At 36.0% G+C, this 72,089-nt stretch overlaps 2 protein-coding genes across 3 annotated transcripts in view; one reads left to right on the top strand and one right to left on the bottom strand.

The window, feature by feature from the left end:
• Positions 1-3,600, top strand: part of LOC131048823 (heat shock cognate 70 kDa protein) — a 5,098-nt gene extending 1,498 nt beyond the window's left edge. The window contains exons 2-3 of one of the 2 annotated variants that reach the window (XM_057982898.1): positions 1,743-2,048; positions 2,259-3,600. In XM_057982898.1, coding sequence (XP_057838881.1) covers positions 1,751-2,048; positions 2,259-3,574 — 1,614 coding nt within the window. In that variant the 5' untranslated portion in view covers positions 1,743-1,750 and the 3' untranslated portion in view covers positions 3,575-3,600. Of the gene's footprint in view, positions 1-1,742 lie in introns of both variants that reach the window. The other variant, XM_057982897.1, reaches the window with a different exon arrangement.
• A 52,003-nt stretch (positions 3,601-55,603) lies between these two features.
• On the bottom strand, positions 55,604-57,635 carry LOC131048813 (heat shock cognate 70 kDa protein). The gene has a single exon (XM_057982886.2). It carries the CDS (start codon positions 57,633-57,635, stop codon positions 55,812-55,814), a length of 1,824 nt encoding a protein of 607 aa, XP_057838869.1. The 3' UTR covers positions 55,604-55,811.
• Between the last annotated feature and the right edge of the window lie 14,454 nt (positions 57,636-72,089).

The following is a 72,089-nucleotide window of genomic DNA, read 5'->3' as shown; positions in this document are numbered from 1 at the left end:
AAGATTGTTCTTTGCTATACTCTGAGCTCTATTTTGATTCACAGACAGCTCACTACCTTCAAATACCTATAGCAATTGTTGACTCCTTTCTTTTTGCCCTAGTAGGATCCCTGAATGAAGACCTCATGCTCAGCTACATTGCCAGTACAAGAGAATTGAAATCTGAAAGTAATATACTACTTTTCATTGTTGCGAGAAACCAACATTACACCTGCACCAGAACCATTCTTGCTCCTTGAACCATCAAAGTACATCAACCACTGATGCAGGGCATCCACGTGGAGGGCAATAGGCATTGATATCGTATGGCCAGCAAGTAGTGGGAGTTTCAAAATTCAGCCTGTCATTCTCAGAGTAGTGGAGACCTCCCGTAAGGCTCCATTCTTAGCAATTTGTAAGAGGACTGAAAACGCATGAGTATAATTGCTTCACTTTCCTTTTTAAGGTTTTTTTTCTGTTTGGGTGTGTTTCTTAGAGGCTGCAAGAGGTTTTTCTGGGTAGTTTTGGTTTTGATAGTTTTTGGTGTGTGGGGTTCTGTTTTCTTTCGGGAAGTGCAGGGCTCCAGGAAAGAGGGAAAATTCCAGGTATGAATAAGAGAGAAGATTGGAAGTAATTTTGTTTTGCTGCTGATAATATGTTTGCAGGTCTATGATCAGATCACATTAAATTTTGGGACTCTATTCATCAGTCCATAGGCTGCAGTCTCATCTATTGCAGATTTGTAAAGACGGTCTCATTTTTGAAATGTTGAATGAAGATAGTAACTTCTAATTTGCGAATTTTCAGTTCGATTTCATAACATTTCAATTGCATTTGAGTTTTGTCTGTGTGTGAGGATCTGTGTTTAATGAGATTTCATGAGATTGGGAATGAATGAACTCTCTTTGTGAATACAAAATGTGTCTAATCTTGTTTCCACGAGATCACAAGGGTCAAACAGAAATTACTACCCCATTCATTAAGACAAACATCTGAAATCTCTTCTGTAAGTGTAGTAGGATCAAGACCAGCACTATTTTCTTATAGATGATACATAGTTCAATTCTGATTGGTTGGAATTAAACTAGGTGCATTAGGTTCAACACAATTTTTTGAAATTGGCTTAGCCTTGATAGTCATTCTTGTCCTATATCTGACCCTAAACAACTTATGGAACCAATCTGCAGATAAATATCCTCTCCTGGCTCTAAATTCTTTAGACAAAACATATAGCAAAGTTCTGTAACTTAAATATATTGCAAAACGGAGAAACTTGGGCATGCACGCGAGGTAAGTTTGAGACCTTTGATGTCTCTTACTATCTTAATAGCAGTACCATCCAATTTTACAACTACTTTAAACACTGCTTTATACCTCATACTAAGCAAATTAGCCACTTATTTTTTTGGCGTCATGGAACTAGTAACCCCAAAATCAATCATACAATTATGAACAAGGTGATTACCAATGATCAAAGACATGTAAAACGGAGGGGGCTTACTGATTTTGTTGGTTTTTCTTCCTCTTTTAATTGATATAGACAGATTGAAACTGCTATACTTTTGGCTGAAACATTATATGACTGATTGAAACTCCTCAATGCTGATAAAGCAACTCCCTTTGTGCTGGCATAACAGAGCCTCCCATATAATGACAGTTGCAGTCTGTTCTTAAAAAAAAATCATTTTGGAATTAATAACAGCATTTTCTTGCATGAGTCAAAATCTGAATTATTTTTAAATAGTCTTCTTACATTCATGCAGAATCTAACATGGACAGAACGGGCAAAGATAAGGCTATTGGCATTGATCTGGGGACAACGTACAGCTGTGTGGGAGTGTGGCAGCATGACAGAGTTGAAATTATTGCTAATGACCAAGGAAACAGAACAACTCCCTCCATGGTTGCTTTCACCCCCAATGAGAGACTCGTTGGAGATGCTGCCAGGTTCCAGATTTCAACTAATCCTACCAACACTGTGTTTGATGTCAAGAGACTCATTGGAAGAAGATATAGTGATCCCTGTGTTCAGTCTGACAAACAATTGTGGCCATTCACTATCGTTCCCGGTAAGAATAACAAACCTATAGTTGAAGTGGCTTATAAAGGTGAGAAAAGGCTATTTGCGGCTGAGGAAATCTCATCCATGGTGTTGATGAAAATGAAGGTGATAGCCGAGCAATACCTCCAGTGTGATGTAAAGAATGCTGTCATTACCGTGCCTGCTTATTTTAATGATTCGCAGAAGCGAGCAACTAAAGATGCCGGTAAAATTGCAGGGCTTAATGTGATGCGGATCATCAATGAACCCACGGCTGCAGCAATAACTTATGGCTTTGATGCATTGGAGGAAGGGACCAGAAACATTCTAGTTTTTGATCTTGGAGGAGGTACCTTTGACGTATCTATTGTTACAGTTGAAAGAGGTAAAGTTCAAGTAAAAGCTGTTGGAGGGGACATGCATTTGGGAGGTGGGGATTTTGACAATAGGATGCTCAATTATTGTGTCCAGATGTTCAACAAAAAATATAAAATTGATATGCGTACAAGTCCCAAAGCTCTTCGGAGGTTACGCTCAGAGTGCGAGAGGGCAAAAAGAAGTTTGTCTTCGGCAGTAGAGACTGTAATTGACATAGATAGTCTGTATGAAGGGCAAGATTTCCACACAAAGATCAGGAGGGCCAAGTTCGAGGAGCTCAACGCGGACCTATTTGACAAATGCATACAATTAGTGAAACGGTGCATGGAAGACTCCAAGTTGAGCAGACACCAAATCAACGACATTGTATTAGTAGGAGGTTCTTCACGTATACCCAAGGTCCAGGAATTAGTAAGTCAATTGTTTGAAGGCAGGGGGCTCTGTAAAAGTGTAAATCTAGACGAGGCAGTTGCTTATGGTGCAGCTTTGCAGGCAGCTGTACTGAACAAAGAAAACATCAACTTAGTCTTGGTGGACGTCACTCCTTTGAGTCTTGGAATTTTAATCAACAATGGTGTCATGGACGTAGTAGTTCCCCGCAATACTCCCATTCCTACTTTGAAAGTGTCGTTGTTCACCACTATGTATGATAACCAGCCAGGTATAAAGTTTTCAATTTATGAAGGCGAGAGACCTTTGGTTGCACACAACAATTTGTTGGGCGAATTTGTTCTCAATGGGATTCCACCTGCCCGGTGTGCGGTGCCAGACATAAGAGTTTGCTTTCAAGTGGATATAGAGGGAATTCTTACAGCCTCTGCCCGGGATGTGGGAACAGGGAGAAAGAATCAGATTACTGTTACAAATGAGCGTGAGAGAATGAGCAAGGAGGAGATAGATAGAATGGTGCATGATGCAGACATATTTCGAAAAGAGGATGAAGAAACAGCAAAGAAGCTTCTGGCCAAAAACACTCTGGAATGTTACATTTGTAACATGAAAAGTAGGGTGACAGAGGCCAAGAGCAGGGGAACGATGGAGGTGAGCGTTGCAGAAGATATCAATGGGGCACTAAATACTGTTGAGGAATGGTTGGATGAGACTGACGACGCAACAATTGAGGAATTTCAAGCCAAATTAGACGCATTGTCATTGAAATGTAGGTGCTTAACATAAAAAGAAATATTGTGTGGTTTTACTTAGGGTTGTCCTGGTTTATGATTATAGATGATCATGTTAGGAAGAACATTGGGGTTTGGGAGTTTTACTTTTTCTTACCTTTTCTTAGGAATCACTCAGTTATACACATGCTTATATTAATATTACAAATTACAGCAGGAGGAATGACATAAGAGATGGCCTTTTAAAATGGATATTATACAAATTCAATGATTTTGATGAGGTTTTTTAGAAGTTAAAAGGGAATGGTACTTAAATATTTATGAAATCTTTAGTACAGATTTTAAGTTTAGAAAGTTTTAAGTTGTTTAAATATTTGTTTCTATTAAGTAATGGTCTATTGAACTTTTAACTGTTCACAGTTTTGTTGTTCATAGCTGATTGTTTCAGCTGTAGTCAATTTTGGTAATTCATAGTTTATATTCCATTTAATGCAGTTTTGTAGTTGGGCTGTCATTCTTTTTCTTTGTACAAAATTTCTTTTGATTTCATCAATACAAAAAAAAAAGGTAAATTTTTAAATTATTATAAAAAATTTAGCTTTTATATGTATGGTCTAATTTTTAGAAAATGAAAGGTAACTACTTTATGTCCATCTCATCCATAGTACTCAGACGAGACATGACGACAATCGAAATATTTGAGATTTGTCGATTGATCAAATTTTGGAAGTATTTATATTGAGACAATATTTTATGCGATATTCCTCATACTCTCCTATTATTAGAATTATAATCATTAGATTTAGAAAAAAAAAATCATTATAACTGAAAAGTTATAAATGATGAAATATCTATTCAGAAAGGTTTCATATGATTAAATTCCAGTTCAAATCAATTTTAAAATTTTATTGTGATTTATTGATTTCTCTCTAAGAACATAATTTTAGAACTATCACTATATGATTATTATATTAAGTCATACCTTTACTAAATCCTTTGAATTAATGTGTCTTTTAAATAATCTTAGACAATACGTTTGTTGGTCGAGAATTTGTTAAGTAATGCAATTGCCTCCTTTTTCTATGATCTATGCTCTCTTTGTTACAATTATCTGCCTTCCTTCTACATTTTCCCCTCCTATCAGCCGAATACTTGTGTTAGCCCAGGCAGAAAATAACAATCTAGAATCTCTATTAGCAGCAGATAGAAAAAAGAATGGAAAGAATGGCAATCCGAATATAATTTGTATTCACATAAAAAAAATTGTGCATTCAAAATAAAATAAACAAGCAGATATAAATAGGAGGCAAAAACAGTTGTAAACTATTATACAAAACTGCTAGAAAAAGAAAAACCTAATAAAATAAACTAATGAAAAATTAATCTAAATAAAACTAAACCCATGATGAGATATTAACATCCCCCCCCTTAATCTGAAGGGGTTAAGCCGAGCATGTCTCTGAACTTCTCAAACTTTTCTCTGCCCAAAGCCTTGGTAAAAATATATGCTAGTTGATCTACAATGGGGCAATATTTAAGGTATATGGTGTCATCTTTCACATAATGCCGAATCAAATGAAACATTGTATTGATGTGCTTGGTGCGATCATGAAATACAGGATTTTTAGCCATTTTGGTAGCAGATTGATTGTTAATGAAGAGTGGAGTTGATGAAATCTGTGGTGTCTGCAAGTCTTCAAGAATTCTTCGAAACCATAAGATTTCCCGAGTTGCTTCAAAGGCGGCCATATATTCAGCTTCAGAAGAAGAGGCGGCTGGAACAGATTGCTTTTTAGATCTCTAAGAGATGATAGTAGATCCAAGATACATTAAATATCTGGATGTAGATTTTCTATCTGTGGAATCACTTGCATAATCGGAATCGGAATAGCCAACCAAAGGAAATTGGTTTGTCTTGGAGTATTTGAGCCCATAATGTTGAGTACCTTGCAAATAGCGAAGAATGTGTTTGGCAGCTAACCAATGAGTTTCTCTAGGTTGTTGCATAAACCTTAAAAAAACTCCAACATCAAAAGAAATATCCAGACGGGTAGTTGTAGCATAAATCAAACTACCAACAAGTTTCTTGTAGACAGTTGCATCAACCAATGCTGAAGGGTCATCTGAAGAGAGCTTAAGATTTTGCTCCATAGGAGTACTAAGGGGTTTACAATCAACCATGCCAAACTTATGCAAAAGTTCACCAATATATTTTTGTTGGGTGATAAAAATAAAATGAGGTGTTTGAGTTACCTCAATACCCAAATAGTAATGAAGATGGCCCAAATCAGTCATATCAAAACCTTGCTTCAATTGTTCTTTCACATTTTGAATATTATTCTCATCAAGACCAGTGATAAATAAATCATCCACATAAACACAAGATAGACAATAATCTTATCAATCTTCTTAACAAAAAGTGTGGCATCATCAAATTCAAAATGCTAGAAATTCAACTTTAAGAGATACTCGGTAAGTTTTTCATATCAGGCTCGAGGAGCTTGTTTCAAACCATATAATGATTTGACAAGCTTGCATACCTGGTGTTCTTTTCCATTGACTGCATACCCATCTGGTTGAGTCATATAAACTGATTCTTTGATATCACCATTTAAGAATGTTGTTTTAACATCCATTTGGTGAATTTTCCACCCATATTGAGCTGCAAGGGCCAACAAAGCACAAATGGTGGTCCATTTGTTGTAGGTGCAAAGGTTTCATCATAATCTATGCCCTCCTTTTGAGCATAACCTTTGGAAACAAGTTGGGCTTTGTGTTCGTCAAGTGTATCATCTGCTTTATATTTATTCTTGAAAATCCACTTGCAGCCAATAGGTTTACAACCAAGTGGAGGATCAACCAACTACCATGTGCCATTTTTTAAAAGAGCATCATACTCATCTTGCATAGCTTTCCTCTATACTGTAATATTTTTGGCTTCATTATAGGATGATGGTTCAGAGTCAATTATGAGATTGAATTCACCAATGGTCTCCAAGTTATCTGCACTATTGGTTTGAGCTTGGAGCCTTGCTTTGTAAGAGCTTCTTGTACTTGTTTTACCTATTTCATCATATCTTAAATCTTTCAATGTTTGTTGGACTTGTTTTGCCCACTTATGAGAAGACTTTGGTTGCACAAAAGATGTGACCATTTCATTACTAGATGTTGTATTAGTGGTTAATAGTTCAGAGAGTTCAAGCTCATCATGATGGGTTTCTTCTTGGTCATTTATTGATGGAGCAACAAGAACTAGATCACTTGGAGATATAGATTCTATATGTGGAATCTCAAAAGAGTTTACTATCAAAGGAGAAAAATTTGTAATTGTATCAAGCTGTTTGAATTTACATTCATTATTTTCAGCAATGTTGCAGGTTTCAACAAATACAACATCACATGTAATATAGAAAGTTTTGTTGACTTCATCATACAACTGATATGCTTTGGAAGTGTAAAGCGGAAAAATCGCGATCGAACCCTAGTTGCTCTCCCCTCTTCCGACTCCGAGGAGAGAGAAGGGAGGTTCGCTAGGATTCGATGGTTTTTCACTTAGGGGAGAGACTTTACATTCAAAAGAGGGGTTGAAACTCATAAGATCCAATCCCACACAATGTAAGATTGGATGCTAAATGAATTTCAAGGGTTAGGAAAGCAAGGCTACCCTCTTTTGTAAAGAATGTTGTTAAGGAAATTAAGCTAGGAATGCATAGAAGGTCATAAAGATTCGCTTATAAACTGAGTTCGGGTTATAGGATGAAGCTGCGGACCTGGAATTAGCAGTAAAATGTCGATACGGCGTTGTCCTGCAAATTTGAGCAAAAGTTGTCGGGACGATGGCGCCCGGCGCCACGGTCCTCCAAAAAATCCGCGAAACGAAGGGGGATCTGTTCGTCTCTGCACAAGGATTCCAGATCTTCAATTTCAGCCGCGTACCTGCAACCTACACACAGAAAAGTGAAGACGATTGGGGGGTTAGGGATTAGGGGTTTGCCTTTAGGTCAAACCCCGGTTTTGGAATTAACCAAGAAATGAGCAAGAGCTGTAAATGTAAATGACTGTAAAACAAGTACTAATACCTTGTTCTAAGGATGTTTGTATCCTTATGTGCGAAGGTTTAGATGTTGTATGTTGTATGTTGTAGCATGTAGTATGTGATCTCCTCTTCAATGGTTGAATCCTTGTCTTGAATGCAACACTTAGCCTTGAATGGAGACTTAGAAGGAATGCTTGAATGCTTGAATGCTTGAATGCTTGAATGTTTGAATCTTGCTTTCGCCTTTTTTCCATCTACCCAAATGAGAGAGGAAAATGTAGTTTATATACTTGTCATTTAGGGCTGATAGACTGATTTTCTCGACCTTAGGCCGACCAGGAAAGTTAATTTCCAATTTGCAAACAAAAAGACCCGAGACCCCTTAGGAGACCGGGCCCAAAATAGGACCCAGGGACCAGGGCGCTGGGCGCCATGGTCCTGGGGCGCCCTAGTCCTGAAGGACCAGGGCGCTGGGCGCTCTGGTCCCACCTCCCGGGACAGCAGGGTGCAAGGAGGTTCAGGCCAGGGTGCTTGAAAAATGCAGTTTTCAGTGTCGTGAGCAAGTTTCAGGGTCTCCATTCAGGTTGCGTGTTGCGTCGCCATTGTGAAGACCAAAATACAGTCGAAATTGCAAGTGTCGCAATTTTAGGACGCTACATTTAGCCCCCACTTTAGCGGGAGTATGTATGCTCATACTTCCGGTAAAGTACAAGGAAACAACATTGAAAGACTTTCACCATGTCAAGGAGGCAAGATACACCAAGCCCCCAATGGATTAAGGATCTTACGACTTCGATTGACAAAGTAAAAGGGAAGATCGCGAGGAAGAACCATGACTGTCAGTAGTAAGGCTCCCTCACTATGAGTCATGCAAGAAAGATATCAAAAATTTTCAAGGCAAGGCTAAATTTGCCAAGAAATTTTCAAGTATCTTGAAAAGATATGAACGGGATGTATGCCCCCCTACGTTAAAGCGATTGCACACGCCTCACCAGGGGTGATTGTTTTAATGTAGTGATACATATAAGAATGAGAAAGGAAAGGAGCACGTTATCGCAAGGATTTAGCCCCCAAGTGTGAGATAAGCCCAAGGATAATAGACACAAAACACAAAGAACGAGGTGACTTCGCTTTCCTTGGGGTCAGTATGCTGTATGATAATTCATGTATATCATATGTATGTATGCATAATTGTTCTTCATTCCCCAATCAAGGAAGGTCACCTAGAAGAAGGGAACACATGTGTCTTTTGAGTCAACATGAGAGAGATCGAGAGATCTCAATGCTTTGCATCGTCCTCAAGTAGACAACACCAAGGACAACAAATAGAAGAATGAAAATAACATATAGAAGAAGTAACAAAAGAGAGGAGGAGAGAATCTGCTATGCTAATGTAACTAGTCTAGCATGTCATCTACCCCCCGATCTTGCTGATCAATGTTTCGGGAAGGCAGGGAACACGCCAGAGGAGGAACATCCAACACAACAGATGGAGCTATCACAAGATCCAAACAAGGGCTATGTTCATGTTCCGAGCCACATTGTTTTTGTCTAGGAGCTAGGATAAGTGCTTTAGAAAATTCATTAGATAAATGGTTATCAACATCAACAAGTTCATATTCACTATCAGAAGCAAGAGAAGTAACATTTTCATCATGAATAACATTTTCATCTATATCATCATCAAGATTTATAAAAATAGGATCTTTAACTCGCACCGGATCAAGACCATCATGCATCTTATGTTTAGGAGATTTAGGCTCAATTTCCGACTGAGGAGAAAATGGAATAATGCTTGTTGAAGGTGTTTTTGGAGATTGCAAAGTTTGAGCTCTAAGACGACGCTTTCGTCGGCGTTCACGTGCAGAACGATTTCGTCTACTCTTAGTAGGAAGTGGAGAAGATTGAGGAGGAGGAATGTTCTCATCCTTAGCACTTGGGTGTTTAGGTTGTGGTCTCTTAGGCTGGATAATAGGAGAAGAAGAAGGTCTCTTCTCTCTATAAAAAGAAGGAGGAGGAACTGCTCCATATAAAAGAGGAATTTTTGGTTTAGGGAGAAGACCAAGTCCATCATGACGAGGAGGTATAGGTCCACTCTTAGGAAGTTTATTAAGCATAGACATAGTCACATCCATAGGGATGGGTTGGGAATCTTCTTGAGGAAAGACATTAGTTTTATCTTTCAAAGGAAGAACTTCCTTCTCAAGAATGATAGGAATGTCAAGTTTAGGTGTTCTAGGTTCACTTAGAGATAGGATCATATCTATTTTCCACTTTTGATAAGATTTGAAAAGATGATCACTTCGCGGAGGAAGAGATTGGAATTGTTTAGGCCAAAAGTAATCAATAGGAACACTAGAAGTTCTTTCAGCTGGTTTAAACAGACTATGATTGACAGTAACAACTTCACCATTATGGGGAAATTTCAAACACTTATGAATAGGAGAAGCAATAGCTTTCATGGAAGATAGCCAAGGATAGCCAAGCTTCACACGAAATTGTTCGGAAGATGGAATAATAGCAAAGTTCACATCAAGAGATTTGTTATGGACCTCAATAGGCAATGTAATAGAACCAATTGCAGGAGAAGAAAATGCATCAAATAATTTCACAATCACATCTGTTTTGTCATATATCACTTGATTCAATTGCAAAGTAAAAAGAAATTCTTCAGTAATAACATTAACCATGCACGAAGGATCAATAAGCACTCCACGGCAAGGTGTATTCTTAACTTTTGCAACTATGTATAAAGGACCATCAGGTGCCCTAATGGTTTCACTGGAATCAAATGTGATGGAAGGTTCTTTAGGGTTTTCTTGCTGCTCTACGAAGTTAATCACATTCGGAGCCATAGACACAAGACCATCAGATGAAAGAGAGGAATCATTAGCCTCAATTGCATTAGAGGTATGAGAAGGTAATGGATCAGTGAAAATCTGAAGATTTTGATTAGGAGGAGCTACAGATGTATTGCCTTTATCATTCACTCCAGAAATAGAGATAGTATTGTTATCAATCAAATCTTGAATTTTACCCTTTAAAGAAAAACATTTTTCAGTATCATGCCCAGGCTGACGATGAAATTGACAAAAAGATTTGTTATCAAAATAAGGTGAAGTAATCTTTGCAGGATCAATTTGTCTTATAGGAGGAAGAGTAAGCACATTTTGTTCCAATAACTTATTCATAATACTATGCAATGATTCTTTCAAAGGAGTATACTTTCTTTCTTTCTTGAAAAATTTAGAAATAGGAGGCACACCTGATGCTGCATTCACATTGTTGTTGATGATGTTTTCATTGAATTTGATGGAATCTCTGTTCGGTTTAAACTTCCCAAATGGTTGTTGACTACTATCACCCTTATCACTCGGAGCCATAGGATGTGATTGTTCCATTTGACTCACAGTCAGTTGATAATTGTGAAGAGTGGCGCACAACTGTTGGAAAGAAGTAAACTCAGAAAACAGAAGTTTGTCTTGAATATCTTTTTGTAAATTAGAAATAAAGATTCTTTGAATATCATTGTCAGGTACTGGAAAAGAAATTTGAGCATACAAATGCTTATATCTACCAATGAAATCAATCACTTTTTCTTTAACACCTTGTTTACAATGCATTAAATCAATCAAAGTAACTTTAGGACTTATATTGTTTTGAAATTGTTGAATGAAAGCATTTGCAAGTTGTTCGAAAGAAGTAATAGAATAAGAAGGCAACGAGCAATACCATTGTAGGGCTTTGTCTCTTAATTTTCTCGTGAATAGTTTTGCAAGCAACCTTTGGTCATAAGCAAAATCAGTACAAATTGTTTGAAAAGTCTTAACATGTGTTAGAGGATCACCTTTACCATTATAAAGTTCCAAATGCGGGATTTCAACATGTTTAGGAGGAATAGCTCGAACAATGTCAAGAGAAAGTGGGCTCGCAACATCAAATGTGGGCACACTAAACTTAGATTGATTCATAGAGGCAACTTGTTGCTATAAAGAAGAGACAGTTTGTGCAAGATTGTTAATGGTCGCTTCAGTCGAAGAGTTCATATTGGATGTGTTAGATTGAGATGGAGGTGTTATGTTATTGAAAGAAGGTAGAGAGTAAGGTGGTGGGACTCTATGATAATTAATCATAGGAGATGATTGGACAAGAGAAATACTACAAGGAGGGATGGAATGGTTAAATGAATTGCCCCCTTGCATCATGTTCATTTGTGGAGATGTAATAGGAACACTCATTGAAGGGACGAATGAAGAAATCGGATTGAATGAAGGAATAGGGTTAATTGAAGAAGAGGGATTGCCCCCATGACTGGTGATCATAGGGGGAATATCTTGTATAGAAGTAGCCATTATGTTTGATGTAAAGGTAGGTATACTAGCAATAGGAGTTGTCAAAGGAATAGAATGATTGACTTGAGTAGGAGGTTGTGTATAACCCAAATTTTCAGCACAACTCTTCATATGCATCACATTCGAATTCACAATGTGTGAAATACCACGCAAAATATCAATTCCATTCTTATCACTTTGAAGCATATGTTTTAGACCCTCAATTAAAGGAAGAGCTTGACTATCAGGGTATTCTTGAGACATCCATTGTCGAAAATCGTCAAATTGGTTATCCAATTTCGAAAGTTGTTCTTCAGAAACCTCATGGAGAGCTTCTTCATCATTAAGAGGATTAGAGGAATTACCCATGTCCTCGTTAAAAAGGCTATTCAAATTAGGTTCCATCTCCTCAGTAGTTAAACTTCGGAAAGACTTAATTCTACGGCTTCGTCTAACGGGAATAGTGTAAGTAGGGCTTATTGTTGTAAAACTCATGCACTAGAAAGAGAGAGAAGATTTTGAATTTAGAGGTAGCAATTTTCAGTAAAATCAGCCAATCTTCTGGATTTAAGCTGTTAAATGCAATCACAACAGTCTCCCGAAATTTCGGAAAAAATGTCCGGGACCGTGGCGCTCAGAGTGCAACACGGTCCTTGCAACTTTTTTCGAAATTTGCAGGGATGAAAGGTATGATGATTTTAGAGCTAATCTGAAAAAATTGAGTGATTTTACGATCTGTAGATAGGCCAAATTAAAGTTGCAATCTCGAAATTGAACCCTACCAAGATTGTCGAAAAATGCAAAATTTGAATTTTGAAAAAGAGAGGGAAACTGAAATTTTGAATTTTATGATTTTAGAGGGAATGCCAAGAGCAATGCAAATTTTGAAATTTGAAAATTGACTCAATTTCACGCAAAATTCAATTTTGAAAGCGGAAATCAAAGTTGTTGTAATTAAGCACTTAATTTCAAAAGTCACAAAATGCAAGAATTTGAATAAAGCACTGAAATTTTTAATGAATGATAACACACTTTTCAGATTTAGGACAGTAAGAACACAATTTTGACACAAAATTTCAATTTCAATGATTTTTAAATGTTTAGAAGCCTTAATCCAAGCAATCACAAGACCAACTTTGACTGTAATTTTGAAGGTGTTATAATTGATAAAATCAGCCAAAATTTTGGATTTTAGCAGGAAAATACAGTAAGATCTTGCTCCCAAAATTTCGGAAAAAATGTCGGGGACGATGGCGCTCGGCGCCACGGTCGTCGCAACTTTTTTCCAAACTTTCAGGGATGAAAGATGTTGTGAATTTATTGCGGAATCCAAAGTTACAGCTGATTTGGAGATGTTTTGATCAATGAAATTGTCGGACAAAGGTTGAATCAAGAGGGTTTCAAAAATTAGGGTTTTGACACTTAACCACTTAATTTTCAGAATTAAAGCACAAATATGAATTGATAATTTGTAATAGAAGGACAGATCTGAAACAAACATTAACATTTAGACATTTCGCAAGTTCAATTACTAAAAAGAAATTTTAGGGTTTTAATGCAATCACCTCTAAAATTTTGCAAAAGATCAAACATGGAAATGTAATCAATTTTTTCAGATCTAAGCATGAAAAATCAGAAAGGATGTTCACGTCAGGTTCACCAAAATGTAAAGCGGAAAAATCGCGATCGAACCCTAGTTGCTCTCCCCTCTTCCGACTTCGAGGAGAGAGAAGGGAGGTTCGCTAGGATTCGATGGTTTTTCACTTAGGGGAGAGACTTTACATTCAAAAGAGGGGTTGAAACTCATAAGATCCAATCCCACACAATGTAAGATTGGATGCTAAATGAATTTCAAGGGTTAGGAAAGCAAGGCTACCCTCTTTTGTAAAGAATGTTGTTAAGGAAATTAAGCTAGGAATGCATAGAAGGTCATAAAGATTCACTTATAAACTGAGTTCGGGTTATAGGATGAAGCTGCGGACCTGGAATTAGCAGTAAAATGTCGATACGGCGCTGTCCTGCAAATTTGAGCAAAAGTTGTCGGGACGATGGCGCCCGGCGCCACGGTCCTCCAAAAAATCCGCGAAACGAAGGGGGATCTGTTCGTCTCTGCACAAGGATTCTAGATCTTCAATTTCAGCCGCGTACCTGCAACCTACACACAGAAAAGTGAAGACGATTGGGGGGTTAGGGATTAGGGGTTTGCCTTTAGGTCAAACCCCGGTTTTGGAATTAACCAAGAAATGAGCAAGAGCTGTAAATGTAAATGACTGTAAAACAAGTACTAATACCTTGTTCTAAGGATGTTTGTATCCTTATGTGCGAAGGTTTAGATGTTGTATGTTGTATGTTGTAGCATGTAGTATGTGATCTCCTCTTCAATGGTTGAATCCTTGTCTTGAATGCAACACTTAGCCTTGAATGGAGACTTAGAAGGAATGCTTGAATGCTTGAATGCTTGAATGTTTGAATCTTGCTTTCACCTTTTTTCCATCTACCCAAATGAGAGAGGAAAATGTAGTTTATATACTTGTCATTTAGGGCTGATAGACTGATTTTCCCGACCTTAGGCCGACCAGGAAAGTTAATTTCCAATTTGCAAACAAAAAGACCCGAGACCCCTTAGGAGACCGGGCCCAAAATAGGACCCAGGGACCAGGGCGCTGGGCGCCATGGTCCTGGGGACCAGGGCGTTGGGCGCTCTGGTCCCACCTCCCGGGACAGCAGGGTGCAAGGAGGTTCAGGCCAGGGTGCTTGAAAAATGCAGTTTTCAGTGTCGTGAGCAAGTTTCAGGGTCTCCATTCAGGTTGCATGTTGCGTCGCCATCGTGAAGACCAAAATGCAGTCGAAATTGCAAGTGTCGCAATTTTAGGACGCTACAGGAAGATTCTGAATAACCAAGAAAAATACACTTAATACTGTGATGTTGTAACTTACTTCTTTTATCCTTGGGAATTAATACATAGCAAGTGGAACCAAAAAAGCGAAGATGCCGAACAGAAGGAGGATATCCAAACCACACTTCATATGGAATAGATTGGTGTAATGCAGATGATGGAGATATATTACGAAGATAAACTGCAGTTCTTGCTGCTTCAGCCCAAAAACGTAATTTGATTCCTTTAAAATATAACATTGCACAAACCATATTCATGATAGTTCTATTCATTCGTTCAACAACACCATTTTGTTGGGGAGTACCTGGAACAGTAAGATGATGTTGGATCCCATTTTGACGTAGATAGTCCTAAAAAACTAGAGAAGTAAATTCTCCACCATTATCTGTTCGAAGAGTACCAATTTGAGATTGAGCTTGTTTTTCAATCATAACACGAAACCTTTTAAAAATTTCAAAAGCTTCTGATTTTTGCTGCAAGAAATAAATCCAAGTCATGCGACTATAATCATCAATAAACAACATGAAATACTTAGATCCTCCCACAAAATTTACTGGTAAAGGCCCACATAAATCAAAATGAATAAGCTGCAATTTTCTTTGTGCTCTCCAAGTGGAGTGAGGAAAAGAATTTTTATGTTGCTTGGCAAGAATACATGCTTCACATTTTTCAATTGTTTTAGGCAAAACAAGTAAGCCATCAACACCATTATTTTGCAAGATATGAATGTTATCATAATCAATATGCCCAAGTCTTGCATGTCATAAAAGAACAGGAGATAGACTACCTTCTTCAGTAAGATATGCATTTTTTTTAGAAAAAGAAGTGCCATTTAGTTTTAATAATCTCCCATCCTCACATCCAGTGAATACAACTTGATTATTTGATTGTTTTCTAACAACAACTTGCCCATCTTTTAATAGAATAGAGTAGCCTTGTTGTCGAATCAATACTAGTGATAATAAATTGCATTACAATTGAGGAATAAATAATACATCATGAAGCACAAAGTCTGGAAGATTAGGCAACTTAAATCAAACAGTTCCTTTTCCAATAGGTTTGAGACTTGATTTATCTGCTAAATAAATTGGACCACATGCACTTTCATGAAATTCCTCAAAGTAATCACGTTGGAATGTCATATGTTGTGTGGCTCTAGTATCTAAGATCCAAGAATCATACCATGAGGAATTAGATGCAAAGTCAAAAACAGAAAGCACGTATTGATCACCATCACTATCACAAGCAAATTGGGTTGCTCCTGGAATTTTATCATCTAAATGTTTATCATCATTATAAACTTTTGTTTTATCTTTTTGCTTAATAGTATTTTCTTTCTTCACATAAAAATATACTCCAAACTCCAAAGCTCTGATACCACTGTTAGCCCAGGCAGAAAATAACAATTTGGAATCTATGTTAGCAATAGATAGAAAAAAGAATGGCAATCTGAATATAATTTGTATTCACATAAAAAACTGTGCATTCAAAATAAACTAAACAAGCAGATATAAAGAGGAGGCAAAAATAGTTGTAAACTGTTATACAAAACTCTCGGAACAGAAAAACCTAATAAAATAAACTAATGAAAAATTAATCTAAATAAAACTAAACCCATGATGAGATATTAACATACTCGGACATCTTTTTTCTTCTTGAACAAAGCCTCTCAATAACTTTGTAACTCTACACCACCCTAGACACCCCGTCTCTCTACCTTTTTATATCATTTTGTCTTTGATGGAAGACCATAACCTGTTCCAATGCACTCACTTCTGCACAAACATGGTGGATGCTACCAAACATTATGGATTTTTGGCTCTTGTGCCTACAAATTGTTGCTTGCAAATACCTATAGCCTTTTCAACAAACTAATTTTGTGCATAACCTGTAATCATGGTATTCAATGAGAACATATTTCTCCTAATGGGTCTGGCCTCCTCCATGTTTTTCCATACTTCTACATACATGTTTTCCCTTCCCTTTGTCCTCACGCCAATCTTACTCTCTCTACCTCCTAAACAAAAATTCTCATAAAAGTTCTCCTCCTCTGATTGCCCTCTTACACCAGTTTCTCCTTCCTCACGACTTTCTTTTTCTCCACTTGGTTTTCATGCCTTTGAACTACCCTTTCTCCTCTTCAAATGAAGCTCCAAATACATTTTTGTTCAAGTCATGAATTTTCTCCAATAACCCAGGTGCAAAAATTGACCTCCAAGTTGCCCTATTAAATTACCAAAGGGTATGGACGCCATACCCTACTACGTGGATGACCATTCCTAGCAGGTGGTGTTATGCAACTGACAAAACGGTTTTTTTATTCATTAGCAAAACTCTTTTAACAAGTGATAAGAAGGTAATTTTGTCGGCTACATAGCCATTTCATTCCTAGCATACCCACGCCTTTCCTATTAATTTTTATTGTCTCATTTTTCCTCAAACTTCTAGCATTCCTTTCAAATCGCCTAATTTCTCCATCACAGAAGGTTGATGTGGGGATATGATAGATAAAAATGTAACATCAACATGTCGCATTGCACATCTATGCCCTAAGATGATTCGAAATGATACAATGATATTGCATGCAAAACTAATGCACTAAGCATGACAACATAAACATATTTCTTAACTTGATCACATCACCATGATGACCACACGAGATGATAGAGTTGCCTCTAATTATGATGGGTTTGCACTCGACCATGATCTTGTTATCTCACAAACATAAGGATTAGAATGAGAGTGACACATAATTATATTACACAACCTAAAGAGGACCAACCAATATTATGCAAATGGCATCCAACCACAAGGATTATTTACTCATAAGGTAGGCAATTGGGATATCCAAAACCTCATTCATTGTTGACTGGCCATTTTTGCACAAGGACACAACAAATAATATATATCCAAACCAAGATGATAGGTAGTTAAGAAAAATACTAGGGAGCAACTTTCATTCATAAACTTTTTCCAAAAGATTTCAAGAATTGCCCGTTAGTAAAATATTTCCCTTGGTACTACTCCAAATCACCCTTTTTAGGTCAAGTCACATTTGTTGCTAGTGCAAATCACCTAGGCAACCCCATAATCACCCCTCATGGTAATTCAAATTTCCTCTATTAAAGACTGCTTATTTATGTTAGTTTACAAGCTAGAATCACACTCTAGGGATCATGAAAGATCCAAACTTGAATCCAAGCTTAACTAAAGCATTCATTACAAGTTAAAAACAATGATTAACCCTCAATATTAGGTTTCAACCTCAAAAGATAAGAAATAAGGTTGCATGACCCACAACAAGCACTATGCCATTACAAGCCTTTAACAAGCTAACACAAAATAAGACATATCTAGCTTGGTCCAAGTGTTGTTTAGAAATAGAGCAGCCTTTCACAACCAACCTTGCTTTATACTTCTCAATACCTCCATCAAAACCAATCTTTTTCTTTACCACCCATTTTCACCTAACGATTTTTTGTCTTTCAAGTAATGGTACAAGATCCTATGTGTAATTCTTTTTCAAAGCTTTCATTTCTTCATCCATAGCAATTTTTTGGGATTTTGCATCATTCATACCTTAAGCCTCTTATACAAATCCAAGTTCATCCACATTAGTAAAAGCAATATTACATCTCCAATCATCAAGTGAATACTTTTCAGGCGATTGCCTATGTCTTATAGACCTTCGAACAAGCTTATTTGGAGGTTCTTCCTCTGATTCTAAAGATTAAGAGCTAGACAAGCTCTCCTCAACTTTTTGCCTATCTTGAGGTCTTGATTCAACTTTTTTAGGTGTAGAAGGAAGTTGAATCACATCTTCCTGATTATTCTATTCTAATTGCAATGTTACAAAAGGAGGGTTAATTTCTCTAAAAATAACACTTCTACTATGTATCACCTTTTGTGCAACAAAGTCCTAAATTTGGTATCCTTTCACACCATAATTGTATCCGATGAAGATACAATTTATAGCTTCGTTCTCCAACTTTATTCACTTCTCCTTGGCACATATGCATGTGCAACCAAAAACTCTAAAACATATCAATGAAGACTTGTGATATAACCACAGAATGAGTCTACAGTAAAATGAATAAGATCCAACACACCACAAGATTTATGAGAACTTGAGTAAAAAAAAATACAGTTTTGTTTTCTATAAATGCAATGCTCATAAAAATCAAAATCAAGATTACAATCAATCAAACCTTCAACAAGGTTTTTATTTTTCAAGGTCCTTAGACCCTTTTCTCCAATGTGGCCAAGTCTCTAGTGCCATAACACAGTCTTATTGGCAGGTAACTTTGATTCAGAAGAAATAGCACCCTTAGATACCCAAAAGCCATGGCCATTTATTGAAAGTGAAACCTTCACCTCTTCCAATAAATTATTCATAGATTTACTTTTCACATAAATATTATTATATTCAATGGTGTATGCATCTAGCTTATACAGTGTGCCAAAATCTAACATCTCTAGCAATCACCATAGAACCTCTGATTATTTTACATCTTGCATCAGAAAAGATTACCTTCACACTTGCATCTATTAGTTTGCTCATAGATAATAAATTTCGAGCTACTCCAGAGATATGCAACACACCACTAATAATTTGTATTCTACCATTAGGAAACTTGATTCTAACCTTACCATGACCAACAATATCTAAATGTGAATTATCATCAAAGTATACCTCACCTCCATTAAATTTTTTATATTCAAAAAACCAATCTCTATTGGAAGTCATATGAAAAGATGCACTTGAGTCAATTAACCATGCATTATTACCAGCACGAGTGGTTAAATTTGCAATGAATGCATCACCATCTTCCTTCTCAGACTCATAATTATAACCAAATTTATTCATTTTCTTTGTTTCTTCTTTTCTTCTTTTCTTCTTTGTATTCCTTATGGAAATGTCCAAATTTACCATAATTCCAGCAAAATGACTTTGGATTTTCTAGTTGATTTAGATATCTCCTTGAACTTGGATTTATCATGCTTCTCATTCTTCTTGTCTTTTTCCATAGGTCTTCCCCAAATAGATAGAGTTTCCTTCAAACTAATGGATACCTTCCTCTGCATCTCTTCACCAAGCAAGGTACCCACCACATCTTCAGACTTCAAAACAACATAAGTATTGCCAATAGTCATACCAAGAGAATCCCACAAATCAAGAAAGGAATAATGCAAGATCTAACATTTATGAGATATGCATGTTTCTCATTGCCTTGGTGATAATGGCTTCAATACTACAATATGCTCCTGCACCCATATGTGGATTAGTTTCACCCCATAACCCAAGCTCCTCCCACCTCTCTACACAACCTTATACATGTTTTGGTATATGTGTACAAACATTTATTATCCCCAACCATATACCTTCCTCTCTACCAACATATCGTGTTGCACCCATAACTATCCAATCAAAAATTTGTATGATCATTGATTTAGTAACAATAACCCACTAATCAATCCTTCTAGGTAAAAAGGAAAAGTTGGTAGTGTAACCATCACCTCTCCAAGTTCCATCTATATCCCCTTGATCAACAAATTTTCTATCATAAATTTTTTCTCTATGTAGAGTTATTCAGTGGTTATATCATAATCCACTAGCTCGCCCTTAATTGGGATATGCAGGATCCTCTACACATCCTACAGGGTAACCATCATCTCCCTCATTAGTAAATGAAAATTGCTAGTCTCATTGTGTCACTGCTCCACTAGTGTTGCCATCATGGCTTGATGTGTCCTAATCTTGAGCCATTGTTCAAACATGTGCAAGCTAACCACCATGAAGAACTTTTGATCTATTTTTATCAATTGTGATCCTAGCCTAAAAGTAGGTGGCCACACCTACCAAGATAAGAATCCATATAGCCTTATTTACATCCACTCCCAATCAATCATTAGCCTCAATTAAGAATCAATTTACCTACCCTAATTAGCGTCAATGCACTAACCTATCCTATCAAATGAACTAACCTAATCAAAAGCACCACCCTAATCAAAAGCACTACCCTATCCTATTGAAAATAACCTATCATAAGCACTATTTGGTACAAGAAAATGTGCTATTCTAACAACCCAAAAGTACTACTTTACAACCCTCATGAATGCACTATGATGTCATAACACAAATTATAATCCATCATGAAAGCACTAAACTTTATCTAATAGTGATAATCGATAGATTAGTAGCCACACATTTGTTCCCCTTAACATTTATTGCTAACTAACCAACCGCTATGGCTCCTTTTTTTAATACATACCAGAGCTCATATGTCAACCCACTAGTATAGTTGAATCTACATTGTACAATGTGTATGATGAAAAATACCTACCATCCCATATAGTTGTCCTCCACACAAGATGATTTAATTCACTAAAGCTAATGGTGTTAATGAATCTTTATAGGCACCTCCAAGTATATATCTAGACCTCACAACCACCCAATCAGAAGCCTACACCCTAATTCCTCCATTATTGTGAAACACATGTTCATTTTCTTTTCTTTCCATTACCAAACCATTTTATTTACCTTGTTTTACAACTTATTGATCTACATTCTTCCTTTTGAGATCTCGCTCTAAATTTTTTTCCTAGTGACCTCTTGAGGGGGTATCATCCCACAACCATTCTTCTTTCCAACTAGGGCATATTATTTTTCTTTCTTTGAGATGACATCACTATTTGCAATGTATGAAAGAGGAGCAAAATATAGACACATGAAATTGACCATTTTATATAATTAAAAAAATTAACATTTAATTAATTATTCACCATTTCTTAAGCCTTCTTAATTAATCAAATAATTTATTATTTAATTTGGTATCCTTTTTTCTTGTAATTAATTACATTTTTTTTTTTCTAAAGGTTAATTAATTTAACGTTAGCCCCCAATCATAAATTTCTCAAAATTTCATTAATTAATAAATTAATTATTGAAAACTTTCAGATGCTAAAAACGGGGTAAATCGGCATATATCAAAACTTAATCAAATTTAGCTACTCACTTACTATTTATTACATTTACCATATGCACAAAAGTAAAAATTAATCACACATGAACACAAATATTTTTACGTGGAAAAACAAATGAGGGAAAAACCATAGTGAAAACTATCTCACTATAAGAAGAACATGTTACAGTGTTTAGGCTCAAGGCCAAGGAGCTCATTACCCCTGATGTGGACTTGAAAACTAAGATGCACAACCTCAAGGAAAGATACAAAGACTTTCAGACACTGAAGATCACTTCTTCAAGGCAAGATACATTACATATGAATGAGATACATCAAAAGGATTGAATTGTAGATAACTGCATCCACTGATATGTTGATTACAGTTCTTTGTTAAAACACATCTGAAGTTACCTTCATTACTACTCTAGTATACTTGCAAACCTTTGTACTACATCACATATACTTTGAACAACACATAAAAATCCATACCTTCATCTAAAAAATGATTTCATCCTTTATATACCATTAACAATCACAATGACATCAATATACCAATACAACTTACTCAAACTACAATCCAGACCTCCAAGAATACATTCAGATGCACGACATAGCATCACTTGAAAACAAGAAAGGCAAATAAACAAACCACACCAATAAAACCAACTGAAGGCGGAGGAATGCAATGCATTCCTATACACTGTCACTTTGTTATAGTACCAACCAAAACTCAAACCAAAATATCCTCAACTTTAGATCACTTGAGCATCTGAAAACAATATATAATAGGAATTTTCATTCACTAACATCATATTACAAGTGCATGGATAGATAAAACATACATGCCCCAGTTCAGACAAAGAATTGACTAGCTGACTCTTCACAAGAACAGTCATACTTAGCTGAATAACAACTGCGGACCCTAGAGGTCACCACCAAAGCTCCAAAAACTCCATGATATATCCTTATATACCTTCTAAAGAATTCTTAAATAGACTCCACATGATCATTGTACTAACCCATTGTTACTGCATTATACTAGAGCACATCTGAACCAACAAGCTTGACATCAAACCAACAAGTTTGACATCAATGACAACACAAACTCATATTTGCAACAATCTCCTCCTTTGTCATTGATGGCAACACTTGTTCCAACATAAAACACTTATTTATCTAATGAATTATTCTCCAACTTTGGCATCAATGACAAAGGACACAACCTCAACATAGATTGAACAAACCATACACAAATCCCCCTATCTACAACACCTCCTCATAACTGAAAATGAAAACAATCACCAACTTATCCACAGATGTACAAAATCAAAATTGTCTTACCAAAGAATTTTTAACTACCTTGTTAATCAAGGGTATGATAATCTTATGAATGAATTTCACCTAAGCCCAAGAGGCATTCTAATCTACTCTTGTAGAGACCAAAATATTCTGCTAACTCTATCTCTACAGAGCTAGCCGAAACTTTTATTGTCTTTCTCAACTTTTGAGAGTCTTAAAGAATCTTCACCATGCTAGTGAGATGTATGCCTACAACATCTCTTAGATGACCTAAATCATTCTTTATCTTCTCCTTCTAATCAATTAGTAGGTTTAACTTTATGTATAGATTCTCTATTTATATTCTCCCATTACCATCTCCATCTTTCTTTGAATCCATTGCACTGGATAACTATACAATTTGTGTTTCCAAAATATCCATCTAATTTTAATCTCTTTCGTTGATACATGCCACTAGTGACAAAATTTATACACTTCCACGATATGATCTACACTTTTTCTCAAAAATTTGCATACATTGTTGTAGCTAGGTATGTACATCTGCACACTTATTTACTAGCTCTCCTAGTCTTTTCTCTTTTACCTTCTTCTCAACATCTTTCAAAATTATAACTTTTAAATTAGAAGAATGATCTTTCATAACCTTAAGCAGTGCCTGCAACTTCTCCACATCACTTAGGAATTCATCTAATACTCCCTCTGAAATTTTCTGATCAAGAAAGTTCAATATGTCATTGATTAACTCAGTACACTCCACTTAAGATATGATAAATTTATTTCTCGTAGTATGATGGAAAGAATCACCTAGATGTAATGTATGTGGATGGCTGACAACTAGATAAGGTCCACTTGACCTTGAGACATAGGTACATGAAGTACCTTCACAGTCACCACTGGAGCAAACTTCATCTATAGCTACAAAAAGTTTGGTACAAAAGCTCCAAAGGGTCCAGAAGATTCTCCAATAGACATCCTTCTCTTTTCATCCTCTTCTTTCTTCTCCTTCTCCTTATTCTCAAGATTTTCCTTTTTCTCTTTTGTCTTCTCTTTCTCTTATATCTTCTCTTTCTCTTTTGCATTCTCTTCCTCCTTTTCTTCTTTTTTTTCCTTCTTTAGATCCTCTTTCTTCTCTTTCTCCTTAGTATCTTCTAAAATCTCTACAACTTTGTTCTCTACATTTTTCTTTGTGTCCATATGCTAACCCAGAACAATCTCTGGATGAACATATTCACTCTTCTGCTCTTATGTTCTCTTCTTCGAATCAGTCTTATAGTTTCTCTCTCTTAGACTAGATCCTATGTTTATCTTCTCCAAAGGAAAAGACAAAGTCCTCTTTAAATATTCAACAGCCTCCATAGTAACATCTTTAGTTTGTCTTATCATCCTTTAGAGGTCATTTAGATCACTTCCCATAATGAAATTCACTCTCTCCTTGGTTTTGAATCTTGTGTTAAGTGCATGTATAATTTTGGTTCTATCCTCCTAACATAGAGGGCTACACACCTTGTCCAAAGCTCATATCCTCATATTGGACTCCTTCATCAATGCATCTTTCCTTCTAGTTGTCATAACTTCCAATAGTTCCTTAGGCATCTTATCAAAAATGTCACTAAGAGTCTTGTCAAAAGAAAACAAATACTTGATTATAGATTTTTCTATCTTTTCCTTATCATCTTGAGGAGACTCAATATATAAATTTACCCTCCCTTCTAAGGAATCATGTACACAAATAGAATTTATTAAACTATCCAAGTCAAGAGGTTGATAATTGGGATCAATCAGAGGAGTACTTGACTTCTTCTTCGTTGATTCTTTCTTATTGACATGCTTCCTCTTCTTAGTTGGGGTCTCTATTGAAGAGACCAGACTTCTCTTTCTTTGGTTCAGAGGCATTACATATTTTTCATCTTCTTCAATTTCTTTCCTTTTGTACTATTTTCAGATTATAAATTGTTTTGTGTGTAGGGAAAAGTGATTTCAAAAGGAGTGCAATCAACAAAGAAAAACACTCAAAATCACTGATCACAACAACATCAAGATAGGACAAAAGAAGACTAAATAAAAACAATATGCAAACCAAATGTATCACAAAGTAATCTCCTTGATGCAATAATTTGTCCTTCACTATTGGATTGGATGTGTGCTCACACAAGATTTTGGCAGCATAATAATGCTCAAATGGAAAACAGGTGAGATTAAGATAAAAATGGTTAAGGGTTGGATTTAAAGGATTTGGATGAGATTGATGGATGGTCAAGATTGAATATCAATATCTATGATTGAGTATGAAGGGGGAATTAAAAATTCCTTTTAGGGAACATGAGTGGACAAGCCCATGCGCTTGTGTAAGAAGCCCATGTGATTGATGTGATGGAAGGAGTCAACCTTTACTTAATCAAGGATTAAGTGTGCGCACATGATTAGTAGAGTGGGTTAGGTGGATATTAAGATTAAGATTGGGATGCAAGTGGATGAGGGTAAATAGGATTTTTGACTAAATTTTAATTCAAAATTGGAGGAAAGTGGGGATGGGGATTTAATGGAAATAGTTAGAATAGATGAATAATGGGAATAAATTGGTCAAACACAAGTGGTCAATTTAGGTATCTACATGTTATTTCTACACTTCTTCATCAATGTTGTTGCACTCTACTTCTTCAATCATCGATTCCAAACCATCCTTATATCTTGTTTCTTTTTGCTTGCACCTTTTCCCTTGCTTTTCACTTGTTGTAGATCTAGCAGGGGTTCCAAAGGAGCCTATCTTCACTAGAGGATAGGTGGAGACAAACCTAGTCCTTTGTGTTTCTTAGAAGAACCCTCAATCAGATTCACACCAAATGATTTAGACACTAAGCACAAATTAATTTTCAGATACAACTTCTCCATTCTTTTACAATGCTCTTTCTCAATTTTCTCCTTCCTCAACCTATCCAAGATCTTCGTAGTAGTTTCAAACCTTGGTTCATTAGGATATACTGACAATTTCCTCAATGTATCAATATTCTTCTCCACATATTCCATAGACACTTAATAAGGTAGCTCAGGCAGCCAAGCAGTTCTTGGCCCAACTACTTCAATGTAGCAGTGATCTCTACTCACCACAAAAGTAAACTCATCTTTGTGTTTTCGAGCCAAATTAGTTGGAATCCTGACTCTTTCTCTTGCATTCTATCTGAAATTTTTTTAACGACCCTAAGTACAAGGTATTGCATGCATCTCCATTCATCCCAAAAGACCTAATATGTTTCCTTGTTTGTACCATAATAAGGGAAAACTTATCACAAACCTTATTCTTAATCCCTAAAGCTTCATTCATGGTGTAGTCATGGTGAGGAGGATATTCAATGAGGACAATCCAGATCATGAAGCAATTATGAAAAAACAATAAGCAACATAGGAGAGAGAGAATTCCATATTAGGTGTGGATCATATTATTAAATTAATTGCAACTCTCAGTAATATGCGACCTTACAAGTAGGCGAAATGCCTTATTACAAAATTACATCCATATGCATCAATCTAGAATCAATCGCTAGATCTAAAAGACAATATAATGATCCTTCTATCGACTACTACCATCCTAAGATCAGATACAATAATATATACCATCTACAAACATCTGGTCGACTAAGAAAGATCTCATTCCCCAAGGTAGGAAAATGAAACGTGCAAATAGGTCGACCCCAAAATATGAAATGAAATCCTCCGGAAAAGAATCGCCATGAAGAACGGACCAACGAGAAGGTTGGACAAGCATCTAATATCATCAAACAAGGAACTAGTTAGCTTCAAACGTCAAGGAATTTCCCTGCAAGATTCAAGAATGCCAACTAGACGATAAGCTCAAACAGGTCCGGAAACAGAAAACTGCCAGCCAATCTGGTAGTGATAAATTGTCGGAAAGAGATCCAAATGAGATGCGGTTCGGGAAGAAGTTAGAAAAAATGGAATGCAAGACAAATATAGCTCCGCATGAGAAATGATCAACACAAAAGAATCTGATGAAATCTCATAAACTAAACTACTGAAGTGAACAAAGAACAAAACTAAAAAATGAAATATTTTTTAGTTGATGCAAGATTGCCAAGAACCGGGGATGCTCCTGCATCAGACATCCGGGGTTAATGAAAAAGTGAGTCCCTCACTTTGATGGGGCTACAGGAAAACCAATATGGTCCACCTCAACCTAAGAAATCCAAGAAGAATCTTCAACTAGTCGGTCTCTCCACTTCACAAGATATTCTTTGTACTATCTACTACGTGTGCCCCTACCGATTTTGCTACCCAAAATTTCTTCAATCTCGTCAAGTTTCTTCTCAAGGAATTGCTTCTCCAAATTTGGATCACTATTAATACAAGATCTGATTTCATGATACTAATAAAGATCTGCAATGTTGAATATAGGTGATATATCGAAGGTCTCTGATAGCTCCACCTCATATGCATTACCTAAATCAAATTTCCTTAAGATCTTATAATGTCTTGACTTCTTCATCTTCATCTTATTATAAGTTCCAACTGGAACTCTCCCTTTTCTCAAATACACCATCACTTTATCTCTGACTTCAAATACCTTATGTCCCCTTTTCTCATCTGCCTTCTCCTTATACTTCTAGTTCATATCCTCCAAATGTTGTTTCTCTTGACTATGCAATGACTTCATATGATGTGCAAATGCTTTTGCTTTAGCACTCATTTTTCCTTCATGACTGATATCTCTCAATTTTGATACTCCTTTAGGATTCACTCTGGTAATGATCTCAAATGGTGTCTTTCCTATACTCTGATTAACTAAATTATTGTATGCAAATTCTGCTTGTGCAAGGATCAAATCCCAACTTTTGGATTTGTCTCGAGTCAAACATCTCAGCAAATTTATCAAATTCCTATTTACTACCTCTATCTGTGTTAGGTCCCGGAGACAACTGAGAGGGGGAGGGGGGGTGAATCAATTATCTAATAAATTTAAACCAAAAACAACTTATCCAAACTTAATGCTTAATACCGGTAAACCAAACTTAATGTCGATAGATAGTTTATTAGTTAATTGCAGTACCGGTAAAGATTAATGCATTAAACAAAAAGACAATAACTTCCACAACACATAACACCAATATTTGTATGTGGAAACCTTGTAAGGGGAAAAACCACAGTGGGAAACCTTACCCACAATCAGATGATACTACTGCAGCTAGTATGTCTATACAATAGAGGGTCTGCACATGAAGAAAGGCCAAGCACCTAGAGCTCACTGCTCAAACACAATGGGAGTCATGTTGATATGTGGCAACTGATCAGCAAAGTACTGTACACTTAGCACATATCCTCACTAGGGTCTGGGGTCGGGCTGGGCCCTGGGAAAGCGGGTGTAGCCCGTTACGGGGGTTAAAAAATTTTGCCATTTTTTGTTGATGAAAATCGACATTGTAATAAAACCCTAAAAAGGCCAACTTTGTTTGTTGCCCTAAAAACGCATGTTATAAGTGGATGGAATGCTTAAGGCATTGGAAGGTTGATGTACTATTTTTGCTAGATAATAAGGAAGATTGGACGACTGTGTATGGTGGATGTAACCCATTCTGGGTGAACCACGTTAAATATTTGTGTTATCTGTGTCCTGTTTTATTCCTTTATCTTTTGTATTTAGATCTGCATATAATTGTTAGTTCATATTTGCTTCGGATCTGCTAGAAACCCTAACAAGTCACACTGACTACAATTGGATGGTTAAATCCAATAATGATGTACTAGTCAAAATAGCATCTTTATATGCTGGATTCAGTACCGGTGTAGTTCTGATTGCCTTCACAAAAACCTTCCTTCAACCTTCAAATGATGTCTGCATGTATAGCTCTACTTATTCTTGCATATACCTTATTACAAATCTTTTTCCAATCGCTTATCAATCTTACAAATAAGATCTTACATATATACCAAAGCCTAGGACCAAAATGTGTAGGTCGACTTTACAAAAGATATTACAATAAAATAATTTACAGGTAAATTAATAACTGATGCAATATTTGATTCAGCATGTCAGCTTAATACATTTAAAACATTAATAAATCATCTCCATAGCATGTTGTGCTGATATGGAATAGATAAGCCTGTCGGTGTTTATCTTGGACCTATTTGCCAGTAATAGCAAATATGCAAACATGAATATACCAATGAACAGATCTCCAAGACAAAGTGTCCAAATGATGTCTTCAACATAACCAAGTATTTTCCATGTCATTCTAAGTGCTAGTGAACAATATATCCTGTCGGTGAACCAGATACCGGTGACTATGCATAAGTCACTTGCTTGTCGGTGAACATTTCTGATTATCCAAGTGCCAGTAGGCTGACCAGAGTTGATAAGTGTTGACATCAATGACAAAACCATATCAAAATATCCAAAATACCAATAGTCTGTCCATATGTTTGTGGGTGAAATGTAGAACTAAACATCAAAGCCATCTTCATCTTCTTTCAAAGTGTCCTCCAAAAGTAACCAACAAACTTAGTGTCTCTATCTGAAACAATACTCCTAGGTAACCCATGTAATCTCACAACTTCCTTGAAAAATAGGTCTGCTACATGTACGATAACGATTGTCTTCTTACAAGGTATAAAATGTGTTATTTTTAAAAATATATCGACTACCACAAATATAGAATCATTTCCTCTCTAAGTCTTAGGTAATCCTAATATGAAATCCATGCTCAAGTCCTCCTAACATTTCTCTGGTACTGCCAAAGGTTTATACAATCCCACATTCTGACTATTCCCTTTTGCAACTTGACAAATTCTGCAACTCTGAACAAATTTCCTTACATCCTTATGAATCTAAGGCCAAAAGTAATTTTCACTCACCAAAGCCACTATCTTATCAATACCAAAATGTCTTGCTAATCCTCCATTGTGTTTTTCTTTAATCAGACTATCTCTCATAGAACTTTGGGGTACACAAAATTGACTTCGTCTAAACATCTCATCCTGAATGAAATAATCCAACCATCTGCTTTGGTCTGTCACAACAGGTTCTTTACAAGCTCTCCAAGATTCTGCAAAATTTGAGTCTTCCTCATACTTGGTCTTTAATTCATCAAATCCCAATACTTCAATTCTCATCTCTGCCATCAAATTCCTTCTTCTACTCAAGGCATCAACAACCTTATTTGACTTCCCACTTCGGTGTTTTAAAACAAAAGTGTAACTCTGCATAAACTCAAACCATCTCATGTGTCTCTAATTCAACTTACTCTGACTGCTCAAATACTGCAATGCTTGATGGTCTGTATACAACACAAACTCCTTAGGCAACAAGTAATGTCTCCACTTCTTCAGAGCTTGAATTATGGCATATAATTCCTAAATATCTTCTTCTTGCATCATTCAATTTTTCGCTGAAATAAGCAACATGTCTTCCTTCCTAGGTTAATACTGCTCCAATCACATTTTCACTTGTATCACAATTTACCTAAAATACTTTACTGAAATCCAGTAAGACTAACACAGGTTATTTTCTCACTTTTTTCATCAACAATTCAAAAAATTTGTTTGCTCCCAATGTCCACCTAAAATCCTTTCATTCTCCTCTCATTGTCTCAGTCATAGGGCTGCAAATTGCACTGAAATTTCTAATGAACTTCCGATAGAAACTAGTCAGTCCATGAAATGATCTCACCTCTCCAATACTCTCTGATGTAGGCCATTCAATAATTTCTCTTACTTTCTCTCAAGGTCCATCTTCAATCCATCCGTCTATATCACAAAACCCAAATACACAAGTTCCTCCTTCGTGAAACTGCACTTCTTCAGATTAATCAACAACTTCTCTTCTCTCAAACTCTGCAAAAAATTTCACATTCCACAAATGCTCCTATTTTGTCTTACTGAAAATCAAGATGTTATCTAAATACACAATTACAAACTTACCAAAGAATTTCTTCAATACCTCATTCATCAAACTCATGAAAGTACTCAGTGCATTGGTCAACCCAAAAGGCATTACCAACCACTCATACAGTCCTTCATTTGTCTTAAATGTTGTCTTTCATTCGTCTCCTTCTCTGATTTTGATATGATGATATCAACTCTTCAAATGTATCTTTGTAAAATATATGGCTCCACTTAGACACTCCATTATGTCATCCATCCTAGGAAAAGGAAATTGATACTTCATTGTAATCCATTTTATGGCTATATAATCGATAGACATCCTCCATTATACATCCTTCTTAGGTGCCAACATAGCAAGTATTGCACAAGTGGTACAGGCACACCTAGGAATTAAGCAATCTAACTTTCAAAATTTTGGCTTGTACTAACCCTAGCCAAGTCAATGGTGAATAAGGACTACAGGAGAGTCCAAGAGTGAGTATGTTGTGTCAATATAGGCCTAGGTTGAGTTCATTTTACTTAGGTTTGCATTTTTTGTATAAATAGTGAGTTTGAGTAGGTATTTGGCCTTTTGTTGGTCAAAAGTGTCACAAGTTGCTAAAAGAATTAGAGAGGGTTATATAGGTCTTAGAATTGTTATAAAAGTCATTTATGATGATTTGGGATAGGTCTTATAAGTTGGAGAGACCAAAAAGTGCAAAAGTGCAAAGTTGCAAAAAGTTGTCATGACAACTTTTGTCCTGAAATTGGTTAGCGATGGAGTTAGGGATTTCCCAATTCAATGGAAGGACTCCACATGTGGGAAATATATATAAACCCTCTCTTGTACATTTACCAAGGTTGGTGAAGTGTGTTTTGTAAGTCTAACAATTGAAAGTACTCATTTTCAGTCTTGTGGACAACATTTTGGCTTGCTTTACTAAATTTTACAATAGAATATGGATTGAATCCATTGATCCAGAAATTGATTGAGTTAATCTTGTGTGTTTTTGTACTGTTGGCTCATTTTAGAGCTTTGTAGATACTGTACATAGGTGTTTTCTTGTTCAAGTTTGTAAACAACCAGTTTTGGCTTGCAATTAGCAATTTTCTTGTAAATATGGTTGCCCCATGAGTTCCACATGTGCTGTCGTCATGGATTGGTGGAACATGATGGGAAACCCTCTGTATAGTGTACATATGCAGGTTCAAGTTCTGGAGAAGAGATTTTAAGTGAATGTCACCTTATTCTAGGCGAGTCTAGGAGCAACCCGGTTAGAGGAAATAAGGTGAAAATGGAGTGTTAAGTACAGGGGTGTGAGCCAAAATCACCATTTCAAAGTTTGGAGGGGTTTATGGAGTGAGGGAAGACTTTTCCATGTAGGGAGAAGCTTTGACAAAGCCTTTTTATAGCAAAACCCCAATTTGTTCATACACTATTGGTTAAAGGCCTTGTAAACCCTTCAAAACCCTCATTTTGGGGTTCATACATTGTAGGGTGAACCAGGGGCCAAAACCACAAAAATCCTTGAGGGATAGGTGTATCTTTGAAGAAAATGCAAACTTATTTGGGGTACCTTTGAATCATTTTCACCCAAGCCCTAGAAAACCGGATTTGGAGGCCTAATTCCTTGTAGCCCTTTTCTAGGCAAGAACTTGAGATTGGTAAGAAACCTATTGATTGCAAGACACTAACGGACTTCAAATGCATACAAAACATGTTAGTAGATACCTCCACACCTCTGCAACATCTCACAATGATAGGAGGTCATTTTGACAACTTGAAGCCAAGAAGCCATAATTGAGTACCTGAGAATCATAGTGAATTGGTAGGGTTCCTAGTCAAGACATTTGAAGCAAAAACCTTAGAAAGAACAAGAATCAATCCCTAGAAGAGATTGAGAAGGACTTGAAGGTATAGAGAGCAACTAGGCCTGGTGAGTTGGTGCAATTTGGCAACACCAGCTAGGTGAAGTGTTGAGCAAACTAGATAAACCCCATCAAATTGGTACCAGAGCTTATAAGATTGGGGCTAGAAGAGTTGATGTCCTCAGTGGAATCTGTAGGAGATAACAACATGGTGACCAATGCAGATTTGGCCAAGGAAAGTGGATGATCATGAGGAGGATAATAGACTCCTGAAAGAGAAATTGATTGAATTGGAGAGCAAGCTTGTTGCAATAGAAACCAAGGTTGATGAAGTGTTGGTAAAGGTGGAAGGAGCAGAAGGGAAGGGTAAAGAAGTGTTAGAGATAGAAAAGATACCTGAACCTGATCCTATCCTAGAGAAAGAACCTTTCTTGAAGGCATTGAAGGCCTTGAGTGGAAAATCACTAGAAGGATTACCATTGTTCAGTGGTAAGATGGAGGCAGAAGTGGTCCTAGAATGGATAGAAGGTATGGATAACCACTTTGAATGTGAAGGCATAACTGAATCCCAGAGAGTCAAGGTAGCCAAGTCAAGGATGAGAGGATCTGCCCTCACATGGTGGCAATTTGTACAAGATGAGAGGAAGAAAATGGGAAAAGCACCCATCTCTTCTTGGAAAGGGATGCTAGTCAAAATCAAAGAAGTCTATCTCACTGATGACTACGAAGTACAAATTCATAGGAAGAGGCAAAACTTAAGACAAAAGGATCTTGATGTCAGTAGCTATATGGAGGAGTTTCACAAACTTAGCCTTAAATCCCATGCAGTGGAAGAAGAGAGTCTCAAGGTTGCTAAGTACCTAAATGGTCTACGGTGGAACATCCAAGAAGAAATTAGTCTAATGAGCCCAAAAACAATCCATCAAACCTTTCAACTTGCCCTTAAGGTGGATGAAAAACTAAAAAGAAGACATGAATCAAGCAACAATAGGGGCAAAGGTAGAGGAAAAGACAATAGAGGCCATAAAGGAGGCTTTGGTTGAAGAAGTTCTAAAACAAAGAACACAAGGAGAGTCTAAACTCACTAAGCAGCAAGATAGTGGCAGCAGTAGAGGAGGATTAAATAGAGGAAGGGGATCAACCGGTGGTTCCAGAGGAAGATCTAGTGGACAAGGTAGAGGTTCCTCATACTTTGCAACAATAAAGTGTTACCATTGTAACCAATTTGGTCATCCAGCATATAGGTGTCCAGAGAAGGGATCATCATCATATGGTGGTGAAAGGAGAGTGATTTATCTCCAAGAAGAGTCTTCAAGCAGCAAGACTTCAGAGGTTACCTTAGAGTCAAAAGTGGTTGACAACTTGATGATAAGGAGAACTTTGATCAAAGAACCGGTCAGAGAAGAGCCTAGCCAAAGAAGGTCCTTATTTAGGATCAAATGCAAGATTATGGACAAAGTGTGCAAAGTGATCATTGATTCAAGGTCTACAAATAACATTGTGTCAGAAGAGAAAGTGAGCAAGCTCAAATTGCAAAGGATACCTCACAAAAATCCTTATAGAGTCACTTGGTTGAACAAAGGTCAACATGTTCTTGTTAATGAGCAAGCATGGGTGGATTTTACCATTGGAAGGTATAAGGACAAGGTGCTATGTGATGTCTTACCCATGGATGCATGCCATACTATTTTAGGAAGACCATGACAATTTGATAGACAAGCTATCCATGATGGAGCCAACAATGCATACTCATTCAAGAAAGATGGAGTCACATTCAAGATTCAGTCCATCCTTGAGGAAGGTGAAAAAAAGGCAGCAGGTCCTAATGTTCTTTTGGTGAGTGAAAAATAGTTCTTAAAGACACTTGAGGAAGGTGAAGGTATAGGGTTTGCACTTGTGATGAAGCCCAAAGAAGAAGACAAGAAAGAGCAGCAAGATTTTCCATTAGAGATGCAAGATTTCTTGAAGAAATTCAAAGACATAGTAAGTGAAGGACAGCCAGCCACCTTACCTCCTAAAAGAAACATAAGTCATCAAATAGACTTCATTCCCAGAGCATCCTTTCCTAATAAGGCAGCCTATAAAATAACTCCTCAACAAAACATTGAAATGGCCAAGCAAATACAAGAGCTCTTAGACCAAGGCCTAATTAGGAAGAGTATTAGCCCTTGTGTTGTCCCTACCATGTTGGCACCAAAAAATAGTGGTACTTGGAGATTGTGTACTGATTCTAGAGCCATAAATAGGATCACCATCAGATATAGGTTCCCTATTCCTAGAATATAAGACCTAATATATTGTTTAGGGGAAGCCAAGTACTTTACCAAGATTGACCTTAAGAGTGGCTATCATCAAATTAGGATTAAGGAGGGTGATAAATGGAAAACTACATTCAAGACTACTAAGGATCTTTATGAGTGGCTTGTAATGCCATTTGGCTTATCCAATGCTCCAAGAACCTTCATAAGACTCATGAATATGGTGATGAAGGACTTCATAGGTAAATTTGTGGTAGTGTATCTTGATGATATTCTCATTTTCAGTAAAGATAGGGCAGATCACATTAATCATTTGCAAGATGTACTACAAAGATTGTACGATGAAAAGATAGTCATGAATTTGGATAAGTGTGAGTTTGTCAAGAAGGAGCTAGTTTGCCTTGGGTTTGTGTTGTCTCAAGGAAAGCTCAAGATGGATCCAAGAAAGGTTGAAGCCATTGTAAATTGGCCTACTCCCAAGACAACAACAAAGGTGAGAATCTTCCATGGACTAGCTCAGTACTACAGGAAGTTCATTAGGCAGTTCAGTGTTATATGTGCACCCATGTTAGACACCATTAGAGGTGGATTAAAGGCAAAGTTTCAATGGGGTGAAGCAGCAACAAAGGTTTTTAAACCTTAAAGGAGAAGAAAGATACCCAACCGGTACTAGTGTTGCCTAGTTTTGAGAAACTTTTCATTGTAGAATGTGATGCAAGCAATGTTGCAGTAGGTGTTGTCCTAAGCCAAGAAGAAAGGCCAATAGCTTTCCATAGTGAGAAGCTAAGTGATGCCAAGAAGAAATAATCTTCATATGATCTTGAGTTATATGCTTTAGTACAGGCATTGAGGAAGTGGAGACACTATCTCCTTCCTAAAGAATTTGTGATCTATACGGACAACCAAGCATTGAGTTTCCTAAACTCGCAAGATAAACTCAGTCATAAACACATGAAATGGCTGGAGTATATGTAGGCCTATAAATTCACCACTAAGCACAAGAAAGGGCAGTTAAACCGGGTAGTTGATGCATTGAGTAGAAGACTTTTGAAGTTCCAAGAAATTCAATTGAGAAGCATAGGTGTGGATAGTTTTAGAGACTTGTCCCCGGAGGATGAAGACTTCTCAAGTGCCTACAAGGTGTGTAAGGAGTACCAAAATAACTTCCATAGTGAGTATTTTGATTTCACTTTGCAAGATGGACTATTGTTCAAAGGTGGGCAACTTTGTGTGCCTAGAGGCTCAATGAGAGAAAACCTTATTCAAGAGAAGCATAATGGCAGCCTTAGTGGACATTTTGGAGTCAATAAGACTCAAGAGTTAATACAAAGATACTATTATTAGCCAAAGATGAATCAAGATGTGAAGAAATATGTGGAGACTTGCATAGTTTGCCAAAAAGCCAAGGGTACTTCAACAAATGTCGGTTTATACCAACCTCCTCCCATACCAAATAGACCTTGGGAATGCATTACCATGGACTTTGTAGTAGGCTTACCAAGGACAAAACAGGGATATGACAGCATTTATGTGATTGTGGACAGATTTAGCAAAATGGCTCACTTTGAGCCTTACAAGACTGCTCATGTTGCATGCCAAATTGCTCAATTGTTCTTCAAAGAGGTAGTGAGGATACATGGTTTAACCATGAGTATTGTTTTAGATAGGGACTCAAAGTTTATGAGTCATTTTTGGAAGACACTATGGCAGAAGCTTGGCACCAACCTCTCTTTTGGATCAGCCTACCATCCTCAAATAGATGGGCAGATAGAAGTGGTGAATAGGAGCTTGGGAAACTTGTTAATGTGCCTTACTAAGGAATATGGACAAACATGGGATCAAGTACTCTCACAAGGTGAATATGCATACAATGACACCATAAATAGGACTACCGGTAAGAGCCCTTTTGAATTGGTCTATGGGGTGCACCCAAGAGGCATTTTGGAGTTGAGAGACTTAGGAAGTGTAGTAGCAAGAAGTGGATATGCAGAGGAATTTTCTCAATCAATGAAGGAAGTCCATGATTCAATTAGATAAGCATTGATGGAGAACACAAACAAGCTCAAGCAAAAAGTTGATGAAAAGAGGAAGAACCTCCAATTTCAAGTAGGAGATCTTGTCATGGTACACTTGAATAAATCAAGGCCATAGAAAGGAGTGCCAAAAAGGTTACAAATGAGGAGGATTGGTCCATGTGTCACTATAGCCAAGTATGGAGAAAATGCATACAAGATGGATCTACCTAGTGACATAGGCTTGTCACCGGCTTTCAATGTAGCAGACTTATTTTTATACAAGGGACCAGTTAAAGGTTCAGATTGAATTCACTCAGAGGTTTCAGTTGATGTGAACAACATTCAGTTACCATCCAAACCAAATCCAAAGGCCGAGAAGGTGTTGAGTTAAAGGATCACCAAGAAGACAAGAAGTCAAGTCTATTGGGAGAACCTCGTCAAATGGCAAGGTATGGATGATACTAAAGATACATGGGTGATGGAGACAAAGTTTTAGAATCTTGGAATTGATCAGAATATGATTCCCAAAGAGGTGACATAATCTTCTTTTGTTTGGGAGAATGGTGCAAGAGCACCTAGGACTTATGCAATCTAACTTTCATAATTTTGGATTGTACTGACCCTAGCCAAGTCATTAGTGAATAAGGACTTGAAGAGGGTCCAAGAGTGAGTATGTTGTGTCAATGTAGGCCTAGGTTGAGTTCATTTTGCTTAGGTTTTCATTTTTTGTGTAAATAGTGAGTTTGAGTAGGTATTTGACCTTTTGTTGGTAAAAAGTGTCACAAGTTGGAAAAAGAATTAGAGAGGGTTAAATAGGTCTTAGACATGTTATAAAATTCATTTATGATGATTTGGGATAGGTCTTATAAGTTGGAGAGACCAAAAAGTGCAAAAGTGCAAAGTTGCAAAAAGTTGTCATGACAACTTTTGAAAGCTGTCATGACAAATTTTGTCCTAAAATTGGTTAGCGGTGGAGTTAGGGATTTCCCAACTCCATGGAAGGACTCCACACATTGGAAAGATATATAAACCCTCTCTTGCATGCTTACCAAGGTTGGTGAAGTGTGTTTTGTAAGTCTAACAATTGAAACTACTCATTTTCAGTCTTGTGGACAACATTTTGGCTTGTTTTACTAAATTTTGCAATAGAATATGGATTGAATCCATTGATCCATAAATGGATTGAGTTACTCTTATGTGTTTTTGTACTATTGGCTCATTTTAGAGCTTTGTAGATACTGTACATAGGTGTTTTCATGTTCAAGTTTGTAAACTATAAATATGGTTGCCCCATGAGTTCCACACGTGCTGCCATCACGACTTGTTGGAAAATGATGGGAAACCCTCTGTATAGTGTACATATGTAGGTTCAAGTGTTGGAGAAGATCTTTGATGTGATTGTCACCTTATTCTAGGCGAGTCTAGGAGCAACCCAGTTAGAGGAAATAAGGTGAAAATGGAGTGTCAAGTGCAGGGGTGTGAGCCAAAATCACCATTTCAGAGTTTGGAGGGGTTCATGGAGTTGGGGAAGAATTTTCCATGCAGGAAGAAGCTTTGATAAAGCCTTTTTATAGCAGAACCCCAATTTGTTCATACATTGTCGGTTAAAGGCCTTGTAAACCCTTCAAAACCCTCATTTTGGGGTTCATACATTGTACGGTGAAACCAAGAGCCAAAACCATAAAAATCCTTAAGGGATAGGTCTATCTTTGAATAGAATGCAAACTTGTTTGGGGTTCCTTTGTATCATTTTCACCCAAGCCCTAGAAAATCGGATTTGGAGGCCTAATTAGGCCTAATTCCTTGTAGCCCTTTTCTAGGCAAGAACTTGAGATTGGTAAGAAACCTATTGATTGCAAGCCACTAATGGACTTCAAATGCATACAAAACATGTTAGTAGACACCTCCACACCTCTGAAACATCTCACAATGATAGGAGGTCATTTTGACAACTTGAAGCCAAGAAGCCATAATTGAGTACCTAAGAAGCACAGTGAATTGGTAGGGTTCCTAGTTAAGACACGTGAAGAAAACACCTTAGAAAGAACAAGAATTAAGCCCTAAAAGAGATTGAGAAGGACTTGAAGGTCTAGAGAGAAACTAGGCCTGGTGACTTGGTGCAATTGAGCAACACCAGCTAGGTGAAGTGTTGAGAAAACTAGATAAACCTCATCAACAAGGGCTGAAACTTTCTCTGATCAAACCTTTCCTTAGCAACTCCTACACCTATCTGTTCAAATCTTCATTTTTTGTCGGTGTCATCCAACATGCCACCTTGTTATGATAACTTAATGATGAAGGAATAGTACCAAACCGGTACTGAGAGGGGGGGGTGAATTAGTACAAGCAAAAACTCAACCTTAAACCGGTTTGTCAACTAACACTTATGCACTGATAGACAAACAGCAGCACCGGTCCTTCAACAAAGTTCAACCAGCAAAACCCAGTGTAATTGAGACAACCAAAGACTGGTTGACACTTATCTTCTCATATAATCTAACTCTTCATTCCCATTTCACTCTAATGCATGAACAGGCAATCTACCATCAAAGATGTACATATTACAGCAAGATCAACATGCATCACCACTTAATCAGAAAACAATCATAACATCACATGAAGAAAACATCACACATGACACACATATTTTTCACGTGGAAACCCAACTAGGAAAAACCATGGTGGGGATGAATACCCACAAGCTTGTTTTTGAACTCTTTGGAAGTCCACTTTGTTAGGAGCCTTGTCCGGTTAAAGACAGATACAATAGGTTCTATAGGAACCAATCCTGTTAGGGATCACCCAGTTAAGGGATGGCTACAATACCTGGTTAAGGGTTAAACCCTGTTAAGGGTACCTTGTTAGAGGATTTCAAGAACTCAATAGCTAAAGGATATCAATGACTCAGTAGCTTTGAGTTACCCTATTAGAGGATTTTCAACAAGCTGGTTAAGGCTACCCTATTAGGGGATTTCATAACTGTTGAAGTAGTTAAAGATCAACAGTTATATCAATGACCTGATAATAGCACTCAATGCCAATGCAGATCTGCTTAAGCTCCTCTTCACCTTCTGCACTTACACTCTGCAGATATGACTTCTCTCCTCTGGTCTAGCAAGAATCACGTATCTCTTCTCTTAGATACACACACACAACTTTTGCCAACAAACTCTGAAAGAATCACAACATCGACCTTATAGGATAACAGATAGGTCGGTAGCATAAACCCTAAACCCTACACCTGTTAGGTTAAGGAATTCAAACGGTTCAATCCTGACCGTTGATGATATTGTATTGAATGCAACAGTCTTGATCCAATCTCAAGACATTCTCCATCGTTCGTTTTCCACCAATTTCATGGCGGCTGATAACCCATCACACATTATCACCGTTTACAGACTTTGCACATTCCCGAGGTAGATAGGAACACTCTTCTTTATGCAAGATCCTTCACGCGCACAAGGCTTACGTGGCAACACTATCTACTCTTCGTTATCATGCTAACTTCATCACATAAAGATCATCGATTGAGTCACACAGGCTTAAGATACTCCAACCGGAAATCCTGAAGTGGAAACTACCTACCAACTGGTAGTCATACAATGCTTCCATGTGTCGGTTCCCCTTGACATGCCAGTTCACCTTGAACAAATATACCGCTTTACTTTGGCATATATACTGGTTCTCACATATGTCGATTCTCTCTTCATATCACATATTGACATCAATGACAACATACAATATCGTTATGTCCTCATACCGGTTCACATAATGCCAACATGTTAGGTAAACTAGATCCAGGATTCAAATCCATGCAATGACTAATGCTTCTCATAGGTGGTAATTCATCAGGTACATTATTTGAAATGATGTCTTCATACTTTGTCAGCAACTCCTTTATCTCCTCTAGTTGTCCTTCCTCGGGTTTCAAATTAGACTCCTTAGGAATCAATGCAGAACACACATTCTCACTTCTCAAACCATCCAAAAATTTCCTTCCATCAACCAAAAAGATTCTAACATTCATGAAAATCTCACTCTTCAGTGATTCCTCCAAAGGCAACAAAGTTTTCTTCATCCCATTTGCAATAATAGTGTATATATTCTTTCTCCCATCATGCACAGTTTGTCTATCATACTGCCAAGGTCTTCCTAATAGAATATGGCATACATCCATATGCATAATATCACACATAAATTCATCATGATATGCTCCAATTTTCAATTTAACCAAACATTGTTCACTTACCAATATCTTATGATCATCCCAAATCCATGTTATCTGGTAGGGTTTAGGGTGCTTCAACCTCTACAACTTTAGCTTGTTCACCATCTCCTCTGAGACTAAATTATCTGAACTCCCACTATCCATTATGACTTTACAACACTTACCTTCCACCTTACATCTTGTCCGAAACAAATTATTCCTCTGCAACAGTTACTGATCTATCTCATTCTGACATAGGGTTCTCCTTATCATCAAAGCTTCTCCATCTTTTGGTTTGTTCAGGGATCAGGTAGGTTCTTCCTCAACAAAATTGGTTCTTCCACCATTCTCAGTCCTCTTATTTGAATTTTCTTGTCTACATTCAAAAGCTCGATGTCCTTCTCCACCACATTTAAAACAAGTTCCAGTAAAATTCATCTTCTCGTCTCTCTTGAAACCTTCATTCAAGTAACCACCTTGTCCACCATTTCGGTAGTACTTCCTATCATCTCTCTGGTATGAATTGTAATCACCTTTGTCTTTTGTCTTTCCTTTGTTCTTCTCTATGAAAGATCTTCCACCTCCGGTAAAGGTTCTACCTCTTTGAAATCTTCCACCTCTTCCTCTATATTTCAGCTCATGTCTCTTATTTAACCTCTCTTTAGCTTTCAGGGCATATCGATAAGCCTCTTCCACACTCTGTAATTTCACCAAACTGATCTCATCTTGTATAGACATCCACAATCCATTAATATATCTCTCAATCTACTCAACTTCATCCTCAGCATGTTTGGATCTAATATTCAACTTGTAGAATTCTTCGGTATACTCCTTCACACTAGATTCTTTATGTTTTAGATTCTACAACTTCCGAAACAAACTAACTTGGTAATCTGCTGGTAAAAACTTTGCCTTCAATTTAATGACCATTTTATCCCAAGATTTGATTTCTCTTTTCCTTTCCTCTGTCTATCAATCCGCAAATGTTCCCACCATAATGACACATGTCCTTTGAACTTAGTGCAAGCAAATTTCACCTTATTCTCTTCACCAGTACTCTCAAAATCAAAGTATTTGTCCATTTCGATAATCCAGTCTATCAGTTCATCTGAATCCAACTTACCACTATACTCTGCTAGGTTAAAATGTGGTTTACTATTCACACTAGTCAAAGCTCTTATCAACCTCTCATCATCTTGCGCCAACTTTGGCTGACCTCCATTTTCCAGTTCAAGGTTCTACTCTTCTTCATCATCACTCACATTTTCAATATGTCGACCTCTTCTTTGGGTCATTTCAATAGCTTCCGAGTGAGCCACAGTCTATCTCAACATATCCACCATTGTTGGGTCTGCATCTCTCCAAACTCTTCCTCTCATATTTCCTCTTCACCCCATCGAGCAATTTCTCTGTAGTTGCAGGCTGGATCCGCAATCTGCCACCCAACAACAAAATCAATAGGACATAACCTTTGCTCTGATACCACTTGGTGCAGTCACGGTGAGGAGGATCCTCAATGAGGACAATCTAGACCATGCAACAATTATGAAACAACACTAAGCAACATGTGAGAGAAAGAGAATTCCAGATCAGGTGTGGATCATATTATTAAATCAATTACAACTATCAGCAATATGCAGGCTTACAAGTAGGCGAAATGCCTTATTACATAATTACATCCATATGCATCAATCCGGAATCACTCATTAGATCTAAATAAAAATATAATGATCCTACTATCGATGAATACCATCTTAAGATCAGATACAATAATACATAACACCCAGAAACATCTGGATGGCCAAGAAAGATCTCATTCCCTAAGGCAGGAAAATGAAACGTGCAAATAGGTCAGCCCCAAAATACGAAATGAAATCCTCTAGAAAAGAATCACCATAAAGAGAGGACCAATAGGAAGGTCGGCCAAGAATCAAAGATCATCGAACAAGGGACTAGTCGGCTCCACACATCAAGGAATTGCCCCACAAGACTCAGGAACGCCAACTAGCCGATAAGCTCAAACAAGTCCAAAAATAAAAAATTGTCTGCCAATCTGGTAGTGATAAATTACTGAAAAGAGATCCAAACGAGATACAGTTTGGGAACAAGGTAGAGGAAATGGAATGCAAGCCAAATCTAGCTCCGCACAAGAAATGATCAACGCAAAGGAATCCAGTGAAATCTCAAAAACTGAACTACTAAAGTGAACAAAGAACAAAACTGCAAAATGAAATACTTTTTGGTTGATGCAAGATTGTCAAGAACCGGGGATGCTCTTGCATCAATTCATAAACATTTATGCCAAACAGATAATTAGAGACCCATACCTAAACTAATATTTACTCTTATTTATTCTCTCCAAGTTGTCTAAAATTTGTTGCCTCAATAGTTCACAAAGATCAAGCCTTTCTCTAGCAACCACCATTTTATGTGTGGTGTATATTGTTGTCATGTTGTCAGAACCCTCACAGTTCTAGTTGCAGATCTTATATGCCAAAAACTTAGTTACATAATGGACTCCCAAATCAATTATGTCTTTCACGATCATATCTCTTTTGTCATACACCAAACTAGTAAGCTCAATAATAGTATCATTTTTCACCATCTTCTTCATTAAAATAGTATCAATGGAGCACAAGTCAGTCAATGCCCTAAGGACATGCTTCATAATTTTGTATGGATGGTCCAAATACATCACATCATTCTAAATCTAACTTAGAATGATTAGAATGTGTGCCTCATCATAGCTAAAATCATGAAATTTGTTCCAAATGTTCAAACCCATCTTCAAAATATTCTTGTATTGCTTCTTGAATGTAGTTAGGTCATCTTCTGTGAGTTCCTTCCATACATCATGAAATTTCATATGACTGATCTCTACAAGGGGCACATGACTATATGCCCTATTGTCCTCAATGTAAGCCAAATCTATTAGAACCCTAAAAAATGATCCTTACTTGTCTTTCACCATTGCCACATAAGGATAATCTTGATTGGAGTAGTCATTTTGCACTTCTTAAACAAAACTATAAACCTAGGGGTATGTAGAAAACTTTCAAACACACTTCTTGCACCAGAAAAATCGTTCACACTAGAAAACTCTTCAAAAATATAAAATCACAAATGATCAAAATGAACTCAAAAATCTAATAAATCTGTTGCATCCACCTACTTAGGGTTTCACTAACATAAATGCATTTTACCATTATAACTCAAAAATTTAATATTTTGATTCATCGTATTCCACAAATAGCATTGTGGATCATCATAAATATTCAGAAACCTCAGAAAATGCCTTGCCTTCACAAACTCTGCCATGTTGAAAACAACTCATCATCCAAACTACAATGGTGTCCATAAGATCTCCAATTAGGTCTCTCCCTCAAATAATGCATATTGTCTAGTTACCAAAGGAAGTATCTGCACCCTCAACAGGTACAGTTCCATCCACTACCTTTTCTTCCACTTTATCATCAAATTTTTTCACCCATGTCATCTTTAACTTATGTTTTTCTTCATTGACATCAATCTTCTTTCCCAAACCATAAGTATGCTCACTCTTTCCTCTCCAAAACTTAGCAATGTGTCCTAATTTATTATTGTTATAACAAGTACAAAGATGACATCACTTTGTGCTTACAACTGATAAGTGCTACATGGAAGCAGTTGTGCCAAGAAAAATATGGATTCCACCATTTGGATACGAATTCACCAAGGAAATCATTGAGGGCACAACTCAAATTCTATTACAAAATTCGATAGATGAAATACAAGAATGGTTTAGCACTGGAGCTGAGAAATCCCTGAAGGTTCACATGGAACACTCAAATAAAATCCGAGATAAGAATGTTAAGAAAGTTGTTCAAGAATCCATGGCTAAAGAAAATCTTACTGAGGAAGAGGTTACCGAGTTTAGGTATTTCAAAAGACTCGCCAACTCATCCAAAGAATCCACAAAAGCCACTCTGAAGGAGCCTCCCTCATCCGGTTCCCCGAAGAAGCCAACAAAAGCAAAGAGAATGACAATAATTATTGAGTCCAAAGAGGAAGAAGAAACTAAGAAATACCGGATATGTGTTCAGAAGCCTAAGGCCAATAAATTCAAGAAACCACTTGTTGCGGAAAGCTTGTTTGAATCGCTTACTCAAGGTGAAGATCCAAAAGAGGTAGGCAAACTTTATGTTGAAGCCAATGATGAAGATAAAAGTTTTATAGTTAAAGCTTTTCTATTGTATTGTGTCAAATTAGAAGGTGTTATAGAACAGTTTAAGAATGATATTCCGAATAAATTATATGAGGAATTGATTAGAATTAGGCAAGTTGCTAGAGAGGAAGAATAGACTATTAAAGATCAAGTTTTTGAGTTTGTTGGTTCCACTCTTTCCAAAGAAGATAAGGCTAGTCTCATAGAAGCCTGCATAACTGAACTAAGGACAAAGAGAAGTCTAGGCAATCTCATGTTAGGAGAGATTGATGCCAAGGAGAATCTTAAGAATGAAATCACAAAAACAATAATATCTATTACAAAGAATCTTGGTATGTTACCCATTGTTGACTCCAGTACTCCTGTCGGTGAGTCTGAGAATGTTGAGAATAATCCTATTGACAAACTTATTAATAATCCTGATGAAAATCATGTTGATGATATATTTGTTATGGATAATGAGATGGATGCCCCCAGAACTTTTGATGTTGCTCCGATAAATCTTGAATTTGAAAAAGGTAAGGAAATTGAAGGTTCTAATGAAAAAGGTTAAGAAGAACAAATGATAGTTGAGCCTGAAAGGAATGAACCTGAGCCCATAGCCTCTTCAAAAGAAAAGATAGATAATCCAATCAAGGAATCAAATGTGAATGTATCTAGAAGAGTTACAATCATCGGTACCAGCTTCAATACTGTTGATAATTCATGAAAGAAATTGTTTGTTGCACCATTAATCATTCAACCCATCACTTCATCTATGCAGTCAATTGATTTCTCAAATGTTGATCCGATTCAAAAACTCCAAAATGGAGAAGCCTTTCTATCATCTGCTAGACAAGATTTTCAAAAGAAGGATAAAATTGTTAAGGATTTGTTGGCAGCACTCCATGCTACGATGTCTGAGTGTCAATTAGATCTAGACACCCCCAGCGTGGAAAAATACAAAATTTTAATTAGATCATTGAACAATCATTCAGAGAAATTGAAAGAGAAATATGAGAAAGATAGAGAAGATGACAAAGAGAAATTATTCCAAGAACTCAAGGGTAAATGTGAGACTGCACATCATCAACTCACACAACTTATCTCTCAAGGTCGTTCATATCTGTCAAACGATGATGTACTTTTCTCATACAGTCTTCAGTGGCCAGATGCCACAAAGAGCATTGAGGATGAAATCAATATCATTGAGGAAAAGTTCTAACAGGCCTATGCAAATTACGGGTTATCAAAGGACTTATCTAATTCTGAAAGATCAGCAATTGAAGAGCTTTACAAGAAATACTATGGGTTACAATAGTAAAGGGATGATATCATTCTTCTCTTAGGTAAATTGTGGGATATGAGCAGTGAAAACATATCTATCATGAACGGATCCCTTTCCAGAGCCATACAGTTCACATATTCTGCTCCCAGTTCTATTCAAGAGGTAGAACAAATGCATGCATCCCTGCAGGTACAGATCGAGTTCCTATCATAGGCTATCTCACATTAGGATAAACATAAGGACTCTTGGACCATGCATGTTCAGAAGCTCAAGAAATTCTCTGGTTGACATTGTTTATCTCCCTTAGGGTAGTTTCAATTATGTTTATGCATGATTTTTTAAAAAAGTTTTTGGCCCTTTGCCATTGCTGTCAAAGGGAGATTAGTGTTATGCCATTATGTAAGAACTTTCAGATAGTTAGTTAGCTATTATTTCAGTTGTTTTTCCTAAAGCAAACTTATACTATATTACTTTATGTTGCCATCAATGAAAAAGGGGGAGATTGTTGACCTGTTGTCATTGATGTCATTGATGTGATTTGGTCTAGAATTTATGTTTTTGATTTGGTCCGGCCTTTTGCTTCAGTATACATTATTTATTTATTATGCAATGTATGTATATTTACTTTGTCATTTTGAGCCTCGATATATACCTTATTGAAAGGTGTTTTGGGTCCCGTACCATCCAGATGTGATGAAGGCATAATCTACAAAGGCATTTTTGGATCCAGCTCTATCAAGACACATTGAAGGTGTTTTTTACAAATTACTTTTGGACAAAGTTGGAATCCAACATCTTATGAAGATATTTGTTTGCTATTGCATGTGGATATTTCGGTCTCACTCCTTTCCGGTTGAGCCGACTAATCAGAATATTTGGTGTGGATACATATAGCCGTTAGTATTTGCAAGTTAGAGGCACAGTTGTTGAAAAACAACTATTGTGTACATTTTGTATATGCAAAAGTTCTATGGATGTGAATATTGTTATGCGGTGTATATATAGTGGATGTATAAAACAGCTTGTGCACTTCAACAGAACTGTAATTCATGCATATGTTAAATGCAACTCTAATAGTTCAATTTTGTATCATCCAACAACGAGCCTTTTTGTATTTGAGTAGTGACCCCTCTGAACAGTAAGCCAACCCCTTGTACTATGTAACCGATTACATTATGCATTATATCGGAGAGATCACTCTCTCCGTGGTTTTTCACATATTGGGTTTTCCACATACAAATCCAGTGTTATGTGTTTTGTGTTAATTTCCTTTACTGCATTTAAATTATGTTATGTAATTGGTTAGTTAGAAGTTTTAATAAGTTCGAGGGAATACTAATTCATCCCTCCCCTCTCAGTATTCCGGATATTCAACACAACACTCTCGTGACTGCAATGGACCTAAATCCTCTTCATTCAAGAACCCACTCATACCACCCTTTTCTTCAAAGTTCCCTCCCATCCCAAGCTTCAGGTATCACCTGGAGGCCCCTCGATTCTTCTCTTTTATTTCTTTTTCCCACTCTACCCTTTAGGGAGGAGATGATGTTTCTCCTTGCTGAGATGTTGAACCCGCAGCCTGGGCACCATTCTGTAGAGTGCAGATGGCGATCCTTGAGCCACCCTTTCTCTTTCCCTTCCCCACCATCATAGACATCGATCGCTGGATCGACGCCTACACAGGTGATGCATCACCTACATAGACAGGGATCGTCTACATAGACGATGATCCCCAAACACAGACGTCGATCCAATGATCGACGTCTGCACCCCATTCCCCTTTTTGCGTCATTAAATGCCCCTATTTAATGTTACTTACCAAGTTGACAAAGTTATGATAGATGTACGTACCAGTGGGCCATACTCGGGTGGTCGCCAGAAGAGTCAAACTCTCTCGTCGTGTTGCTCGTGTCGTGGAATCCTCACCATCTTACTTCTTTGCTCTAGGTTCTCTACTTCTTGTTGACTTATGAGTGTGAGAATGACCCTTCTATGGGCCCTGTGCGGCCTATATAAGCCCTCCTTTCATCCCTCTATTGCACTTTCTCACCTCACTTCTTTTTCTGAGCTTCTTCATCCCTCTTCACAATTTTTCTCTATTTTTGAGAATTTTCCCACAAAAATTTAAATTTTTTGATTAAATTCTCAAGGAGGCATACCTTACCTGCGTCTTCACGTCGGGGCATCTTTCTTTGTCTTTTACCCACCGCCAATTTTTTCGCTAAGTAAAAGAGGGGGAAAATGTAGACACCTTAAATGAATTAAATTAATATTTAATTAATTTAGCCTTTCCGCATAATTAATTACATTAATTGTGTTAGTCCCCCTTTTAAAATTAATTAAATGTTATTTTTAATTAATTTTTATAACCTTAGCCTTTATAATTAATTTGTCAAAAGATTAATTTTATTCCCTATTCTTCTAAAACAATCTCAATCCCCAATATTTCTTCTAAACCCTAGTTAGTTAATTAATCCTAGTTAATTAACTAATCCAATGATTCCTACAAATCACCCTCTTGATCCCATCATCTAGCCAAATCATGATTACTATTTCCTCCAATTTTATATTCCTCCACGCATTCTCTCTCCTCATGTCTCATCCTCTTAACTTTTCCACTTGCACTCTAATCTCTCATTATCCTACCTAATCACCCCCTTAATCATTTGCACATCCCTAATCACCTTGGGTCAACTCTTTGCCATATATGGCCTTCCCATCTCAACCTCCAACCTTATATGCCACCCACTTTTGGTTCATTCAAAGAATGTCAAATCTCTTACATATCCACATGCCCCCTCTTCCCAAAGAATTTTTAATTCCTTATTCCTTTATTCTTCCCACACATCCTCTTATTTGAAATTTTTTAATTTCCCTTGTCCTCTCCCAAAGAATTTTATATTCTTTTTTTTCTCTTCTCAAGGTACTTAGGGAACTCTTCCCCATGTACTTGAGAAGTGTGGAGACAAGAAATGTCTTTATGGAAAATCTTTTGGATCTCCCACTTGTCCTCACAAATCCTCTCCCACTTTCTTTCAATTTTGGCCCTCCATACCTATTTGATTTTGGTCATCCATTTTGGCCCCACCAATCTATAAATTGGAGTCTCCTCTCCTCTCAACTCATCCACCTTTTACACATTGTTATGTTGTCATTTTGAGCAACAAATTCATCCATTGCATCTATATTATGCCCAAATATTGTCTCATGTAAGCCAATCCATTATATCTATCCTATATCATCTATATTGTTGTGTAATGGAGAGAATTCCACATTCTTCCAATCACAAGGAGAAAATCAAGTGGAGGTCTTTGGGTGCACACTTTCACTTCAAGCTCAATCAAAGGAGGAGAAGGAAGGTATATAAAAGGTTGATTGTTTTGTTTTGAATGTTTTGTTGTACTTGATGTTTTAATTTGTGCATTAACCTTTTTAACCTATTTTCTCCACTTCACATACATTAAATTTATGATAAGATCTTAACATCAGTAAAATTTAATAACAAATTTTAAAATATTATTTAAATACTAACACTCATTGCATGTTATAGATGTAATCTATTTTATCCTTTATATTTAATAATATTAATAAGAAATGAATATTTATCTCTAGTTTGTTATCCACCACTTTTCTTAATGTATTCTACAATATCTTTTTCAATTTAATAATTTTCTTTATATATGCTCTCTTATTCTTTGAAGTTGAGAGATAAATAAATTTATTTTTATTAAAAAAAAATATTCTTATAAATAGTATTATATTTTGTAAAATTAGACTATAAAAATGCATTTCCTCATATATAAATTCTTGTAATTAATTACTTACAATGTATCATTAAATAATTTGATTAATTAATAGTTTAGTGCATAAGTATAACCAAATTATTTGTATCTATTTCCAATAAATTAGTGAAAATTGATGACCAATTAATATAAATTGCAAGTAAACTAATATGGTACCTAATTTAAATGTATTAAAGTACTTTCAAATACCAACTAATAATATCAATGATGTAAGATTAATATTCTTCATAAATTTTCACATCACATATAAACTAGCGGTGGAAGTGCCTGCAACAGGAGGCCGATAGGTCTAATTGTAAAAGCATTATAACATTAGACTAAATCTTCTTAGAAATTTTTTAAAAATATATATATTATGATTTTTTTAAAAATTAGTATAGGCATAATAAATCTTTTTAGAAAATAAAACTAGGAATCAAATTATTAACTGCATTCATTTAATTTGTGGAGATAATTAAATATTATCTTCTTTGAAAAAGGAATCAAATGTAATTCCTCTCACTTAAACAAATGACATGTTTTGAAAATTCTACTAAATAAACACAATATTTATATGATGACAGTGAAATTGAATATTTTAAAAAAATTAATTTAATTATAAAAAACAAAGTTTAATATGTTTAAAAATACTATTTTATTTATTTTTAAAAGTTCAAATGAATTTAATAATTAAATTTTTAAAGTTTAAAACATCTCCACTTTAAATCTACTTTAAGTTTATCAAATGACGTTGAAGATCATAAAATTCATAATATTATTTTAAAATAACTGTGGTGCAGCAAAAAGCGAAGAGGATACGTGTCTCATTCCGCATGAAGCTTCAAATATAGTTATTTCAATTCCACAAATCTCCCACCCTCGAAGCTGCATTGATGGAAAGAATGAAATTAATTTTTAATATTAAGCTGAACGAAATAGGGTGAACGCTGGCGATTAAAAGTTCAAACCGTTATTTAATCTACAATTTTTATTTAATGCAAATGCAGAAGAAGCCACTTGCCGCTTACAGCTGGTCAGAAAAAGTGACCGTCATCAGAAAGGAAGAGTTATCTAATTGTCTTACACTTCCACGAGCAAAAGCCCCCACTAAAAGTCTATCAGCTTAATAAACTATTAACTATGGTAAACTAATGAAAAATGCAATAAATACCTAATGTATATCAATTAGTTAATATTTAGATACTTTATCAGTGCATGAGAATTCAATTGTATGATAGAAATCTCAAAGGTAGATTTAGGCACACACATAATAGTGTAAATACATTAAAGGTTTTCTTATCATCCATTAGTGGCATGCAAATGTGTGAAGAGTTTCGTACACTTAGCTTGTAATAACATGGTTGTGTGATGAGCATGTTATTGTTTGTCAAAGTTTTAGCTTAATCCATATTGTCATATATGTGTAGGGGTGGATGGTGTATCGCTCATGTAGCCAAATTAATCTTGATAACTAATGGTTAGTGTGTCAAGTCAATTAAACATTTATTGGCCATTAATTACATGATTTAATTAAATGGCTGGTGGGGAATTTTAAAATATTATATTTTACAAGTTAACATGGTTGATGAATATGAACATGGAAGAAAATGACATTAAATATGATTGGATTCATTTTAACACCAAAATGGGTCATATGAACAAATAGAAATGACATATAGAGATTTAGCTTTTTGGGAGTTAAATTTGGGGGAAGAAAGAGAGGAGAGAGAGGACATTAAATATTTGTAACCATTACAATCTATAAGCTTTCCATTAACAATGTAATCAAATCTATTACAAGTCTATCTATTGTGATGTTTTCTCTTTATGTGCATATATTCCACTGCGTAACTCCGTGTTGTGTGATGTAAGGATTTTTTTTTTATTGGAACATAGCTAAATCATTATGATACTGGAGTAAGGTTTTTTTTTCTTGTTGATAGGTGAAATGTTAGAGACATCGTCTAGAATTAGTGGATAGCTTTTTGTGTGAGTCATATCTTTCACGTCGTGAGGTGATATAAGGAAATACAAAATTTCTCCAATGTAGAGGTTGTTTGGTAAAATGCATAATAAATGTTCCTACTGTAGAAGGTTATTTAATGAAATGAAATGGAAAAGATGGTAAGGGTGGTAAAGCTAGAGAACAATATGAGCAACATCTAGGTCATGAGATTGGAAGCTATGAAGAATACTCAACAAAGGGATGTGGATGCATACTTAAGTGATTAATAGGCACCTTGAGTGTGCATGGATTAGATGGGAAATCCTATTAGAAGATAGATCCATCTCCAATATAGGTGGAAAGCCTCTTGGGGTTTTTTGTCCAAGAGATTTAGTCGAGTAAATAATGAAGCCTCAAAAGTACTTAGTATGATTCCAAAAATATCATGAGGGAGTAAGATTTAGATACACCAAGATAAAGTGGAATTCATTAGTCCAGTGAGATTATATTTGCAAGGATAGCTAGTGACAAGAGAAAGGGAAGACGTGAACATAGAACATTCAATGTTGAAGGTGAGGTTCTTACTTGGGGATTCTGAGATGAGATTATACAAGAAATTTCACTCACTAAGGTAAAAGAAAATGACTGTCAAGGGCTACATAAAGGAGATATATCACATGACCATTCATGTTGAGAATATGGTAGATAGCATGGAATGTCTTTCAAGTTATATGAATGGACTACACATTTTAATTCAATATGAATTTGGTATTATATCTTAATTTCATAAGGGGGGGCTATCAAGATGCATTGAAGAAGGCAAAAGAAAGGTTATCAAGAAGACAACAAATTACAATTTGAGGAAGAGGGAGTTTTTTTGGTTAGTACAATTTAGAAAGGTTATCAAGAAGAAGAGGGAGTTTTTTTTGTTAGTGACGGGAATTTTGATACAAGAATATATAGAAATGGTGAGCAATCATAGGGTGAAGAGCCTCCACAAAGAGAAAGAGGCTATCAATAACCTAGAAGATTTTTTTCTCTGAAAAATTTTTTAGATGTAGAGAAACATGGTGTGTGTTCAAGTTTTCATGCATGCAACATAATAAGATTATGCATAGAATGAAGGCTTCATTGCTCATGGAGTATAGGAAATACAACACATTGGGCAACTGTGCAGAAAGGCTAGTATAGTGAAACATTTTGATTAAAAAAAATGTTAATAAAGTTAGTTAGGTTTTGTGAAAAGGACGAAAAATGTGCCAATATAGAGAAAAAATCTATTTATGACCATCTCTAATTTAAAAGGCAAGTGTTGTCCAAGATGACTTTAGATATATGTAGCATAGATATTGTTTTTGTGAAGATAGTAGATCAAGATCAACTTCAGTTAGAGAGGATTGAATATATCACTCCATATAAGGTGACATATTTGTTGAAGGAAACTAATTACTAGTGAATGAAAAATATAAGCTCATGTTCAAGAAAGAAAACACAAGGATGGAGTCATACACAAAATTATTTCAATGTACCATTGCTATGTGTTTTGGGGTTCATCTTGGTTTTGTGATAGAAGGGAATTTCATGATGGATGGAAAACTACATACACCTTAAAAAAGGATGGTCAAAAGAAAAACTTGGTTCCTTTAAATGATATGGATGTGGAGATGAAAATAAAAATGAAGATGATATTAGTGCTAAGAAAGAAATTCTAGGAGGTGAAGAAACTGAGTGCATATCTAGTGCTAATGCCAGACCAAGAAAAGTTCGATAGCATACAAACTGTAGAAAGGAAGATATTGAGTTAGCAAAAGGATATTCTTTTCTTTTTATTAAGATCTCCTGAATTTTATGGCGAATGCCTTCTTCCATTATTGGATGAGAGGGAAAACGCCCAGAAGAGGAAGCAGCTATCCAGCCTGTAAGGTGCACCAACGGTATGAATTATAATGTATGAAGGGTAACTTATGCATTGGTGCACCCTAGAAGCTGAACCATTTTTCCCAAAAAAAACCTAAACAATGTATCGCTAACTAGAAACATAAACTTGAGAAACTATAGATCAGATTTGTTGGTCAAGACAACTTTCAATTTCAGAGTCAATGTTGAGCATCTGGAACCTTTCAGAGTCAATGTTATGGTGTAACAGTAACAAACCTTCAACCAATCTGCACCTTATACAATCGACGTTATGGTGTAACAGTCACAAACCTTCAATCAATTTGCACATTTCTCATTTGTTTTACGAATTAACCGATTATTCTATACACAAATTTCTGGGTCTAAAATTTTTTAAGCTTTCCCAAACAACTGTACATCAAAGACAACAAAAATCATTGATTGCACCTGTCTAGGCAGAAATAAAAAGGAACATTATACACCTGATTCTGATTTTATTCTGGCAACTCTTTTACTCAATGCCAACCACAGCAGTTTCTCCTCACATTATCCAGTCTCAGCAATTCCAGATCAACAGGAACCAGCACATAGGTACTGTCTTGTTCCGAAGTTAATCATAAGAAAACAGAGCAGCATTTTTCAATAGAGATCCAAACTTTCACGCCTGACACTCTAGGCCATAAAACAATAATGATGGACATTAAGCAGTTAACTTCCATTTTGTTGGAATTAGATCATGAAATATGGAAGCAAAACTTGTTTGTGATAATAATAATTAAAAAAGAAAACTCTATTTCTAGAGCCAAATAGATCATTTACTTAATGGAAACCATTATATTTATATAGGCTTAATAATAATTCAACAACTTAAAAATCTTTGTAAATTAAAATGTAGGAAAAATCTTATATTGCTACTGTAGAAGTATTTAAGAACAATTCTCTTTTCACTTCTTCAAAAAACTCATCAAAATCATTGATGTCTGATTACAACTTAATATTTAAGCAGAAATTAGTATCCAGGTGCTTGAGCTGTATGAGGAAATGATACATAGTACTGCTTCAAATGGAAATCAACCAGGCAGATGAGATGACAATTTTTTTTTGAAATTTTCAGATTCTATAAGCAAATCTAAATCCAACATTGAGTTTACTCCATCTGGAAACAAATATTTGCAAGCTCCTCTGATTTATCTAAATCTAAATCTAAATCTAACTCTGAATATGAACTCAGTGCACTTCTTCATCAAGGTTGTTCAGATTCTAATGTACTGATTCGAAGTATTTTCTATTGTCAGGATTAGATTACCGAAAGCAAATATGTGTAAGTATAACTAATAATTTCAAGTTTCTTAACTGTCTTGAAAAGTGAGCAAAAATAAAACCAGCTTCTCCCAACGCCCAATGTTCTTCCTAACATTAATCATAAACAACTACAAACCTAAGCATTTCCTTTTATTTTAAGCACCTACATGTCCTTGACAATTGCTCCAATTTGGCTCGATATTCCTCGACTGTGGCATTTTCATTCTCATCCAGCCATTCTTCAACAGTGTTAAGTGCCCCACTGATATAGCCTGCAACTCTTCTTGTTATCCTCCCCTTACTCATGGCTTCTGTCACCCTGCTTTTCATGTTACATACATAACATTCCAGATTGTTTTTAGCAAGATGCTTTTCTGCAATTTCTTCATCCTCTTTTCGGAATATGTCTGCATCAGCCACCATTCTATCTATCTCCTCCTTGTTCAGTCTCTTAAACTCATTTGTAACAGTAATCTGGTTGTCTAACCCTGTTCCCACATCCAGGGCAGAGACCCTAAGAATTCCCTCTACGCCCACTTGAAAGAAGACTCTAATCTGTGGTACATCACACCGTGCAGGTAGAATCCCATCTAGGACAAATTCACCGAGCAAATTGTTGTGTGCAACCAAACGACTCTCGCCTTCATAAATTCGAAAACTTACACTTGTCTGGTTGTCAAACCTTGTGGTGACAGACGTCTCTTTCAGAGTAGGTATGGGAGTATTACGGGGAACCATTACTTCCATGACACCATCGTTAATTTCAAATCCAAGACTCAAAGGAGTCACGTCCATCAAGACTAAGTTGATGTTTTCCTCATTCAGTGCAGCTGCCTGTAAAGCTGCACCATAAGCAACTGCCTCGTCTGGATTTACACTTTTGCAGAGCTCCTTTCCCTCAAAGAATTCACTTAGCAATTCCTGTACCTTGGGTATACGTGAAGAACCTCCTATTAACACAATCTCGTTGATTTGGTGTTTGCTCATCCTTGAGTCTTGCATACATTGCTTCACTAATTCCATGCATCTGTCAAATAGGTCCGCGTTGAGCTCCTCGAACTTTGCCCTCCTAATCTTTGAATGGAAATCTTGCCCTTCATACAGGCTATCTATGTCGATTACAGTCTCTACTGCGGACGATAAACTTCTTTTAGCCCTCTCGCACTCCGAACGTAGTCTTCGAAGAGCCTTATGACTTCCTGTCATATCCACTTTATGTTTTTTGTTGAACAGCTGAACACAATAATTAAGCATCCTGTTGTCAAAATCAGCACCTCCCAAATGCATGTCCCCTCCAACAGCTTTTACTTCAACTTTACCACTTTCAACTGTAACTACAGATACATCAAAGGTGCCTCCTCCAAGGTCAAAAACTAGAATATTTATTATTCCTTCCTCCAATGCACCAAAGCCATAAGTTAATGCTGCAGCCGTGGGTTCATTGATGATACGCATGACATCAAGCCCTGCAATCTTACCCGCATCTTTAGTTGCTCGCTTCTGCGAGTCATTAAAATAAGCAGGCACAGTAATAACAGCATTCTTCACATCACAGTGTAGATATTGCTGGGCTATCATCTTCATTTTCGCCAACACCATGGACGAGATTTCTTCAGCCGCAAATAGCCTTTTGTCACCTCTATAGGCCAATTCAACCATAGGCTTGCCATTCTTCCCTGGAACGATGGTGAATGGCCACAATTGTTTGTCAGACTGCACATAGGGGTCACTGTATCTCCTTCCAATGAGTCTCTTGACATCAAACACAGTGTTGGTAGGATTAGTTGAAATCTGGAACTTGGCAGCATCTCCAACAAGTCTCTCAGTGGCGGTGAAAGCAACCATGGAGGGAGTGGTTCTGTTTCCCTGGTCATTGGGAATAATTTCAATTCTGTCATGCTGCCACACTCCCACACAGCTGTAAGTCGTCCCGAGATCAATGCCAATAGCCTTATCTTTGCCCGCTATGTCCATGCTAGATTATGTAAGAAGAGTATTTTTTTTTAAATCAGTTAATATAATCACCGGAAACTGCTGCTATCAATTCCTAAATGAAAATTTTTAAGAACAGAATGCAACCTTAAACATTTTACAAAAGCCTGAAAGGAAGAGGAGAGGGAAAAACAAAGACTAGAAAAGAAATAAAACATAGATCAACATGAAACAATGCTGCTGTTTTTTATTGTGCTCAGAAAAATAAGAAAAACAGAGAGCTCTGCTGTTTGGCTGCTTCAAACTGTTGTTACAGCAAATACCGGCATATGCTCTCACTCTTTCTCGTACAGCTCTAATGTAATCACAGGAAACTGCTCTTATCAAATCCTAGATGAATTTTTTTAACAGAATGCAACCCTAAGCATATTGCAAAAGCCTCAACCCTAAACATAATGCAAAAGCCTCTCTTTTCAAATCCTAGATGAAAATTTTTAAGAACAGAATGCAACCCTGAAAAATATTGCAAAAGCCCTATTATATGAAGGGAAGAGGCAGAGGAGAAAACAAAGACTATAACAGAGAACAAAAGAACAGAGAAAAAACAGATATCACTCCTTGCCACAAGGATACAACAAAAGATGTGGCTATTAGAACATTTGCATCTTTGTATAAGCATTGTTGGTTCCTAAAAATCTGAGCTGAGATGGCTTTCAAGAAATTTCATTAATGAACAATATCTGAACTCTAATGAAGCGGTCTATCAAAAAGTTATCCTTAAAAAGAGGATGAGAAGTTCAGTAATAGAACACTACAACATGTACATAAAGGTCTTAAGATCAAATTGTAACTGATCCATAAAAATAACAGTATATTAATGGAAAACATAGGCTTCTTTCAAATTTTGAAGCTATATATACACTGGAAAACATAATACTTACAGAGAATGGCTTATTTGAGGTGGAAATAGCTGATAGTTTTCCTTATGGTTTAAACTGGTTTAGACCGCTCTTTCAATGGACAGCCCCAAAGCAAATGGAAAGAGCGCAAATAAGAAAAATACGTATATGCCCAGCAAACAGAGCAACAAATAAAACTGTTGATTACAATTAAATGAGCAGTCTCACAGGGAGAGGGAAAATCTGAGAAGGAAGATTTTTTGCAATTAATTCTCATTGCATATTTCTGAATACAGAGAAGGAAAAGGAAATCTTGCACGCTTGAATGGACGGACAAAAACTTGGCGAGGACAGGGAGAGTACGAGCATCCTCAATCCGACAGAAAATTTCTGAGAATGAATATTTTGCAATTAATTATCATTTGAATGAGGAAGGTGGTTAAGCTAGAAATAGAAATCTTGTAGGCTTGAATGGACGGACAAAACATTCCTAGGAGAGGGAGAGTAGGAATGGTCTACGGAGGAGTAAAGAAAGGTCTACGGAGGAGTAAAACTATTTCACTCTGGTCACACCCTATTTCTTTGAACATAAACTGGACCTGATTTGTGAACGTTATGTAACTACAGGCTAATTTTCACATAAAATGGTTCAGATGTAAGAAGTATTGTTTTGTGTAGAGATTAACCATTTCCTATGTCATATACAAAATATGTTAATTAATTAAAAATTATTAAAATATTGTATTTCAATCTTTTTCTTATTTTTAATTAATTAATAAATATGATTACGGATGTATTCTTTAAGTTGCATAGACAATTCAATTGCATATGGTATATTTGTTTGTTTAATAAATTGATACAATCTTGAATTTCTATAATACCAAGAGAAATAATTAATAACAGGCACATTTAAAATTACCATTGAGAACTATTTCATAGTTAATTAAATTGAATGAAGAAAATAGAGAGAAATGACCTAGAAACAAGCTTCCACATTTTCTATTTTAATTAATGATTCTAATAGTGAAATAGTCTGTTAAATTATCTTCATCAAGATCAAAAGATGTATTAAACTAATATATATCAAAGGGGCATTAAAATGGAATATAAGAAAATCCCATTCGATAACTATTTTCAGGCCAACCGAGCTACGAAAAAACTTTCTAAGGATGGTGGAGAGAAATTTACTAGTAACTTGGTTGAAGGACGTAATAAAACATGTATGAGGAAAATATCACTTTGTGATCATTTCTATACTTGAATTTGTGTGTGAGGAAAATGAACACTTTTTGGTCATTTCTATAAATATGTGTCTGTTCATTTGGATAAAAATTATGTGATTATCTTTCTCTAGTATTTAATTCCAATCCAAGTCACTTGCCTTTTATTTTAAAACTTTTCTATTATTCATTTAATTGATATATTTAAATTTTATCCAGCATTCTATCTAACACATTCTACTTATTTAAATTTGGGAGTCCAAAAGTAAAATCTAATGATTTTATAAATTAATATCAACCCTTTTGACAACCCTTTTTTTTGTGGTTGGAAATATAAAAGGTGATTAGGTTTAGGCCAACAATGTTGAGGTAGAAATTGTAGAAGATGATGAGAAACACTTTATAGGTTGTCTTAATGTGTGTATGCATGTATACGCAAACGTGTATATGTGCATATCATCAAAACTAATTATAAAAGTTAGTGAATGTGTGTACACATATATGCATAGGGACAAATAGATTTTGTTTTAAAACTAGCTATAAAAGTTACCATAGACAATGATAGCAAAAAAAAACGGAAGATTAAATATGAAGGAAATTTGCAAACTCTATAGTTCATTAGATGTGCTTTCTTGTTTTTTAGATCTTGAGGATATTGATACTAATGTCAACCATGTTGTAAATTAAAATGAGATAGAAGAATCTAAACCTTTAAATTGTTTTGTTGATCACAAGGATGTGAATATAAGTAATGATTTGAAGCCCATTGAGTTGTCTATCCAGGATGAAAATATTGATGTTATGCATACAATTTTTAGCTTAAAGAATAGGAGCATGATTTTTTTAGCTTTCAGTTTTTGTTCCTTTTAAAGATTGTGTTTCCAATGAGATCTTTGTCAAGCACCTATTTACTCTCATGAAAGTGAGGGGAAGCTTTCATTTCATAGGAGTGTAGTGATGTAAGTCCTAATTGAAACACATGCTTTCCTATGAATGAGAAAGATATTGTAAAAAAATCACTCATGTTTTTCTTGTCTTGATAATGATTTATTTACTGAGACAAATTAAGTTCTTAATCCAAACACATCTAGTGTCAACATCCATAACCATGTAATTTCTTAGCTTAATCTTTGGCTTGGAGACAATGACTTTTGCTAATGAGAACCATTGAATTGTAATCTTTTTATTTATTTTTAAAAAAAAAACTATCGTGTTTTCTCATTTTGCTAGCAATTATTTTCTAAACTTAACATGGTTTCCTAATTTCTTGACTTAAAAATCTATATTTTTAATTTGTCGAGCTAATTTTGAAGAATTTTTTTATACATTTTTTTTGTTGCCATGACTATAGATAATTAATTTTATGCTTCATTTCATGACTGCAATATTAGTTTCATAAATGAATAAGCATATATGAAGTCCAACATGCGAAAAAGCGAGATGCATATCATGAACCCAGCCAAACAAATAGCTTTGTGATTTTTTTTATAGCTTAGTTTCCTAAAGTTGAGGTTGTCTCTTGCATTTTTTTAACTTATATATAATGTGTAATTTAAAACCATTGTCTATTTTAATGAAATGGTTATAATTTAATATGTGAAAATGGAATAATATTTAAAAAGGAGGTTAAAGATTATGCAGTCATTGTTTAATCACAAAATAGTCACATACCTATATATTTTATCTTCCCTCCCTTTTCTTATTTACTTATCTTAAATTTTTTTAATAATTCTAAAAAATCAAAACTTGCTAATTGCTTAAAATAAGCAAAAAATTAAAGTAATTTAATAAAAACTACAAAATCATTGGTTAATTAAAAACGATTGACCAATTTTGAACAATGCCTAACTAAATAATAAACTAAAGCAACTACATAGGACCTTGTTGTAATAGCTGATAAAATATAAAGATGGCATTTTATAAATGTCAAGGTGAAGAAGAGAAAGGGCCATTTGCTAGGAGTCCAGTCAAATGGCAAGTCCAATAGCTTAGTATTTATTATTAGAAAAAAATTATAAAACTAAATCTAGAATATTGTTATATATTCAAAAAAAATGAAGTTAGATACTCAAAACTCCTTGTTTCAAGAAAATAACTATGAGTAGTCATTATGATTTTTCATTTCGGTGTTGTGTGCATTGATAAACATTGAACAATGTGTTTTTTGAATTAACTTTGGTACTACAACACAATTTGGTTGAGAAAAGAGGCAGGGGGACAGAATTTAACTGTTCATGTAGAGGGTGTACGTCTTGTTGAGTGGGGCTTCAAAAATTTATTGATATGTCTAGATAGTATTTTTTTGATAAATGATAAATGTGGATTCTTAAAAGGCTCCAAATATTTTTAGAAAGAGGGATTTAGATATTGCAATAGAATCCAACTACCAATTATTCAAAACTAATTCAAACTTGATATACACCAATTATTGGAGTGGACTTTCATCACCCAAACTACCTCCTAAATTAGAATCACTAAAGTTAATAATTACAAAAAAATTAGAAGCATACTAATGAATACAAAAAATTAAGGTACCTTTCACATAAACCAATATTCCCTTGTTTTTCTTTATGTGAATTTTGGTTGGCTTGGTCATATACCTTGAAACAAGAAAAATAAAACAAGCAATATCTAGTCTTATGTGGGTTAAAAACATCAAAATTCTAACAATACTTCTATGAGTTGTCTTATAAACTATTAAACACCATCTTGTCTACATAACACAACTCCATGAGTAGCTAGAGTGGATAATGGTTTAAAATCAAACATATTAAATGTATTCTATATATCTTTTGCATACTTTATTTGGCAAATGAAAATATAATCCCCACTTTGATGAACCTACAGTTATAGTAAATGTAGAAGTTGATAATACAACCACGAGAGCTAAGAATCATCTGCAAGAGAAATACCTGTTACACAAGAGAGATCAAGCAAAGATAATATGATCCATAACAACCTGAGAATTATGTATTATTGCACACACAAATATTGGAGATACAATTACAATGAATGAATGATTCCTTATAAAAGGATGAATGAAACCCTAGATGTTAGCATGTGCCAAGTGTCATAATCATAATGAATGAGACAACTTAAGCTATTATTACTCTAATTTAATAAAATAAAAAAGCACCTCAATTAAGCTTAAGTAAAAATGTAATTAAAGGACCTAATTAATAAATAGTTAGATAAATGTCCTAATTACTCCAACATCCCCCCTTAAGATTAACTTGGGGATAAGCTAAAGAGCTAATATGAATGAATGCATGAATGAGTCCCAACAATGAAGGTTTGATTAGGTACTCATGTACAAACCAATGCAACTCTTGCAAATAGAGAAAAAGAGAAAAACCTAGTGGGAGAAAACTCCTCTCCGAAAGAGAAAAAATACAAGAAATGCACTAGTGAAAGAAGGAAAGAAGGAGAACTTAATGTGACCCCCCAAGGACTACTTATGTCACAATAGTATAATGAATGTCCCCCTGGATAAGAGATAAAAAATAAGGATTTGAATCCCCACAATGAAGAAGTAGCTCTTGTGCCAATGATGAATGCCTAAAGATAGAACATGATCCATTTCTTGCAAACAACATTTCTCCCCTTGGGAAGAAACAAATCCACTAGAGATAAAAAAAGCCACTCCCATAAACAAGAAGATGTAAAAATCCAAATCCAAACTATGTGTGCTTCTAGAAACTACTCATATATCGCCATGTCCAAGACACATGATGATGCCACAAACCAATCAGGTACGTTCCTAATCAATGTAGGAGGTGACAAATTAGGGCTCTATAAAAACTGATGAAGAACAAGCTCCATGGGCAGCAAAGATGGGTTGAAAACACTGATGATGTTGTTAACAAAGAGGAGATGAATGTACTCAAAATAATCCTCCAAATCTACAATATGAAGATCCGCATACAAGGATGATATGTGTGCAAGATATGAATCTGAAGTAGTTGTGTCTAGAAGAACAATTTATTGTTGCACTAAATTATTGGGGGCTATGTATGAGTCAATGCCAATTTGATTAAGAACAATAGAAGATAAATATGACTGAGATGGGATCTTAATGCAAGAAGTAGGAATATGAAGATAGTTCTTTGATCCATTGGAACATGCAAGACCTATGATATACTCAAGCTCCTCTAAAGTATCATTATCCAAGGGTATGGAATCTACATGTGCAAGGGGAAGAAGAAAATCTACTACAAGATCCTTTGGGAAAGGAGAGATGTGAGGGTCTCCATACATCTCTCAAAGTTGATACCAAAGTGTGTGAGGACACTCAAGGTCTCATAAAACACACATAGTGTCATAATCAACACTAGAACAAATCAATTCTACAACATGATCTATGATATTACCCCAATCTGATGTACCTCCTAAAGTTATTGGTTTAGGCACGATTCCATTCAAATAAGAAAAAATATCTAAACACCTAAGATGTGTTAGGATGACATGATGTCAAGCCTCATAATTGCCCTTTGTCGGGCTGATAATAGAAGGATGAACATAAAAAACCTTGACACCTCCTCAAATGAAATTAATAGACTCCAAAAATCTCAACATATGTAGAGTACATCAAATAGAAACCTCTCCAACAAATAGATCCATCTCAAGGGCCAAAAAATCCAAGTAATTGACCAATAGTGAAAACACAAAAATATGAATAAAATGTAGTTGGGTTAAAATCTGGAAAATAGACCTAAGATCTAGAAAGAGGACTCTAGGAGCTTTCCGATGATGTTTAGTTTTCAAAAAACAAAGTTCATATGTGCAAGATATGGCCTCAAAAATGTAAAATTGAAGGTTGAATTTGGAGGCCTAGTATAAAAAATTTGAGCAGAACTAGACAAAACCACTTGTAGATTTGGATTGGTGCTAAAACTAGCTTTCCAACGATATCTTGTTTGTACAATTTTGATTCTGTTTGCACAAGTTATGGCCAAAAAACCAAACTTAGGTCGATTAGCTTTTGCAGGCTTGAATTGGGTCAAAAGGTTGATCATACCACTAATGTCAATGAAATATTCCCCTTTGCCAGAAAAAAATAAGGCCCTTGTAAAAAATATTTAGTCAAAATATTCCCGAAAAGATTCTCAAGGTCGCCAACTAAATTTAGCAATATCACTAAATATAGAGAAACTATAAGTTTAGAGGAAGGCTGCCAAAAAAGGTCCAAGGGGCAACTTGGATTGCTGATGTAGGCTTGGTATAGGCCTACACAAGCTTTTACCTTCCTATACAGGCTTAGTACCAGTACACTAATAAAAAAAGCCTCCCCATTTTTAAACAAATATCACCCCTCTTGTTATTAAAAAATTGATCGAATAGAAATATTCAACATGCAAATTTTCACGCCTAATTTTTTGGACAACCCCAGCCTACGCAACATTGTGTACGATGTCATGTGAATTCATATGATGCTATAGGATTTTTGTGCACTACAAAAATTTGCAAATTTTTTTTTGACCTCTAATTTCAACGATTTGGTTGGCATTTTTAGGGTTGTTGGGCCTCCTAAGCATGATGGCAACCTCCATTTCACTCCAAAGTGCCTATATTTTTTAGCTACCCCTAGACTTTGCCTCAATTTTCATGCCCTCAACCAAATTGACCCAAAACCTCAAATTCTTGGATTTTGATGAAATGACAATTGATGTTAATGTTTTGGGATGTTGCGAACACAATGACAACATCTGCTTCAGCTTAATGTGTACAAAAAAATCACTTAAGGAAGGATTCCTCAAGCATGTGGATAAAAACTTGACAAGTCTGATGCTCTTATACCTTGTGGAAGTTTATGATACAACCACAAGAACTCAGAATAATTTGCAAGAAAAACATCTATCACAAAAAAGAGATCAAACAAAGATAATATGCTCCATAACAACCTGAGAATTTTGTATTATTGGACACATGAATATTGGAGATACAATTACAATGAATAAATGAATCCATAGAAAAGGATGAATGAAAGCCTAGATGGAAAACTCTTAAGGCTATATTAAATTAGCTTGTGTCAAGTGTCACAATCATAATTAATGAGGTGACTTAAGCTATTATTCGCCTAATTTAATAAAAGGAAAAATCACATAAGTTTAGCCTAAGTGAAAAAGTAATTAAAGGACCTAATTAATAAATTCTAAGAAAAATGTCATAATTACTCCAATGGTAAATATTCCATGAGACCTAAATCTTTCATTTAAAATTTATTCATCGAAGCAATTTTAAATCCATGTTTCATGTTAGAATTATTTCCTAGATAAACAACAAATCACTAACATACAAACCTATAATGAGAATAGCATTACATTATTGCTTGTAGTTGTAAAGTCAAATAGTGCATACCCTTGAAATTTTATACTACCTTTTGTTCTCTCTTTGTTGTCCATGTTAGATTCAATGACAATCCCAAAGACACTGAGAGGGAGGGGTGAATTAGTGTCTAACTAGTTTATAGAATATTTAAACTTATTGATAACTTTGCATCCCAAAACAGTGTACCGGTAAATAAGAATTATTGCAATAAACAGGAATAATAGAGATAGCATAGAAACACACCATAACACAAGATATTTAACGAGGAAACACGGTGTGGGAAAAACCTCAGTGGGATTTGTGACCCACAATATTTACTCACTGGCCAATGAATAAATACTACTTACAATGAGGGGCCTGCACATGCATGGAGGCCAACAACCTAGAGCTCACTGCTCAATAAAGAGTGACAGTGACTACAAAATGGATTATCAAATCCAATACAATGTACTACTCAAAACAACATCTCTCATGCCAGGTTCAGTACCAGTTTAAGCTTAGTCAATAACCAAAACCTTCGCTGTCAACTATGTCACCTTATACAAAATTTCTTTATCACACATTATAACTTTCTTCTGTCTACATACATTTAAAATGATCTATAAGATCTCATACATAAATGAGTCTTTTACAATATACCATGTCAACTTTACAAAAGATAATTACATTTACAAAATAATTCATATAAACAAAACTTTATCCCATGTCGGTTGGGGTGCCGATATGTTGGTTGCCGATGTAATCTGAATGTCAGTGAAGTGCCTGAAGTTGTGATGTCGGGCATGTAGAAACCAATTTCCAGTGACTTTCTAGTTGGTTGCCAGATGGTTGCCATCAATGAAAACATCAACTATTCTCATAAGAGTGTAGAATGCCAACAGTCCATTCCCTTAGTATCTCTCTACGCTCATTTTAGTACTTGATTAGCCTTTCTCCTTCTAAAAGTGTTCAATTCTTATTTCCTATGGTCTCTTTTTGGAAACTTTTATCTCACATTTGTGTTATCCTTTTGTTTATCTAGTATATCATCATTGCTTTGTGGAAGTCCATGCAACACACTACCATGTCATGATAGTTTCTTGTTTGGTAGACATTTCTGAGAATTTTTCACTTGCAACTTATTCAAGTTAGTGGAATCCTCTTAGTACTAATATAAATGAATTTCCAACTCCTTCCTATTACCCCCTCATTCTTTTTTTAGTTATTCTTTAATTTTTATAATCACTTGTCTCTCTCTAACATTTTTGAACTCTCTTTACAACTCTTTCAAATTTGTGTTTCCTCTTTGTGAGCACACAAATATTATTCCTCCAAAATTCTTATCTCTTTAGCTTCTTCAAGCTTTCTAGGTGATATTGTTTTTCTTTTATTATTATTATCTTATCTCTATTTTTTAGTGAGCTCTCTTTTTATTGTGCTCCTAAGCATTTTGGGATTCTTGCACACCTTTTTCTTCACTATCGTTTATATTATCTATATTATCATTATTCTTGTTTATAAATATGCACTTAGATTAAAAATACACATCAATTTTCAACCTCTATTAATTGGCTATTATTGAAGTAAAAAATTGTTAACTATTAAAAAAGTTGATACTCTTGGTAATCCACATCAACCAATGTATAAAGGCTTTATATGACTACACAATATTTATTGAATAACCTCAATATGAGAATTATCATGGGGACTAAGGAAATGATATTATGGCTATGTTGGTCTAATGGATATAGTGTTGTGAACCTTCTTAAGTAGGATTTAGGTATTGATTATACTTCAAGAAGTCTATAATTGCTATTTTATTTCCTTCAAAGATACCTATAAGTGATTCTTGGATGCTCATTTTAAATTATGAATAATAAGGTGATGAGCTCTAATATAAGATCTCAACATACTTGGATGGAAGTGTCATAGTATAGGTTCGCTAAATTTGGAAACTATGTAAATGTCATATGAGACACCTTATGAGGTGAGCTACATGTGTCTTTGATCTCATTTGGAAGTGGGTATTGTTGTGACGTTTTCACACATCATCCCATTGCAAATGGGGACCCCTTTGTTTTTGCTTTCATTGATTTTTTGTTCCTTAAGTGTTGGTTTAGGTTTGAAAGCTTGACAACAATTTCCTAGTTTTCAAGTTGTGGTGAGGCATGTTAGTCCCAATTGGTGCTGAGACGGGAGGGGTGAATCAACACTTTACCAGTTTTACAAAATTAAAACCTTTTAACTCAAGTTTGCACTAACTTAATATTCATCAATACAAATAGTTATTGCAGAAGAACATGCATGCATGAAAAGATACACAGTAACACCAAGATTTATCTTGTGGAAACCCAAATGGGAGAAAACCACGGTGTGAGTGGAAACACAAAATTTATACTCTTCTGGAGTACGCCCGGTGAGGAACCATCCCTGTTAGGAGATTACAAAGACACTATTAGGTGTCATTCGGTTAAGGGATTTTATTTAAGGCTTGTTAGTGCCTTTACCCTGTTAAAGGTAGCCTGGTTAAAGGACTTAGGATCATCAATTAAGATGTCGCCTAGTTAAGGGATTTTACAAAGGGACCTGCTAAAGTCCACCCAATTAAGGGATTTTGAGTTGCAATGGTTAGAAATCAACAAGAAGTTGACCTGTTGGAATAGCTACTGACAACTTGATCAAATCACAATGAAAATCATACTCTGTCTGCACCGGTTGTGTCTGCTCTACACTACATTGGTTCTCTTCTCATACCCTCGGCTTTGCACTCTGTCAGTCTACTTCACACACACTCTGCTCTGCTAAATCATTTAGCACTTCCTCACTCTTTCACTCTGCATTTTAGATTGCCTCTCACAGGATCTGCTCTTTGCAAATTTTTTGATCAAAAAAGTTTTATATGAACTTAAAACACTTTATACACTCTCTGTCGTCACCTTCAGGTGTTCCCTTAATCAATGCAATCACAGATCTTGGTAGATTTTAAATTTGAATCTTCCCGCTCTTTCTCTGTGTGCCCTGCAATAATTCTGCCAACTACTCAACCAAATCTGCCACTACATCCCCAAAAAATAGCGACTTCTGGGTCGAGTTCAGTCTTTTAAATGTGAACTAGAAAATCCACAAGTAATCATGGCTTAACTATATGATGACTAAGGTTGACTTCACCAACATTTAGTTTGGCGTTGACACAAACTCACCAGCTCACCTTTTTCCATCACTTCCGTGTAACTGATCACCAGTCCAAGATTTACGGTGACCACCTATCTTCATTATTCTTCATCGATCTATCGGTATACCACTGTGCTCTTCATTATTGGTTCATCCTTTGATGTCGGTTTGCAGTACTTCCATCAAGCCTCTTCTCTTGTTTTCCAATGAGGTTCCGGTTTGCATAAAACCTCAAGCCTTCTTGCCTAAGTCACCTTCTGTGACTTCATCATCATCAGAATGACCAACCTGAAGATCTGACTTCAACACCGATCATCTTGAATGACAGACCGGTTAGCTTAGTCTGTCTTCCCTTGAGTTGATTGAACCTTGATCATCTGTCTCTGATGTTGCTTCCATGTTGTTTAAAAGTTATCACCTTTGCTACTGAGATACACCACTCCATTGGTCAGTGTTAGTCATCAATGACAAATCTCAGCTAATATACCGATTATCTGGATTAACCAGTTTTGTCAATGCCAACAATCTCCCCCTTTGGCATTGATGGAAACACTTCAGAATCTATCTTATCAGTTGCTCCTACATGTACTTTCTTCATTTCTTTCTTTATTTCTATACCGGTCATTACTTCTGCTCTGAGTAATGAATACCTCCTCCTAACACTGGTAATACTCTGTTTCCAACAAACCACTCTAACCACTTCTGGAAACCCTCTTCTCAACACTACTTACCAATAATCAAACACTATAATCATATCTCCCCCTTTGACAATAATGACAAAGATGTATTTTTAGTACACTTACAAGACTACTCCCCCTAACCGGAGTAGTCCACACTTATCAATCTACTCTTAGAATTTTTTCATAAAGAAATCATACCAGATTGATGTAGAGCCCTTTTTTTACTTACTTTAATGCAAGTAGGGGTATCACCCCTAGCTTACCTCTGAGGTATTCAAAGGTGTCCTTATGTAGTGGCTTGGTGTATATATTAGCCACCTATTATTTTGTTGGTATATACTCCAACCTCACTTCCTTGTCTTGAACCTGTTCCCTGAGGTAGTGGTATTTGATAGCTATATGCTTTGTCTTGGAATGCATCACCAGATTCTTGGATACCTTCCAATAATTGCTTAATCCATACTATCTGTGTATAGTTGATTGTAGCAACCACATACTCTGGCTCAGCTGTGGATTGAGAGATGCAATTATGTTTCTTGTTTGTCCATGACACAATCTTGTCTCCAAGAAAGAGTACACCTCCACTAGTGCTCTTTCTGTCATCAATGTTCCCTGCCCAATCTGCATCGGTGAAGACACTTAAGTTGAAATCTCCCTTATGTGGATACCAGAGACCATAGTCATTAGTCCCCTTAAGGTATCTAAATATTCTCTTGACTACCACCATATGAGTCTCTTTCGGATTTGCAACAAATTTGGCAACCAAGCCAACAACTTGTGCTATATCTAGTCTAATGTAACTGCATACTGCAACTTACCGATCATGGATCGGTAAAGTATCTCATTCACTTCATGAGCCTCATCATTTTTGGAGAGCTTGCAACCTGTAACCATTGGACTTCCAACAGGTTTGCAATCTTCCATTCCAAAAGTCTTCAATATTTCCCTTATGTACTTGGTTTGGCTAATGAATATATCATTCTTTAGCTGAGATACTTGCAGGCCAATGAAGAATTTTATTTCACCGATCATGGACATTTAAAACTCTTGCTTCATTTGTTCTGCAAAACCTCTGCTCATCTCATCATCTCCTCCAAAGATGATGTCATCTAAATTTTTTTTTGCAATCGGATGTTTTACTTCTTCTTCGGTCTTCAAATACAAGTTACTGTTGTCACTAGTTCTCATGAACCCTATGCTTAACAGATATGAGCGCAGTCTCTCATACCAAGCTCTTGGTGCTTGTTTTAGCCCATATAGAGCCTTCTTCAGCCTGCATACCATATATCTTCCATCTTCTGATACAAACCCTTTTGGTTTCTCTATGTACACTTCTTCCTCTAAAACACCATTCAAGAATGCCGATTTGACATCCATTTGGTAAACTTTGAACTTCTTGTAAGCAGCATAAGCAAGCAAGATTCTGGCCACCGGTGCAAAGGTTTCTCCATAATCCAAACCTTCTTCCTGAGCATACCCTTTGCAGACTAACCTTGCTTTGTTTCTTATTACTTGACCGGTTTCATCCATTTTGTTTCTAAACACCCATTTGGTGCCTATCAGATTTTTGTTCTCCGATCTAGGCACTAGAGTCCAATTTTCATTTTTCTCAATCTGTTCCATTTCCTCCTCCATAGCTTTGATCCAATCTTCATCTTTTAGAGCCTCCTTTGTTGTTTTGGGCTCAATTTTTGAGAGCAGACATGCATTCTCTTTTGCTCTTCTTCTAGTCAATACTTTTGCATCTTTGTCACCAATGATATTTTCAGCAGAGTGATTATTTCTGATATACCTTGCTATTACCAGTTTGTTTCTTGGAGCTTCTTCTACCGGTTGTGTAGGTTCTACTTCACATGCTTCCTCATTTGCCGCTACAATAGGATTCTCTTCAACAGGCTCGACCGGTACAGTGTATTCGAATCCTTGATAATCATCTGGTTCACTCTTCTATCCTGTTCATTTTTCTCAGAGAACTCATCCACTTTGACATTGGCACTCTCCACAATCTTATCGGTCCTTTTGTTCAAACACCGATATGCTTTACTCTTTGTGGAGTAACCTAAGAAGGTTCCTTCATCACTCTTGGGATTGAACTTTCCAAAGTACTCATCCCTCTTGATATAGCACTTGCCTCCAAATACTTTGAAATAGCTGACATTGGGTGAGTATCCACACCATAATTCTTAGGGAGTTTTATTTGTCCCTTTCTTCACCTATATC

This window comes from Cryptomeria japonica, chromosome 10 (assembly GCF_030272615.1).
Source record: "Cryptomeria japonica chromosome 10, Sugi_1.0, whole genome shotgun sequence".
Classification (NCBI taxonomy): Eukaryota; Viridiplantae; Streptophyta; class Pinopsida; order Cupressales; family Cupressaceae; genus Cryptomeria; species Cryptomeria japonica.
Note: the sequence above shows the minus strand (reverse complement) of the source record. Positions and strands in the feature narration are given on the sequence as shown.

Bases quoted from the DNA above. Each gene is read 5' to 3' on its own strand.
- LOC131048813 (XM_057982886.2), bottom strand. From the start codon at position 57,635: ATGGACATAGCGGGCAAAGATAAGGCTATTGGCATTGATCTCGGGACG.